At 35.0% G+C, this 72,089-nt stretch overlaps 1 pseudogene; it reads right to left on the bottom strand.

Annotated features, from left to right (window-relative positions):
- Positions 1 to 22,934: 22,934 nt before the first annotated feature.
- LOC150033795 (uncharacterized) lies at positions 22,935 to 67,758 on the bottom strand (annotated as a pseudogene).
- Between the last annotated feature and the right edge of the window lie 4,331 nt (positions 67,759 to 72,089).

Below are 72,089 nucleotides of genomic sequence, written 5' to 3'. Positions count from 1 at the left end.
TGTACTAACTAATATAGGTCTCTAACTACCCTTCCTTCAACCTGTTTCTTTGGGAACTGACCGCTACCTGAAAAAGAAAAACATTAAAAAACATGAGCTAGAAGCCCAGTGAGTGACTTAATAAAAATATAAATCTCATGCTTAAAACCGTAAGCTTGAGAACATAATACTGAAACTAGAGTATACCAAGCAACCATGTACATAAAACCTTTAAAACCACCATTAACATCATTATTCCTCAGTTGAGAACGAGCATACATCACCCTAGTTCCCAACGTCTGTTACCGGCTAAGAGACCCATACCTCGGCCTCTCATTCAAACATGTCTACGTGCTCATGGAGTTTTCTATGTACTGTCAACACCTTAGGTACATTTATTCAGATTCCTTCCTTACCTTTGGTATCCGGCTCACTCAAGTTATCCAGTTCTCGAAAAGCATTTAAAGATTAGTTCTCAAATATAGCATAGCAAACATTTTAGGATACCTTCCCTACCTTCAGTATCCCTTTCAGTATATTTAAGAATACTAACACATGTACTTTGAGAATCTTAGGTATGTAAAGCATAGTACATCAAGCTTCATATGACCTTAGCTTTAACCTTAACGCATGCTTTATACTTTGCAAAATAAGTTGGCTTAAATCATGTTGAACTAGCTTGTAAAACTATTAGCATGCGTTAAATATGGAAAACATACTTGGAAAAACTCATACATTAGTAACATCATGCGTGGATAAACATTCATAAGCATTATCAATTCCAAACTATCCTTCTAGCCTAGAAGAAGATATGACTACCTTTATCCTTAGTCGAATGCCAACATTAGTCGGGGATAACCCTTTTGCTAAATCCCTCGACATCGTATTACCTACGTGCACGTGGTTATAGCTGAGTGCCGTCATACCTTAGGTACTTGAGTAGGATACCTTCTCATTGTCCTTCAACATCCTTAGGACACCTTCTCATTGTCCTCCAGTATCCTTAGGATACCTTCTAATTGTCCTTTAGTATCCGTCATATAACTGGTCATAAACATTTAGTTGAAAGGACAACTTCTCATTGTCCTTCAGTATCCGTCATATAACTAGTCATAAACATTTAATTGAAAGGATACCTTCTCATTGTCCTTCAGTATCCGTCATATAACTAGTCATAAACTTTTAGTTGAAAGGATACCTTCTCATTGTCCTTCATTATCCGTCATATAACTAGTCATAAACATTTAGTTGAAAGGATACCTTCTCATTGTCCTTCAGTATCCGTCATATAAGTAGTCATAAACATTTAGTCGAACACTAAATCTTAGTGCTCAAATCATCATACTAGTTCATCCATCATACTGGTTCATCATAAAAATGGAGTTACTTAAACATACTGATAGTATTTGGACAAGATAACATATCTAAATCATGTGAATTCCATAGAAAACATGCTTTACTTAGCATGAGAAACAGTTTCACAAATATGTTGCTTGGCACATCATTTAAACACTTAACATGAGAAATATTTTCAAAGAAATCATAGTTTCTAATTCATTAAAACAGTAAGTCATCATATAGTCACTCACAGCTCGTTGGCCTCTTAACGGATTATACTCCTCTTCTAGCTCCTCTTGGCCTGAAAGAACATAATTCCCGGTTAAACTACTTAGAATTCTTAGTAAAATACCACAAATAATTCATTTATTAAAGGAACTTTCATCAACAAAGATAGCTTTACTGGCCAGATTCCCATGAGCGAGGTCAGCGAGATCAGCGATACCAGCGATACCAACGATACTCAGCCCAATTTCTAGCGAGATTCAGCCAAATTTTTAACTAGATTCCCTTCTAGAGCGAGATTCTCATCATAAAATTAGCGAGATCCTTATCACAAAATCTCGCTATAATCTCCACAGTGAGTTGTTTGCTTGTTTCTCCCAAGCATCTGTCTGCTTATGCACAAATTCTTTGTTACAAATTTAAAAATTCATAACTCAAAATCCAGACCTCTTTTGAAGAAACATCCTTCTACAAACATGTTTAGAATTGAGTTACTAACATTACTTTAAAATTTAAGCTCAAAATTCCTCCATGTTTAATCTTGAGATTTAAAGCTTCATCGTTTGCCCCAATTCAAGTAGCTGCTGGCTTGTTCAACAATTTCCAGTTCAAATTTCAAAATTATATAACTTGATTTCTAATCCTCATCTTAAAACGTTCTGTTCCACAAAGTTTTTCATAACTGAGTTAACAATATTACCTCAAATTTTTAGCTCAAAATGCTTCGTAATTCGTCCTGGAGCTTCAATTATTCACTGATGGCATAAATTCACCCGAGAAACGAACCCTTCATCTTTATTTTGCCCCTCTAACCTTATTCCGGCGAGTTTTCCTTCCAGCGGCTCAGCCCCAGAAAATAGACACACAGAGCTTTCGAATGCCATTAGAATTACACAAATAGCCTAAGTAGTTTGTCCAAACCCCCCCAATGAATTCGACCTTTTTGCTTATATTACCGCCTAAAATCCAGCATGAACCCTCCTTGTGCCACTTGGCCCACTATTGGTGATGAAGGCTAGGATTTAGCAAAACTCCTTTTTCTAACTTCTCTCACAATATTACTTCAGCACTACACCTTATTAGATGGCATGGTCTCATTCATATGCTTATTATGCATTCCATCATCAAGCATGACCTTCCTTAGCCTTGCCGAGTTTTATCCTACTTTTACACTTAGCTACCCAAGATCCTATTTCTTCTTGCTTCCTTCTTCTACCCTTCCTAAGGCATGAATTCATTTAGCTCATTAGAAGACATCACATTACTTACTCTTACTTGAAGTAATTAGGGTTTGGGTTTTACAACCTTGTCCCTTATTAAGGAAGCTACCGTGTTTTTCAATTCATCTACATCTGTTGTTAGGCTGTTACATTTTCTTTCAAGAGATGCAATAGTCTTATCTTTCTGAGTTGATGTAGACAACTTCGATTTAGTTACACTGAATCCTAATCCTCGTCCATGACAATTATCAGGACCAAAACTCTACTAATTGCATCATCAATTACGCTACTTGAACAAGACGTTCCCACACGGTTTTGTTCAATACGCTCCTAAGAAAAAAATGCATGAAATCATTCAAATGCCAAGAAGCCAATGAGCTAGGGAAAGGGGGGGGGGGGGGGAGGTGTTATAACGAACAAAAATTCACAACATTTAGAAACTGCCACTTCAACTAAATCATTACTCAAATGTCAACAAACCAACAAGAGATCACCTAAACAAAACCAACCCAATAAAGCATTGAACATTAAAAAAAAAAAAAAAAAGGTTCATTTAAGAAAGGAGGGGGGGTATGACTTATGACCAACAAGAATTCACAACATTAAAAAACTCCTACTTCAAGTCAATCACTACTTAAATGCCAGGAAGCCAACAAGAGACCACTTAAACAAAACCAACACAATAAAGCATTGAACATAACAAAAAGATCATTTAAGGGGGTAACCAACACGAATTCACAACATTTAGAAACTCCTACTTGAACTAAATTACTTATGAAAATGCCAACAAGATAACAAGAGATCACTCAAACAAAACCAACTAAACAAATCATTGACCATAAAAAGTTCATTTAAAAGAGAGAGAGGGGGATGCCTTATGACGAACACGAATTCACAACATTAAAAAACTGCAGATATAACTCAAACATAAAATGGCAAGATTAAAAAAAAATATAACTGCATATATAACTCAATTTGCAGCAAATACTAGAAGCCCAGAAGAAAGATTTATACAACATTAGATCTATAAAAAATTAGGAAAAAATACAAAAAATAATCAGACCAGAGTTTTGGCCAATTGATAGTTAATGGGTTTTCCATCTTTCTTCACATGTGTTTTTGTCTAAACATCTACTCGGGTAATTAGAGTTGAAGAAGAAGAATTTTTCTACATGGAAAAAACATATTTAGTTATATATTATCTTTAGTGCTAATTATAATAATGCTATTAGTACTACATAAATTTTTACCAAATCCGACTAGTCGAGCATAACCTCTACGACTACACGTGTGTGGAAGTTGCGTTTTTTCATCTCCTTAAATTTCTTGCTTTTTTCTTGAAATCATACTCAAACAAAGTATTCAACAAATGTATAAAGACTAAACCTATTTTCATACCTTGAATCAAATAAATAAATTTACTCAATAATTATATCACATAACTTAAATTTTGTACTTGTTTTATCTTTGATAAAGTCATTCCAATCATGTACTGAAGAAATGTTATTTGGCTTTAGTTTAATTAGTTCATCGTCATTTGTAGTTTGTCCAATTTTACTCACTAGGCGAGATTTTCTTACTCTCCATAGCTCACCCATTTTCATGAACATTATATCGTGCCTAAAAAATAAAAACATTCATGTAGAGATATGTAAGAAAGTTTGAATTATATTCATTATATAAATATATAATTATTTATTACATACTTGGATAGAATGTCACAATACTTGTTTTTGTCTTATTGAAAGTTTCTTCCAAGTTTTAACAGTCACCGACACCACTTCTCTGACAAGTGAACTCGAAAATGAGGACAACTCAACCGATGTTTGTCCAATAGACTGTCCATATTCATTGTATCTTACATCTAATTTCATTTCTGGATCCATTGCTATTGTTTGCATTTTTGTCTGACCTCTCATCTTCTTGGTGCCCAATAGCTTTGTATGAACTTCAACAACATTTTGCTCCAATCGATTTTGAACCTCTTCAGCGGGTAATTTACGAACTGCTTATCTAGTACAAGTAGCAGGGGAATCTAATGGGTTAATTTGTGGCCCTTTTGGTTGGGGATGAACAATTTCATTGACATGTGGGGATGGAACTAGAGTAGTTACATGTGAAGAATCCCTATTGTTGTGGTGAAATGGGTCAGGAAAAGGAGATGTTTCCCGAATCTCTCTCTTTATACCAGGCTACGACATTATCTGTATCATTTGTAATCTCTCTTCTTACGCTCTTTGTTGAATGAAGATCCTCTTCCTCAACCTCCTTGTCCGAGCTACCCTTGAGTTAAATCCATACTGAAAGACTTTGCAAATCTCCATGATGTTTTCACCAAGGTACGATCAGATTGTCGCCGTTCAAATGTTTGGGTTACAGTTTGAGGTCTTCTTGATTTGTTACCATTGGTTGGTCCAATCTTTGGCTTATCCAAATCCTAAGACATAAAACATTGAGATGATATTATATATATAATATCTTTCTATCTAAATTAACATTTAAAGACAACTTACATGTACATTTGACTTCATTGTATTCTAATGTAGCGAGCTCCTAGATCCAAATGGTTCACAGTGCCCACAACCTGGAAAAAAAAAAAAGAAGAACACTACCTTGCATAACTATAATTAGAGTGAGAATAAAGAGAGCATTTATATTTATATATTGAATATACATGTAAAATATTTGTAGAATATTACAAATTGAAATGGTTTACAATTCATATAACTTGGTAATATATTGCCCATATTTACAAAAGGATCATCAATCACTATACTAACAAAACGACAAACCGATATTATACTTAGTGTCCCTAGGTATGCACTATTAGTGCATATTTACAAAGTGGCCACTAATTCTATGTTAGTGTCAATTCACAAAATGGCCACAAGTTATGTTAGTGCAAATTCACAAAATGATTGTATGTTCTAAGTTTATCATAGGAAGATGCCTTTGCAATCGCGTTGTGCGTTGTTTCAACATTCAAAATCTTCATCAATATGGTCAAGTGCTATGAAGGATCCTTCATCCACAAAGTTTGTGTCGACATTCTCATCATATTTGTCTAATTCATGAAATCCTCTAGGGGTGCTTTCAATAAAACATACCAAGGAAAATTTCCATTTTCTCCTGCATAAAAAACTTGTTTAGTTTGTAATGCAATAATGTATGGCTCACATTCAAATTGGCTTTGGTTTTGATGGAAATAAACAAGTGTAAATCCATCAACTTTAACACCGTTGTGGATTTTAGCCCAATCACACTTAAACAATGGAAGTCGATAGACATAGTAATCTAACAAGATTATTTCGGTTAGGACTTCATAATATGTAACCACATTAATTTTTGGAGATCCATCTTCAGCACTTGATCTACATACTATACTTACATCAATTGAAAGACCATTGTTTTGAGTGGACCTTTCTACGCTTTTTATATGGAATCGCTGACTGTTTATAATGTATCCTGAATATGATATTGCAGTCTTGCGAGGTCCATTTGTAAGCCATTTCAATATATCTGAGTCTTCTATGTTACCAACATCTAATGAAATGTGTTCCATTTAAAAAAATTGTAACATTAGATTAATTCATGATTGTGATCATTACCATAAGTGAGCAAACAAATTACCTTCTCTTTTAACCACAATGAAAATTGTTCCGAGTGAGTTTTCAATAGGAAATTATCATCATTTGTATGTTTTTTATTCGATAGCATCAATTCCTTCCTATGCATTCCAAAATATTAGATAAATCACTAATTGAATTTCTAATACCTTTTTCACAAGAAAATATAAAGTCTCCAATTGATACACTACTCACTCTATATATGGTTTAGTTGCAACTGTGTTAAACAAGACATTTTGATGCGCTATGTTGAGCACGTCATCAGATAATGTAATTTCCTCTCCTGTAGATATACGACAACCTTCGAGTATGACACTATTGTTAAATTCTTCATTCTGACGTTGTTTGGCATCAAGTCCAATGGAATCTTTAAAACAACTCTTATTAAAAAAGAATGCATTCCTCAGCTAACTAACGCTCTACAATACACCCTTCTAGACGTGATTGAGTCCGAACATACATTTTTAAAGTCTTCATGTACCTAAGGATAATCTCATAACAATTATAAGATACTTAAGGTATTTAACTTATTGCTAACTATAATATATGATATGATACGCTAAGATACATTTCAAATGGATACTGTTGTATGCAAGCCCTCAACGACGAATCGGATAGCAGCAAACGGTCAGGTCACGGCAGTCGAGCAAAGAATAAAACTTGTAAGACAGAAGCTCGTTTTAGGCTGAGTCGCGGAACTCGCTCTCTTTAAGACATTTCGTGGCTCTTATCAAGTGTGCAAGCAGGTCAGGAATACTGTCACGTCTTCCCTAAGATAAAACAACCTAAAAAGAAAATCCGATCGAAAATGCACCGTTATCGAACAGAACACACATCCTTTCTGACTAACTGCTCGAAAAATGGAAAGTGGAGTGGAAAAATAGGAGAGGAAAACTGAGAACTTTCGAAAGGATGTGAAAAGAATCACTGTGTGAATGAATTGTCGACTGAGAAAGTGGCAGACATCCTCTGAACATGCGAGGGGCTGGAAGACTCCCGCGGATGACTCGGCCGGAACACTTGCTGAAAGACACGCGCGGAAGACCACGTTTTTTCCTTTTCTTTTTCCGATTTTTAAACATAATAATAATAAAAATAATAATATTATTTTTTATTAAAGAGAATAATAAACACACATATGTGTCTTGCCTCGCCTGGCCGACAGTACAGAGGGCGGCAGCAGCACGCGTGTGGGACGTCCACCGAACTCACATTGGTCTATCTTTTCACCCCCTCCAAATCATAGGTTCCTCTTGGGGCTGAAACCCAAAGCTAATGGTTGGAAAGGGAAACTTCCAAATCAAAATTTTCCAATGTGGGATTCTCCAACCAAAGGTTGGTTCCCTCTTACTTTTAAAATTTAAATTTCACCCAACAATCTCCCACTAGATAATTTAAACAAAAGAGAAAAAAGTTTTTCATCGAGTAGTTTCAGTCTATACAACGCTGTGCATAGGCAAAGATGTCTTACGATTTGAACCTTTACGTAGTGTAGATTATTCAAAACATACTAGAGTAACCCTTGGTTTTGAACTCTATCTCTAATAGCATCTCACACAGAGTGTCATTAGGGTGTAGTACGAAAGTCCGTGCTTTAAGGCCTAGCATGTGTATCTCGGTTTAGTAAACGATCTAGAGAGTTTGCTTAAAATCTCCATAGGAAGCGGCCCTCACTTCCACGTTCACATAGGTGAGTCTATCAAGAGTATTCCTGTAGCCAGGTACCCTACTTGTCATTAAGTATAGATCTTTTTAAGAACTAAGTTCAACCATTCTTATGCTTCAGGATATCATGCTCAGACTATAAGTGATAGGAATGGAATTTTGTGTTTGGTTTAGCATAATTAACTATAAATCACTCTTGATCACTTATTACCCCTTGAACCTGTTTCTTGCGATCTTTAGTCTTCAGCTTAGGTTTTCCTCAGTGATTCATCTTTCTATAGGCATGAGTCCCATCCTTTCTAAGGTTCTGAAAACCTTATCTCTGGCTAGTTCTTCATAAAAGGATCTACCAAATTTTCATCAATCCGTATATGATTCACTCTAACTACACTAGCAGTGAGAAACTCTCTAATGGTACTGTGATTACGACGTATTTGTCGTCTCTTTCCATTGTAGTAACGATTCTGAACTTTTGCGATTGCTGCAGTACTATCGCAATGGATCAATATGGCTGGTACCGACTTTTCTCATAAGGGAAGCTCTGATAGCAGACTTCTAAGCCAGCCTGTTTCTTCATTAGCTGCCGCTAGTGCTATCATTTCTGACTCCTTCGTAGATTGGGCTAAAATATTTGGTTTCTTGGACTTCCAAGACATAGCTCTGCCTGCTATTAAAGATATAGCCCACTTGTAGCTTTTGAATCATCCAAAAGAGAGTTCCAGTCAGCATCGCTGAACCTTTTCAGGACAGCGGGAAACTTTTGATAATGTAATCCTAGGTTTTGGGTTTTCTTCAAGTACCTTATTACCATTTCTATAGCATTCCAATGCTCTTTACTATGTCTGCTTGTAAACCTGCAAAGTAATCATACGGCATAAGCTACGTCAGCCCTAGTGCAGTCAGCAGCGTCTCTAAGACTGTCTATAATGCTCATATAATCAGATTGATTAACACTGTCACTGGTTGTTTTTATGTCCTAAAACTCGCATTTTTTAATAAAATTATAATATTCTATAGTCAATAAACTTGTTATTGATTTTATAAATTGCAAACATAAAAGTCTAAATCCAATAAACTAAGATCCATGGCTATTATTTGAATACATGATCTTTATGTATAGACATAAAGAAGGATAAAGTTTGAGTAAATAGCAAAAACAATCTATAGTACATGATTAAGGTTAGGTAACTTATTCTTGTAACACTATTGGATGCGGCCTACTTTGTAATTGTTACAAAGAGTTGTAAAGTGCTACATACGAAATGATCCAAATTCGTACATGTTATGACATGAGGAGTGGGGGTGTCCTGTGCAAATGGGTTTGTACAAGATCGGACCTAGAAACCAGTCACTCTTAATTTATAACGTTGTTTACTGTTTAAGAATAACTATTTCAAAGCGATGACCTAGGTAACTCGATCTTAATCCTGAGTTAATTATGAACTCCTGTTTATTCGGGATTATCCTTAGATTTGCATAGGTGAGGGTTGACTCAACAGTGCCAACTCAATAAGCTTCCCATTTCAGGGGTAAGATCGAATACATAGCTAGGGATATAGGGTGCAAGATGGAATTCACGCCTGCCCGATTTAAGGATAGGAGAAAGGTTGTTCTCTCAAGTACTGAATCCAAGTCTTGAACAAGGGGCCCGACCCTCTCACTCGGATGAGAGAGATTTGGTTTAGTGACTAGATCACAAATCAGTTGTTCATTAGAGGATCAGTAGGAACTTAAGGAACTAGACGTAATATTGGGAGTAAAACAGACATTTGACCCAGCCGTTATTACAAACAACCTGTGCAGGGTCAACTTATTAATTATGGTTAAATCACGTGAACATAATATATCTACAGTGAAGGGAGTTTGACTATGGGCTTTAGTCGAGTGACCCATTAGTTAACGAATGAGGATTAATTTAGTGTAATGAGTTTAACCAATTAATCTCGGGCCATTGGAGCCCATGATCTGTAGGTCCGTGAGGTCCCTCTACTAGCTCGTAAATGGATTAGCTTTAGAGTAGAGTGATAAGTTAATTTGAAACGTTCAAATTAGAATTCAAGGAATTAGTAATTACATGAGATAGAATTACACATTTAATTTTATGGATTAAACGGTGGGAGAATTAATATTTAAATATGATTTAAATATATGAAGGTGGATTTGTATAAAATTAATTTAATATTTGATATTAAATTAATTAGAATTATTTAAATTGTTTAAATAGTTATTTTTTAATTTTATTAGAAAAATTAATTTATGAAAATAATTTTGTAAAATTAATAATATTTTCAATTTTGAAAATCAAATTTATTTTTGAATGATTTGGTAAAAATTGGAAAAGTTAGAAAAACACTAAAATGGAATGTTGGTTTTTTCCATCACACCTTTAACTTGCTCACACAAAAACCCACTTCATTTGGCCTCAATAACTCCAACCATGAGCTGCATCTCATGCAACCATCTTCTTTGCATGAAGGTCCTGCAATATATTGATAAGATTGAAGTGGAATTGAGGCATGCATCTATAGAATTTTTGCTAAAAAATTCGTGTTGAAAAAAGGTGTTCTACAAGTGGCTTGTTGCTATGAGTTCTTCTCCAAGTTCCCTTCATTCAAGCTTATTTTGAGTCCGACAACTCAATCTAAAGCTCCAAGAGAATAGTTGGGAAGATCTTGAGGTGGTCAACAAGATTTGGAGAAGTTTGTAGCTGAGAATCAAGATTTGAAGAATTTTTACAAAGGTATGGCTTGAAACCCTCTTGTTTTAGTATGAACATATTTTAGTTATTGCCAAAATTAATTAATTAGAGTACTTATTGATCCTTCTTGCTTCCATTGCTTATCGATATACTCCAACAGTCACCAGTGTTCTTGAAAAACTTAACACTAGGGTAATAAGGAGTACAGACTAATTTACAATCAAAGTAATTATATTTCTTTAGAATCTTTTCTACATGTGAGATTGATCCAAAGAAATTCCCTTTTCAGACCTATTCACTTTTATGCCTAAGATTACACTAACTTCTCCTAAGTCTTTCATGTCGAAGTTTGCACTTAATATTGATTTCACATCATTTATATCATACAAGTTCAACCCAAATATCAACAAATAATCTACATATAGACACAAGATAGTGCTAAGATTATTTTCAAACTTATAGTAGATGCATTTGTCACTTTCATTAACCTTGAAACCTTTAGATAGGATAAGGTCGTCAAGTTTTCATGCCAGCGATGATGAGCGATGATGAGCTGCCGTCACCTATGCAGATCTAAGGATAATTCCGAGTCAACAGGAGTTAATAGTTAGCTCAGGATTAAGATTAAGTTACCTAGTTCATCAATTAACGAAATAGTCAGTTTTATACATAAAACGACATTTAGAACGTAAAAAGTGACTATTTCATGGTTCAGTCTTATGCAAACTTATTGCATAGGATGCCCCCACTCATATATCTCTATATGAACGATTTAGGATCACATCGTTTGTACTAACTACAAAGTGGGCCGCATCGATAGTGTCCCCAAAATAAGGTGCCCAACCTTATTCATATACTATATATCATTTTGGCTATATATTTGAACTTGATCCACATTTATGTCACTACATAAAGTTCAAACTACATTAAATAGTCTCAGGACCTTAATTTATTGGATTCAAGATTACAATTTCAATAACAACTTTATCGAAAAACAAAATAGAATATGTTTATCAATTTACAAACAACAAGTTTTAGGACATAAAATCCAACAAACTCCCGCTTGGACTAAAACTCCTAGTGGAGTATCACAATGTTGAATTTAAGTGAGAAACATATGAGTACAATAAACATATGAATATAATAAACTAGGGAATATACCTAGAAGTTCTCCCTCTTGTCCTAGTTTACAAACTTCGTAGACCTAGACTCTGTAGGTGACCTTCAAACACTTTAGCTGTGAGGGCCTTTGTAAAAGGATCAACAATGTTTTGCTCAGAAGATATCTGGGTCACTACAACGTCTCCACGATGTACAATCTCCCGGATTAGATGGTATTTGCGCTCAATATGCTTGTTGTCCTTGTGGCTTCTTGGTTCTCTTGAATTTGCTACTGCACCACTATTATCACAATATAGGGTGATAGGCAAATGCATATTTGGAACAACATCCAAATCTATCAAGAATTTCCTCAACTATATTGCTTCCTTTGCTGCTTCACAAGCAGCTACGTATTTAGCTTCCATTGTGGAGTCTGCAATACAATTGTGCTTCACACTTCTCCACACTACTATTCCTTCATTCAAAATGAACACTGATCTTGATGTAGATTTTCTTGCATCTTTATCGTTTTGAAAATCAGAGTCAGTGTATCTAGTAAGGATCAAATTCTTAGTACCATACACGAGTATGTAGTTCCTCATTCTCCTAAGATACTTGAGGATATTCTTAACAATAGTCCAATGATCATATCCAGGATTGGACTGATACCTAGTGACTATCCCTACTGCGTAGCACATGTCAGGTCTAGTATAAAACATTGCATACACCAGGCTCCCTACTGCGGAAGTATAGGGAATGCGTCTCATATCCTCAACTTCTTGAGGTGTCTTAGGACATTGATCCTTTGACAAATGAATTCCATATCTGTAAGGTAACATACCTCTTTTGGAATTTTGCATCTTATACCTAGACAACATTTTGTCTATATAAGTTTCTTGAGACATGCCTAGTGTTCTGTTCTTGCAGTTCCGAATAATCGAAATCCCGAGAACATACTGCGCATTTCCCATATCTTTCATTTGGAACTTCGTTGCTAGCCATTTCTTGATGTCAGTTAGGTAACGTACTTCATTCCCAATGAATAGAATATCGTCAACATATAAAACTAAGAATGATATAGTAGAATTGACGATCTTCTTGTAAACACAAGGCTCGTCAACATTCTGTATAAAGCCATAAGATTTGATCGTATTATCAAATCTTATATTCCAAGATATAGAAGCTTGTTTCAACCCATAAATCGATTTTTTAAGCTTACAAACCTTTTGTTCTTGACCCAGTGCAGGTTGAGCCATATAGATACCCTCCTCAAGATCGCCATTTAGAAAGGTTGTCTTGACATCCATCTGCCAAATTTCATAGTCATAAAAGGTGGCAATGGATAAGAGTATACTAATCGACTTAAGCATGGCAACGGGAGAGAAAGTTTCTTCATAGTCCACTCCCTCTCTCTGGGTATAACCCTTTGCCATAAGTCGAGCCTTAAAAGTTTGTACTTTAACGGCTTGGTCTCGTTTTCTCTTGTAGATCCACTTACAACCAATTGATTTTACATCATTTGGTTGATCAACAAGTTTTCAGACAAAATTGAAGTCCATAGACTCCATTTGGAGGTCCATGGCTTTGACCCATTAATCACGGTCCACATCTTTCATCGCCTGTTTATAGGTCGATGGATCCTCTATGCCATCATCAGGTATAATTATTTGTGTTTCTGTTAAATCCAAGAAACGGTCAGGCTAATGAAAAACCCTCCCACTATGTCGAGGCATTCTCAACTTTTGAGAAGGATGTGACTGACCAGATGTACTAGTTTTATCTACTACTTTAGTAGATGAACTAGTTCTATCTGTAGCATCTTTGGAAATTTCATTCAATACTAGTCTACTGCAAGGTTGATGACTTCTTATGTGGTCTTCCTCTAAGAATGTGGCATTTGTTGATATACATACTTTATTCTCTTGAGGATCGTAAAATAGACCACCTTTTGTTTCTTTTGGATAACCTACAAATAGGCATAGTTTTGAACGACATTCCAATTTTTTAGGATTTTGTACCAACACGTGTGTTGGGCATCCCCAAATCCTAAAGTGACGCAAACTACCTTTACGCCCTTTCCATAACTCGTAAAGTGTTTCTGAAACACTTTTAGAGGGAACGTTATTCAAAATATAGACAGCAGTCTCTAATGCATGTCCCCAAAAGAAATCAGGTGACTTAGCAAAGCTCATCATGGAGCAAACCATGTCCAACAAGGTTATGTTTCTTCTTTCAGATACACCATTCTGCTGAGGCATATTAGGTACAGAGAGTTGTGACTTGATTTTGTATTCTATCATATAGTCTTGGAATCTTAAGTCCATGTACTCCTTACCTCGATCTGATTGTAATGTCTTAATTGTTTTACCTAACTAGTTCTTAACCTCAGCCTTATATTCTTTGAACTTTTTCAAAAGAATGAAACTTGTGATGCATTAGGTAAATATGACCATACCTTGAATAATCATCAATAAAACTGTTGAAATATTCATACCCACCTCGAGCTTTGACATTCATCGGTCCACAGAGGTCTGAATGTACGAGCTCTAAGGGTATTGTGGCTCTGAGACCTTTTCCAGTAAAAGATCTCTTAGTCATTTTTCCCTCAAGACAAGACTCACATGGAGGTAAAGAATTGTCTTCTAACTAATTTAGGAGTCCATTCTTAACCAATCTCTCAATCCTATTGAGATTTATGTGACTAAGTCTTAAGTGCCATAGATAGGCATTAGAAGAAACTTATTGTCTTTTATTTTGAGTTTCGACTGTTTTAAACATCTCAGTCTTTAAAATTTTTTTTTCTTTAGTTGGTCTTAACTTATATAAGTTGTTTTCAAATATAGCAGAACAAATTTGAATACTTTTTTCTGAAAATGAACGCTTAATTAACTTCAAATATTTTATACATTTGTTCCATAATATAAGCGATGGATATTAAATTCCTCTTCATAAGAGGTGCATACAAAACATCTTTAAGTATGATATATCTATCGTAAAAAAAAAAAAACTTCAAGTCTCCCACTGCTTCAGCCGAGACAACCTCTCCTCTTCCAACCTTGAGGGTGATCTCGCCTTCTTCAAGCTTTTTCCAAGAACTAGTTTCCTGAAAAGAGAAGCAAACATGTTTAGTGGCTCATGAATCCAATATCCAGGTTCAGGTATCATCCTCCACTAAACATGTCTCAGCAACTAGTAAATCATATTTACCTTATGCTTCTTTCGAGGTAGGGGCCTGAGGAAATTCCTTAGTTAAGAGAAATCTCAGGTCATCTATTACTAGTGTTGAATTCATATTTGTTTTCCATGTTGAGTAATTATCGTCGTTTAGTATTTCGGAAGCTAAGAGTTGATCTAAAGAGCTAGTCATGCTGAAAAGAAAACATATCCTTTTTAGTAAAAAATATTAATATTTTAAATCCAATCAAGTTTAGCAAAAAATCTAATAATATACCTGTCATACCCCGTCTCAGATCACCCTCTTAACCTAGAGAAGGGCGTGACTCAGCAGTTATCAACCCTTAGGTCGACACTTACTACCTAAAAACTCTTGCGGAATAACTCTGATACCAAATACAAATTATATGCAACGGGACGGCTGTAGGCCCACAATTTATTAACTTAAAAACTTAATATGTTAGAGTATTTACAGCACTAGATTTACAAGTCCCAAAACCCACAAACCCTAGTCCCTATATGAACAATAGTAACATGTGTACAATACTAACGGTAACCACCTATGGGGGGGAGGGAAACAAAACATTTGAAAATGGGGTGAGCTTACGGCCAGTGAGTGACCGAGAAAACATAGTAAATTCTCATGCATGATTTCAGTAATGAGTTTTTTAACTGAAACATAAACTTTTACAGTACTTGTATTGTAGCATAAACGTTTTCCAAGTGTAAAACATGTAAAGTTGTTTTAAACATAAAACAATAAAAGCATTTCTCAAATTAAAGTACTTTATAATTGGTAAAATAATCCAACACCAACTGCTAGTCCAGAAAGAACCTTTTTGTTCAATCTCCGACTTAGTTCACCTGTGGCCACATTAGGTGCTACTGCTCAGATACCTTCTCCTTGTACTTCAGTATCGAGCTGCTAGGATACCTTCTCCAACGTACTTCAGTATCCCGTTGGCTTGGTACCTTCTCAAATTTACTTCAGTACCAATAGATACCTTCTTCTTATACTTCAGTATCTAGTTGGGTGGATGCCTTCTCCTTGTACTTAGGCATCGCATTTTATCAAAATTATTTATAAACAACTTTTCTCTTTAAAGCATGTATAGTATAACACCTATACAACATGGCTTTAAAGTTGGTAATGCATGGTGGATAAAATCAATACATATACATATGTAAATAGTTTTTCAACAATATGCATGCGTTCAAATCACAATTCAAACTTGCTTGGAAACCACTTTATAAAACTAGTAGGCACGAGAATATTTTCGCAAACATGCTTTCTGTAAAATGTTTGTAATCAAACCAGTCTAAAACGTTTTAGTTTGAAAACATTTTAGCCACTCACCTCGAATTCTTAGGAACTTTTCACTCTACTAGCTCCTCGGGTCCCATTTTCACCCCTAGAATCCAGATTCAATTTACAACTTAGATTACTCATAGTTATGAACCTTATTTCGAAATACTTCCTTCTACAAACATATTCTAAAATGTCTTAGAAATCTTACTCTAAACTTCCAGCTCAAAATTCTTCGTGATTTGGCCGGAATCTCAAAATCTTCAAGACTGGCCCAGACTGATATGACAGTCTGACCCTTCTGTCTTCTTCTCAACCTCCAGCCGAGTTCCTTTGAGCCTTTTCCTCCGGCAGCCCTACTCTGGAAACTAGACTTCCAGAGTTTTCAGATGCCTACGAAATCACTCCAAACGCATAAGTAGATTGGAAGATATCCTTGTCCAAATTTGACACATTCCTCTGAACCCTCACTGGCCTCTACTTTCTCTACGAAATTTATGATTTTTGTGTGATTTGAAAATGAAATCCCAACTCCCTATTTATAGGCGTTCAAATTGCTCGTGGGATTGACAACACCTACTTGGCTGCATGGCTAAATGCTTAATCCTCCCTTTATCAACGTAAGCTAACTTCACCTTGGTTCAATGTGTTCTTCCCAAATGCATCCAACACAATTTCTTAGGTTTTAAGAATTTCTCTTAATCGGACACCTAAATTTTAATTGACGTTTGCCCTTACGTCTTCAAGCTTTGTTTGTATTCAAATTAGGATTTTTAAATGCATAATCCACCCCAACGCGTCCAAATACATCGCCCAGAAGCTTGCTCAGTCGTTCAATGCATAGGCGAGGCGTGGGCGTGACGTTCAAATGTAGCACCGGACAAAGCAAGACTAACGCATGCACTCTCGCTCTTTCCGCTCTCGACAATGTCGCTCTCTCTAATTTTCTCTCCTACTTTTCTCTCCACTCTTGCTCTCTCCAGCTTTCTCTCTAACTTTTCTCTCCACTCTCACTCTCTCCAGCTTTCTCGCTGGTCTCGCTCTCTCCAACTTTCTCGCTATTCTTGCTCTCTCCAATCTCGCTCTCTCTCGCGCTCTCTCCAGCTTTCTCTCCAACTTTTCTCCACTCTCGCTCTCTCCCACTTTCTCGCTGAAAATCTCGCTCTCTCTACTCTCACTCTCTCCAACTTTCTCGCTCAAAATCTCACTCTGAATGATCTCACTGGTCTCGATCTCAATGATCTCGCTCTCAACGATCTCGTTGATCTCACTCTTAACGATCTCGCTCTTAGCTACTGTGAATTGTTTGTCTCCGTGCAACTTCTACATGTTTTTTTTTTCCAGATTTTCCCCAAAAATAATTTTCCATATTTTTCTCAGTTCTTCAATCCTTTCTTCAGCCATAATGCATTTCACATAACTTCTCTATACTTAGCCGAAATTCCCCAAACTCAATTTCCATATTTTTCTTTTTCAAATCCCCATTCCACACTAGTTGTTTCATCATCCTACTTATTATACAAATTTCATCACAATTTTACCAATTAAAGCTCAACTTAATTTATTCAAAGAAAAATCTACTTAACACTTAGAAATTTCCCTCCCCTTAACTTAGGATTTAACTTTCACTTAGTTAATTCCTTTTATCACTTGCTTAAGGAAAATAGAAATCCGGGTTTAACAGTACCCTTCATTATTATATTTTGCAACGATATTTCAACGGTTTAGAATAAACTTCACCTAAGGGTGATTGACTATTCCTCCATTGAACCAAGACTATCTTGACTATATACTATCACCAGAATAAATCTTATTCCTATAGTAACTAAGTTATCGCTACTTTGGTCAAGAATTTACTAACACTTAGTAATTCTCGTAAGTGTGACCCTCCATTTTCAGACCTCAAAGATCGGAATCATTATGCTCCCGAAGTTGGAAAGACAAGAATGAAAACGGACCTGAGAGACCCTATCAATTTCTAGAGTTCACGGAGTTTCGAACCTATAATACAGCCCTTCGATTGGTAAGGTCGCTCCAAGGCAGACATGCAGGCGCATTATAGGAATCTCACGGTGCGACCTAATGGAAGAGACCGTAGGATGTGTTGACACACTTTCTTCTCCACTTACTATGAACAACTTCCCCTATTCACCTTGGTATTGACTCATGCAAACACTCTCCGAATTGAGTCCGCTCCCAAGGTGGCCCAAAGCCAAACATGAATCTCACGGTGTGAACTCTTAGAGACACTAGAGCTAGACGGTCAGGGTATAAAATACTTAGTGATACATTTCGGCTAAAAAACATATCCTAAGTCTAGGTGATTCATTCGTGTATAACTTTTATATTGAATTTTTAACCTACGATGTCTAGGTGATAAACAAATTTTATTATCTTACACTGCTCACGCATGCTCATAAAATTGGTTTAACCTAACTCAGACGTCGGCTCGATCTCCAGGTAGTAGGTGTTCCGTGAACCGTCAACTTAAAAACCTTCAACCTTAGTCATTTTATATGACTTTTTGCCAAGATCTTGTCGGGTGATTTTTCTTGTAACTTCGGTTTTACAAGATATCGACCTATTTTCTATGAAAATTGGGATTGCTCGAAGGTTAAACCTAAGTGAGCATGCATCTTATCTTTGTTATAGATTTTAGAAGTCTAGGTTATTTTATAACAATTTTAACAATAATAACCCTATAGCATTCATCTATAACATGCTTCCTTCAATCAAACATGCTTTGATATAACACTTATATTTAAACTAAGCATGCATAGTATAACAAATGCATGTCACATGCTTTTCCTATGGTGGGGTTTTAATACTATATGGCATACTATATGCACACATAATAAAAACAACATTATATATCACATGCATAATAGGTAAACAACACTAAACAACACTAAACTTTTTGGGGTTTTAAAATTTCGTAAGGTGAAGTTTTGTTTTTAGACTTTGGGACTCTATTTAGGACATAACTCCCCACCAATAAGACGGGGCTCTTGAACTAAGTAAAATAGCAACTACTAGCTCAGCTAAAGTTCTATTTTTCCTTTCAACATTTTCATTCATTTCAGGAAAATAAGGTGCGATCTTTTCGTGTATTATTTCTTGTGAGTTAAAGAACTCATTAAAGTTGTCCGAGTCGTACTCGGTTCCCCTATCACTACGAAGACTTTAAACCTTTCTATTAAACTGATTCTCTATTTCAACAACAAAAAGTTTGAAGGCATCAAAAGCATTACTTTTGTTTTTCAGTAAATATACAAAATTAAAATCAGAGCAGTCGTCAATAAAAGTAATGAAATATCTTTTATCGTTTCTAGTCAAAATGCCATCAAATTCATATAAATCAGAATAAATTAAATCTAGGGCTAAAAAATCCTAAGTACAGATTTATGCAGAGTTTTAGTAATTTTAGCTTGACTACAATACTCGCATTTATCAAAATCATTCGTGGATAACTTAGGTATCATTTTCAGCCTAATCATGTTACTAATTAAATTCTTATTTACATGAAAAAATCTAAGATGCCAAACATTCAAAGAACACAACATATACACAGAAGATTTCAATTTATTAAAGTCTAAATTTAATTTGAACATTCCCTTAGTTGCATACCCTTTTCCTACGAATACATTATTTTTGGTAAGGATATATATGTATGCCCCTATATTTTGAGTAAACCCGGCTTTGTAAAGGAGATAACATGATACCAAATTATTTCTTATCTCTGGAGTGTGCAGGACGTCCTTCAATGTGAGGATCTTCTTAGAGGTAAACTTCAGTTCCATCTCGTCGGTTCCAACAACTTTCATGGAGTGGTGATCCCCAAACAAAATATTCTTATCCTTAGTTTCAGTATAAGTTTAAAATAGACTAAGATCATAACAAACATGGCGCGTATCGCCGGTGTCTATCCACCACCCTTCACAGCCACCGATCATATTTACTTATGTGATCATGGCGACTAATGGTTCTTTTGTCAGATTCGTCTAACCAGCAAGACTAATCATACAATGTGAACGAAGAGGGAAATTTGGTACGCAAACATGCACCCTAATTTTTTTTCACTCCCTCGCACGCACCTTTTAATTTCTTTTCATTTTTAATAACGATTTTTATAAGATGCTATATTAAGAGGTTATTAAAAGGTACTTTTATTGTAGTGTGTCAAAACCAAAAACCCAATTCAATTACCAAAATCTATTTGATCAATGCTCAAACATCCTTTGAACTTTAGCTGCCGATATTTGCTCTGATACCATGTAAAATTAGAGGAAAATATAGGGTTCTTTGCCTATCAATCAAATGTCCTTAATGATATAAACCACTAATGAGGTTTATATAGGTAGGGCAAACAATAAGAATAAATAAACAGACTAATCTACCCTTAGGAAAAATGATAATAATAAATTACGTTAACACTACTGACATCATCTGGCATCGTTGCAATATACAACAGCCGTCTTGTCAGTGTATCTTGTCAAATTTATGGTTTTTTGGTAAGATTTAATGTGTGTTTCGATTGACTTTCTAAGTGTTTAAATAAGTGTTTGTTAGTGCAAAAAAATGTTTATAAACACTTAGAAAATCAATCCAAATGGGTCCTAAATATTTTGTTGAATTTTTATTGAATGGGATTTGGATGCTTAAAGTTGAGAACAATACAAGAAATATCACTTACAATATCATTAAAAAAACGTTATCGTAGACTTTCCATAGCGTTTTCAATAGTATTTTTTCAATGCTATAAAAAATCCATTTTGATAGCACATATATGATGCTATAAAAACTTTTCGTAGAGTAAAAAAACGCTATTGAAACGTTTTGATAGCATTTTTTATACCCTTAGAAAAGTGCTATCAAAAAGTTTCAGTAATGTTTGTCCAACACTAAAGAAATGTTATTTAAATGTTTTGATATGCCTTTTCCAATGCTATCAAAATGTTTCAATAGCGTTTTTAATAACATTGTAAAAACACTATAAAAAAGTTTTCATAATGTTTTATAAATGTTGTCATAGCCGATGTTATTAAAAATCTTTGACTTTCCATGGCATTTTTGTATAGATATTAATATTGCTATTGAAAGTTGACATATGATAGTTTTAATTCAATGTTATGGAAATGTTTCATAGTATTGGAAAAAGTACCATCAAAAGTTTTCATAGTAATAATTTTTGTTTTTATAAAAGTCGTTCTATAGCGATTTTAGACACGCTATTGGAAGGCCCTTATTTTTAATAGCATTTTTTCATCATAATGAAAAAATGCTATAAATACCCCATCTTCAAGCATGAATTTTAATGTTAATAAACTTTCTATAACATTTTTTGTAGTAGTAAAAACAACGCTATAATGTATCTTTAATAGCATTTGTTAATAACATTTTTTTAGATTTTACAGTGTGTTTCGCAAATATTATTGTAGAATTAATTATAAACATATATTTATAGAAGTTGCTTGCCTATATTATTGTCTAGACGAAGAAAGATTTAATTCACATTTCATCAAAATCTTCAATCATAGTTATAACCAAAATCTTCAAACTTATAGCATACAAAAGATAACACTATATTCATCCAAAAAGTTTGATACAATCATCAAAAGTATGTTCTAACAAAGTTCTTACCTAGTAGAACAAGTTGTAAATTTGTAATCCAAATAAAATTACTATATATATAATCCCAAAAAGTTGATAAAATCAAAAGAGATGTTTAGATTACAATGATACCAAAATTCTCCCACAAAAAATATGTAGCTTCGATGTTTGCTGTCATATGAATTGTCTAATAAAAAGATAAAACAAAATAGCATTCATAAATCATCATGATCTAACTCTAATAGTAGATTAGCTAATGAACTAAATAAATGCTTAATTTACAAAGTAGTAAATAAAATTTCTTACATTGTTTGACTTTATCCACTGACCATGCAACAATAGTGCCATAACATCGTCAATACCAATAATGTTAAATGTAGGCCTCCTTAAGAAGGAATTTGGTATTTTGATCATATCAACCCACACATGAACTGCATTCGAACCATGAGTTATGTGAAGGATGAGGATTGATGGATCATTGGAAGTTCAGCAATGACTTCTCCTGAACTGATCAAATCTAGCAACAAACACTTATGGGGAGTGTTGGTAGTAATACTCTTTTTCACCAATAATATGGTTAGAAAATTTTCAAACAATAATAATTTTGAATGCTAAATGAATACAAAAGTTATAAATGAATTTATTGGTGGAGAATTTAGGATTAGAGCTAGAATATATGTCGATGCTGATACTCTGATAGGATTATTACAATTTTGTTTGCTCATTTTTTCCTATAGAAAGATCATATTCAAAATGTTATATAAAACACAATTTAAATAGATAAAAAGATTTAGGAAAAATTTACCTTGTCTTTTATTAAGCAAACCACCACGCTTTTCAGTTCATCTATATCTAACGTTAGGTTATTGCATTTTCTTTCAAGACATGCAATAGTCTTATCTTTCTGAGTTGATGTAGACGCCTTCGATCTAGTCACACCAAATCCTAATCATCATACATAGAAATGATCAAGACAAAAAATTCTACTAATTTTATGGTTTCATTGAGATCCATGAAACACAATCGACTAGATGACGCATCTTCCCATCACTAGTTTTATGGTTCATATGTCATGTTAGTAATTAAGCTATATCATGCATTTGGAACATTCATTTCAATCTTGAAATCAATGGAAACTATCTCAGCACTTTTCTTTTGGAACACACCCTTTCATCCATTCTGTATGCTTATCTACCTTCAATCGAGAATGCCCCTAAATTGGACAACTCTCTAAATCTTTATTCTCTTTCATAAACAAGCAGCAATCATTTGCAAAAGCAGGGATCTTTTGATAGCCTAAATAAAATACTTTTAAGAACTTCTTTACTTCATAAGTGGATTTTAAGATAACGTTGTCAGGGGGTAGCATATTGTGCAATAGCTCTAAAAGGCTTCTGAAACTTTTATCAGTCTAATCATTAGTAGCCTTTATCTTATATAAGAACACCACAACTAACATTTTTGTACATTTCTTACAATGAGGATACAAAGAAGTGTTTTCGTCTATAACCTTTTAATTGACATCACTATTTATAAATGATTCATCAACTTTTTCGTCGCTCATGAAAGAAGTACTACAAAAGGGTTGACCATCAAACATACACTCTATAGATATTTCTTCACAATGATGGTACCAATCCTGTAAGTTGGATCCATATCTTTGATACCCAAATGTTCATAGACAACATCAAAGGTTTGATGATTCATGTTCCTACATGTCTTGCATTAACACAAAATTTTGTCTACCGAACCCAATATGTTCTCTATTTGTTTGACGAAGTTCCATGCTCTCATAAGATATTTCTTGGTCACTCTATTAAAAAAATCTAGGTTCCCAATTAATATAATTAATTATATTAATCTATGATTAATTCCACATTAATTTGACATTTTCTTACCTGTTCAAATGAATCCAGTCTTTTTCAAACATTCTTCTTCAAATTATTGCTATAAGAATGTCAAATGTAATTGTTGGATGAGGATACACAATGGTAGATGAAAGTGATACACAATAGTAGATGAAAGTGTCAAACAAAGGTATGTGTTCTTAAACTAAAAGTTAGGCATTTTTGTAGCTTACGAACTCAACCAAAACTGAAATCGAGAATACTAACCTAAGAAGGTACACATCAAGAAAGTAATAACCACAAAACATATATTAAGAGTTAGGACAACGAGATATTAGCTATTTTTCTCATATTAATTGAGTAATGTTCTGAAAAAAAAATCCAAGTTTAATTAACTAATTCTTGCAGTTAAACAAATCCTCAAGATTGCTTCCCAGTAGATGCAATTCACATCACACATTTCTTGCAGACCAATCCGAAAGGTAATGGAATTTACAATCTCAACAACACATAAACTTCAGAATAACAAAAACTAAATAAATAGAAAAAGAAAACCGAAAAGGACAAGCCATTAGTCATACTAAAACAAAAAATATTTCCTAAATCTTGAAGTACTCTCAATAAAAATTCTCTAGGACTTTTATAAAGGGGAGGAGAATGAAGGGAACAGCTGCAAATGCAATAGAAACTATTCTACTCTCACACTTGCAAAGTAAATCATCTTTTAGCACATGCATGTCCATAAATTCTCTCTTAAAAGATGCACAATTCATCATCAAAACAAAAACTGTGTATATTAAAAAAGCTTGCACTACCACATTGAAAAGAAATACACAAACAAACAAAGACTCACATTTAAAGGTTTCTGGTTAACAACCTACAAGAATATGTCATTTCTCTTACTTCCCTTGTATTGGAACTATGACTTATCAAAAGAATATACAACACTTTTCTATTCGAATTATTTGGGTTCACTTTGAGGAAAAATGTACACAATTGAACCTGAGAAAGAATGAAGAATTTTGTGGCAATGGAGAAAGGGAGAAGATCTTCATGATAGATAGAAAATGGAAACGAAAGGGAGAAATTAAAGAAAGAGAGTTGATAAACTGTGCAACTTGTTTCTTAGAGCATTTTATTCAGAAGATTGAATTCAAAGAGATTATTAAGTACAGTTAAAGACTTCAAGAAAGCTAGATCGTCAATACCATTAACATAATGATTCCATTTTCCTTGTCTGATTACTACAAGTACAACAGCTATTACAACATGTGATCAACCTCAATCAAAAACCAATAAAAAAAAAAATAAAAAAAAAATAAAAAAAACAAGAGAAAGGAATAATAATAATAATAATAATTTAAAAAACCAGCACAAAAAAACTTATTCCAAAATTCAAAAACTAATTTTAAGACTTACTAACATAAGAATAAACATGTATAAAGTACATAGCAATAAAACTCGAGATAATAATCAAAAGAACAAACATAACAATTAAATAGAGTCAACAACATAACGACTAAATTCATAAAAAAAGAAAATCAAACCATCCACAAAAAACATACCAGACAAGGGAACAAAAATGCCACTAACTAAGCAATAATAACTAAGAAACAACAATGATTCGATGAGGTTGAAAACCAAAGATGAAGCTAGGAACGTAAGATACTTGAACCACTGAAAAAACTAACAAATCCACAAAAAACTGCTGAATATTGCACTCAAAACGAAAAATAGTTGTAGCACCCAAAGAGAGAAATACGAACAATAGAAAGAAACCAGCCTCGAGACCAAATAAATCAAAATTCAACTTCACATAAAGCCGGAAAAAGGCAGCGATAGCAACAAAAAATTGAAACCTAAGGAGCATAACAAGACGTAGGATAAATACTTTAGCCCAAACAAAGACAAATATATATTAGACTGAAGGAAATCGAATTAGAGGATTTCCATGAGCAGCGGAATAGATCATTCAAAATTAAAATCATGTATGAACATTACAATTATTGTTGTAAACAAAACAAACAGTTATGCAACCATATAGAAATTACAACATGAAAAATACAAATGAACAAGGAGAAATTTCTACGAACATTTGTAGACTCGTCTCCGCGCTCCTTGCTCACGAATCCTCGAACACAACAACCTCGAACACCCAAACAATACGACCGCTCCACAGCATGAACACCGCGTACTCGTCCTCTGGGATCACCTCGGTCACGAACTCCTCAATAGCATGAACGGCCACCACAGAACCTTAACGGCGTCAAGTTGAGTATGACACTACCAAGAAGGATACATTGGTATTCTCGGTGTGAGAATCTAGAGGGTGGGCTTCTGTGTGGACTTGGTATGATGTAGACGAAGGAGGAAACTACAATCGTGTACACGATTGGGCAAGTGGGAGATGGCTGAGACCTATCCTATAGGTCGATGCCCAATCGTTTAGCAAAAGCTAATCGATCGTCTAGCAAAAGCTAAGCGATCATTTAGCTCATTGTTTAGCTCAGTATCTATCGCTTACAAAACACTACACGATCGTTTACTAAAATAAGCTATCGCTTAGAAAATCTGTATTTACTTGACAACTACCGTGAGATGTTTTTCCAAGAGAGAAATCTGAAAACATTTTTTGCCAAAACTTTTCAATACTTACTAAAATTAGGAAAACAGTTTTTCTTTTATCTCACGGTTACCATAAACCACCAATAACCTCCAACTCAATTGATTATTAGAGAAAAAGATTTAATTATCCAATAATTAATATTATTATAAATATAAATGATAACCAACTTATCATACTATATTTATAACCTATAGTTTTAATATTTCATCTCATGAAACATATAAACCATAGTTCTTTTTCTATTCCGTGATGCTTAATGTAAATCTCATTTACATCAATCATCCACTAAATGTATCTCATACATCATACCGATTATATCATATATAATCAACATACCTCTTGTTAATTTGAACATTTCAAATCAACACCAAGAATTGATTCTCAACTGAATCCATTGAGCTACCAAGGGGACCTTATGGACCTATAGCTTGAAGCTCCAACGGTACATGAATAACTGACTAAACTCTTTAGTCACGAGATCCACCATCCATTAACTGCCAGGTGTCACGGTCATGCTTGTCCAGGGCCTGTTGCCCATGGTCGCATGCCCGATCCATCCCCCTTCTAGCATACTTTCATATCTTGTATTGTATTAACTTAGTTAGCTTGCTTTCTTTACATTTTCATTGTAAGTGACCACTCGCCCTTTTGCATATGCAAGGGTGCCAGTTGGCTTTTTGTTCAGAATGCACTATATGGGGATAAGACTAATCATCACTTCCCTACACCCGGAGTAGTACTCTATAAAGCTGTTGTTGTTGCTTATTGCTTTCTAGCCTACTACAATCTTTCTTTCTTTATTCACACTCACAAAAACTTCTTACGAAAACCTTTTCTCCAAATCCGTTTTCTAAAACCGTTTTCCCTAAAATTGTGGTGGAGGTTGCAAGAGGCACTCGGTGTGCCACCGGCAGTCCATATTCGAGTTGGCTAACTTGTTCGTGAGCGGGAACAAGTGCCGCAAAATAGCTAAGAGAAGCTTCTGAAAGAGCGATTGTAACAGTTGGTATCAGAGCCAAGTCGGCTCACAGAGGGAAGATCAGTGATCATGTCGGCGATGAATAACCTGAACAAGTCCCATGTGGATAGGTTGGTAGAGATGGAAGAGCAAATGCTCTACCTGAGAGAGGTCCCGGATAATGTTCGTTTCCTAGAGACTCGGCTACAAGAAGTTGCTGAGAAAGCCGATGGAATTGATGCGGTAGTGGGCCGCCTAGATGGATTACCCATCAGAGAATTGATGATGAGGGTAGAGACCCTCGAGACCAAAACAGCACGGTCCGATAGCTTTGAACATGGCGATAGCTCATCGGGCTCTGTTGCCCACATAGAGGAGCGTGTCGAAGAGCTGGACGACTCCTAAAAAGCAATACTTCAGATGGTAACAAATTTTTCTGAAGACTTTCGGTCGGCCCTTGACGTCGTCAGAGCCGAGATAGCGGATGTGAGTGCTAGGGTGAATCTCACCATCCGAGTGGTAGGGAACCAAGCCCCATCTGTGGAGCAATGGCAGTAAGCAGAATAAAAATCCCAGAACCGAAGTCCTTCTGTGGGGTGCGAGAAGCAAAATCCTTGGAAAATTTTATCTTCGACCATGAGCAATACTTCAAGGCGACGAACACAGTGACTGAAGAGTCGAAAGTCACACTAGCAACGATGCATCTGGCTGAAGATGCAAAACTGTGGTGGAGATCACGATTTACAGACATACAGGAAGGACGATGCACTATTGATACTTGGGATAGATTGAAACAAGAACTTCACTCGCAGTTCATCCCTGAAAATGTCGAGATCTTGGCTCGACGAAAACTCCGAGAGCTGAAGCAAACAGGTAACAACAGGGACTACGTAAAACAGTTTGCAGGACTCATGTTGGACATACGAGATATGTCTGAAAAAGACACGGTATTTTTCTTTGTTGAAGGGCTGAAACCGTGGGCGAAATCAAAACTATATGAACAGAGAGTACAGGATCTCCCCTCTGCCTATGCAGCAGCTGAACGGCTATACGACCTTAGCACTGACTCACAAGATGTGAGGAAGTAGTCAACTTCCTCAAATGGGGGAAACAGAAACAGCCGTTCTAGTCCTCCCAGACCTGGGGGAGGAGACAAGAACACAGGGGGGGACCGTAAATCATCCCAACAAAGATCAGGAAACAACTGGCGGGGGCCGCCGCAATAGCATTACAATTACAATCGCCCCCTATCTTGTTTCATATGTAGAGGGCCACATAGGGCGGGCGAATGTCCAAATCGAACCGCGTTCAATGCTTTTCAAGCCACATTAGCCTCTACCTCCGAAGACAAGGCTAAACTGGAGGAGACGATAATCGAGCCAGCTGCAGAAATTGAGAATCCCAGGATGGGGGCATTGAAATTCTTATCTGCACTCCAGAAGAAAATGGGAAAGGCGATGGAGCCACTAGAGAAAGGACTCATGTATGTGGACGCTTGGGTCAACCAAAGATCGGCCAAGAACACTATGGCCGACTCCGGGGCCACCCATAACTTCATTGCTGAAACGGAAGCCCGCCGCCTGAACTTGACCTGGGAAAGAGATGCAGGGAAGATGAAAGCTGTGAATTCTGCAGCCCTACCGATTACGAGGATAGCGAAGAGAACTTCGGTGAAGTTAGGAGACTGGAAGGGCCTCGTTGACTTCGTGATTATCAAGATGGATGAATTCGACGTGGTATTGGGGATGGAGTTCCTACTTGAACTTAAAGTCATACCAATGCCCCTCGCCAAATGTCTAGTCATTACCGGATCTACACCCACCGTAGTTCAAGCTAGTATCAAGCAGCCAAATAGGGTGAGAATGATCTCAGCCCTCCAATTGAAGAGAGGCCTGGCCCACGATGAACCCACGTTCATGGCCATCCTGATAGAATCAGTTGAATCCAATGAAGAGGAGATCCCCCAAGACGTTCTATTTGTCTTGGAAGAGTATCGGGATGTCATGCCTAAAAGCTTGCCCAAGTCCTTACCCCCACGAATGGGGATTGACCATGTGATTGAGTTATTACCAGGGGCAAAGCCGCCTGCCAAGAATGCATATCGGATGGCCCCGCTAGAATTGACCGAACTCCGAAAACAGTTAGACGAATTATTAGATACAGGATTTATCAGACCCGCGAAGGCCCCTTACGGAGCCCTAGTACTGTTCCAGAAGAAGAAGGATGGGAGCCTCCGGTTGTGCATCGACTATCGGGCCTTGAACAAGCTCACAGTCTGAAACAAATATCCCCTTCCTATCATTATTGACTTATTTGATCGACTTCACGGCGCTAAGTATTTCTCGAAGCTAGACCTACGGTCGGGTTATTATCAGGTTCGAATTGCTGAAGGAGATGAACCTAAGACGACCTGTGTCACGAGATATGGAGCCTTCGAATTCCTTGTGATGCCCTTTGGCCTCACCAATGATCCAGCAACTTTCTGTACCTTAATGAACCAAGTGTTTCACGAATACCTCGACAAATTCGTCGTAGTGTATCTCGATGACATTGTGGTCTATAGTGCCTTGCTGGAGGACCATCGACATCACCTCCAACTAGTCTTCGAAAAGTTGAGGAAAAATCAGTTGTATGTAAAGAGAGAGAAGTGCTTCTTTGCCCAAGAGCGCATAAATTTCCTCAGCCACGTGATTGAGTGTGGTCGGATTGGTATGGAAGAAGGCAAGGTGGCCGCGATCAGACACTGGAGAGTACCATTATCCGTGACCGAACTACGATCCTTCCTCGAACTAGCCAGGTACTATAGGCGTTTCGTAGAAGGATTCTCGAGAAGAACAGGGCCATTAACTGAACTGTTGAAGAAAGATAGCCAATGGAGCTGGACTCCTAATTATCAACCCACCTTTGAGGGCTTGAAAAAGGTGATGATTGAGGGGCCGGTCCTCGGAATTGCCGACGTGACAAGCCATTTGAAGTAGAGACTGATGCTTCTGACTTCGCGTTGGGCAGTGTCCTCCTCCAAGACGGACACCCCATCGCGTATGAGAGTAGGAAACTAAATGATGCCGAACGGAGGAATGTCGCCTCCGAGAAAGAGATGTTAGTAGTAGTTCACTGCTTGAGGGCCTGGAGACAGTATCTCTTAGGGGCCAAGTTTGTGGTCAAGACCGACAACAACTCCATTTGCCACTTCTTCAACCAACCGAAGTTGTCGTCGGAACAGGCACGGTGGCAGGAGTGTCTAGCGGAGTTCGACTTCCAATTTGAACATAGACCGGGGAAAAGTAACCAAGCGATCGATGCTCTTAGCCGAAAAAGCGAACATGCGGCACTGTGCATGTTCACCCGTCTACACGCAAGTACGTTGAGTGCAACAGTACGAGAAATTGTCAAAACTCACTTGACAAACGACACAGCGGCGCAGGCCATCATACAGTTGGCCAAAGAGGGGAAGACACGCCAATTTTGGGTGGAAGACGATCTACTGTACACCAAGGACAATCGCCTCTACATCCCCAGATCCGGGGAGTTACGAAGGTCGCTGATGAGGAGTGTCACGACACACCATGGGCAGGACATAATGGTTGGCAGAGGAATTATGCCCTTCTGAAACAAGGCTACTATTGGCCAAGCCTTCGAGACGATGTCATGCAATTTACCAAGACTTGCCTTGTCTACCAACAAGACAAGGTCGAAAGGGCGAAATTAGCAGGTCTATTGGAACCCCTACCTGTGCCCTCTAGACCATGGGAAAACGTGTCTCTCGACTTCATCACCCATTTTCCCAAGGTGGGAGAGTTCGAATCGATTCTTGTTATCATCGATCGGTTCTCAAAATATGCCACTTTCATCCCGACGCCGAAAATGTGCGCAGCCGTGATGAGTGCTCATCTGTTCTTCAAACATATCGTGAAATTATGGGGCGTCCTCGCGAACATTATTAGCGATCGGGATGGAAGATTCACTGGGACATTCTGGACAGAATTGTTCAAAATATTGGGGTCAACACTGAATATCTCCTCTACTTTCATCCCGACACCGAAAATGTGTGCAGCCGTGATGAGTGCCCAGCTGTTCTTCAAACACATTGTGAAATTATGGGGCGTCCCCGCGAGCATTGTTAGCGATCGGGACGGAAGATTCACTTGGACATTCTAGACAGAATTGTTCAAAATATTCGGGTCAACACTGAATATCTCTTCTAGCTATCATCCCCAAACTGACGGCCAACGGAACGCTTCAACAGTATGCTCGAGGAATATCTGCGTCACTTTATCGACGCTAGGCAGAAGAACTGGGTCCAGTTGTTAGATGTGGCTTAATTCAGCTTCAATAGCTAGCAGAGTTCTGCGACCAGAAAAACGCCCTTCGAAGTGGTGTGCGGTAGACAGCCACTCATGCCACACTTGGTGGACCACCCTGCAGGCAAAAGTCCTTAGGCACATAACTTCACTAAAGAGTGGAGCAAAACCTCTGAGATAGCTCGCGCCTACCTAGAAAGAGCATCAAGAAGGATAAAGAAGTGGGCTGATAAGAAGCGAAGGGCCCTCGAGTTTCAAGCCGGGGACAAGGTCCTGATCAAGCTACGACCGGAATAGTTTCATTTCCAAGGCCAGAGAGACCAACGGCTAGTAAGGAAATATAATGGTCCAGTGGAGGTAATTGAGAAGGTTGGGCAAACCTCATATAAGGTTCAGTTACCCTCATGGATGAAGATTCATCCTGTCATCCATGTGAGTATCCTGAAACCCTATCATCCTGATCCCATGGATGAACAGCGAAACATGCTAAGGCGCCCACCGGTCACGATGAAGAATTCCGCTGAGAAAGAAGTTACACAAATCCTGAATAAACGTACGTGCCGTATTGGAAGACCCAGACGAGAACTGACAGAGTTCTTAGTGAAATGGAAGGATCTCCCCGACGAAGAGATCAGTTGGGAGCGGGCCGAAGATTTGAAGAATGCAGCTTCAGCCATCGCAGATTTTGAACAAGGTAAATTGACGGGGACGTCAACCAATTAAGGGGGGAGAATGTCACGGTCATGCTTGTCCAGGGCCTGTTGCTCATGGCCGCATGCTCGATCCAACCCCCTTCTAGCATACTTTCATATCTTGTATTGTATTAGCATAGTTAGCTTGCTTTCTTTACATTTTCATTGTAAGTGACCACTCGCTCTTTTGCATATGCAAGGGTGCCACTGGCAGTCCGTATTCAAGTTGGCTGACTTGTTCGTGAGTGGGAATAAGTGCTGCACAATCGCTAAGAGAAGCTTTCGAAAGAGCGATTGTGACACCAGGCACTCCACTAAAAACCGACAGCTGAACTATCCTTACCACAGATATATTATGTGTCCATCTTAACCAATCAGAAGCGTGATAACCCTTCATAGATCGTTCATAAGTACAGTTGGGCCAATAACCGTTATGCCCCTGTAGTTACATCTAACTCCTCAAGTACCACCGATCCCTCTAATGAACATAAGTCACAGTTCTACTATGACTGAGTCCTCTCTTTCAAAGAGAAGTTGTGGCCATTATATTCAATCCCCAGAATCAGCCCTTAAGAGAGTAATCTCTCTACTTATCCCTGTTTCAGGAAATGAGTGAATTCCATCTTGTGGATTGAGTTCCCAGCTCCCAAGTCAGACAAGTCTCCAAAAAGGAAGGCATGTTGAGTTGGCAATCTAGCCACTCTCACCCATACTATTCAAAGGACCACCCTCAAGGGCAAGAGTTCCCAAAACACTCAGGATTGAGGTCGTGTCACCTATGGTCGTTTAGGTGAGATGTAAGTCTGTAGTATCAACGGCGTTATATATAAACTCTTTGTATAGGACACTCCCGCTCGCTCGTCTCCACATGAATGATCAAGATCTACCATCTGTAGTAGTTTACAACACTTGCAAACCTCTACAAAGCAGGTCGTATCAGTAGTGTCACAAGGATCGGGTATCTTACCTTAATCCTCATACTACAGATCTATTTAGGTTATCACTTAAGGCATGATGCACTTGTATATCACATATACATGCTTAAGTTCACATAAGATAACCAAAGAGCTTTGTTTATTGGATATTAGTAAATGCCATAATTAAATAACAATTATTTTTTTTATCAAAAAATATGTATCTTTACAAAACAACGAGACTCCGGAAGAATTAGGACACCAATCCCAACAATCTCTCACTTGTTCTAATGTCTCGAGAGACTAAGGTACAATACAATATACAATAAACTAGGGCGTACCCCAGTATCATCTCCTACTTGCCTAAGACAAGATGTCGCATGTCCCACAGATCTAGACTCTCTAGGTGACCCTCGAACACTTTAGTCGTGAGGATCTTTGTAAAGAGATCAGCAACGTTGTGCTCCGATGCGATCTTCATGACTATCACGTCACCACGATGCACAATCTTCCTGATCAGATGATATTTCCATTCGATGTGTTTACCCCAACGATGACTCCGAGACTCCTTTGAATTTGCCAAAGCCTCGCTATTATCATAATATAGTGTAATAAGAAAATTCATATTTGGAACAACTTCCAAATTTGAAAGGAACTTCCTCAGCCAAATAACCTCCTTAGCTGCTTCACAAGGGGCTACGTATTCGATTTCCCTAGTGGAGTCCGTGATGCATCATTGCTTGATGCTTCGCCAGACTACAGCCCTTCCATTTAGAATGAACACTGACCCCGATGTCGATTTGGAGAATCTCTATCGGTCTGAAAGTCAGAGTCCGTGTATCTTGTAAGCATCAGATCCTTATCTCCATACACGAGCATGTAGTCCCTCGTTCTCTGAAGATACTTGACGATCGTCTTGATCACTGTCCAGCGATCAAATTATGGATTGGATTGATACCGACTAACAATCTTTATTGCATAGAAAATGTTGGGTCTGGTACACAACATTGCATACATCAAGCTTCCTAGTAGAAGCATAGGGAATCCATCTCATGTCCTCAACCTATTGAGGTGTCTTAGGACATTGATTCTTAGACAAAACGAATCCATGCCGGAAGGGTAACCCCTCTTGGAATCCTGCATCCTATACCTGATCAACATTTGATCAATGTACGATGCCTGAGACAGGGCACCGTTTGTTCTTGCGATCCCGAATGATCTAGATCCCTGGAACGTATTGTGCCTTACCCAAATCTCTCATTTGGAACTGGACAGCTAGCCGATTCTTAATGTCAGTCAGATACCCTACATATTTCCCAATGAGTAGAATATCATCCACATACAGTGCCAGGAAAGCTATTGAGCTGTTGATGATCTTCTTGTATACACAAGGCTCATCAACGTTCTGATCAAAGTTAGATGTCTTGACAGTAGTGTCAAATCTGATGTTCCAAGATCTAGATGCTTGTTTCAGCCCATAAATGGACCTATTAAGCTTGCAAACCCTTTGCTCTTTATCTGGATCTACGAACCCCTCTGGTTGAGTCATATAGATGGTCTTCTAAAGATTACCAATAAGAAATGCAACCTTGACGTCCATTTGCCATATTTCATAATCATAAAATGTGACTATGGACATGAGAATCTGGATAGACTTGAGCATGACAACAGGTGAGAAAGTTTCCTTATAGTCAACTCCCTCAACCTGGGTATAACCCTTTGCCACAAGTCTAGCCTTAAAGGTTTGCACCTTTCCATCTACACCTTTCTTTCGCTTATAGATCCACTTACACCCAATAGATCTTACCCCATCAGGTGGATCAACAAGCTTGCAGACGTTATTGAAGTACATAGACTCCATTTACTGGTTCATGGCCTTAACCCATTCATCTTTGTCAACATCCTCCATTGCTTTCTTAAAAGACAACGGATCCTCGACCCCATCATTCGTAATGATGTTTTGGGCTTCAGTCAAACTCATATAGTGATCTGGTGGGTTCATAACCCTCCCATTACGTCAAGGCAGTCTCAACTCTTGAGCTGGTTGACTAGACGTCCCGACCTCAACAACTCTTGTTGATCTATCGGCCTGTTCAACAACTCTTGTTGAACCCTTAACAGTTTCAGTCTCACTAGAGATCTCACATAAAACGATCTTACTTCATGTCTTATGATCCCTCATGCGGTCTTCTTCCACGAATATAGCATTTGTAGAAACAAACACTTTGTTCTCACTCGGATCATAGAATTATCCACGTCTCATTTCCTTGGGGTAGCCTACAAAAATGAAAACCTTCGAACACAGTTTCAACTTTTTTGGGTTAGTCGCTAGCACATATGTCGGACAACCCCAAATCCTGAAATGGCATAAACTACCTTTACGACCTCTCCATAACTCAAAAGGTATTTCAGAAACACTTTTCAAGGGAACGTTGTTTAGGATATAACATGCAGTCTCAACTGCAAAACCCTAAAACGAGTCTGGAAGATGAGCATAATTCATCATATACTGAACTATGTCCAACAAGGTTCTGTTTCTCCTTTCTGATACACAATTCTGCTGAGGTGTACCAGGGGCCGAGAATTGGGATGCAATCCCATGTTCTATCATATAGTTCTAGAATTGGAGATCCATATACTCTCCACCATGATCAGATCGAGTGTTTTTATCTTCTTACCTAACATGTTTTCAAGTTCAGCCTTATACTCCTTGAACTTGTCATGGGCTTTAGACTTACGTTGCATTAGATAGAGATACCCAAACTATGAATAATCATCTATGAAAGAGATGAAATATTTAAACTCACCTCGAGCTCTAACATTCATCGGACCACAGAGGTTTGAATGTACAACCTCCAAGGCTTCCATGGCTCTGTAACCTTTTCCAGTAAAAGGTCGTTTGGTCATCTTGCCTTTTAGGCATGATTCATATACCGGCAAAGAGTTTTCTTCTAAACTCTTTAGAAGTCCACTTTTCACCAACTTCTCAATCCTATTGAGGTTGATGTGACCTAACCTTAGATGCTAAAGATGGGTGTTTACCTTAGGAGAAACCTTTGGTCTTTTAGCTGTTGTTGCCATACTGAACATTTTAGTGTTAAACAAGGCTTTTATGACTAACGGCCTTAGTACATATAAGTTATTTTCCATTGAACTATAACCAATCTTCATTCCATTCTTGAAAATAATCAATTTATTCTCAGAAAATTAGATGGTATAGCCTTGTTCAATGAGACAAGAAACCGAGATTAAGTTCCTCTTAATATGAGGAACTACAAAAACATTATTTAGTAACAGATAACATTTCTTGTCAACAAATAACTTGAGTCTGCCTACAGCAACAGTTGAAACAACCTCATCAGTACCGACTCGTAGAGTCATCTCTCCCATTGGCAACATTTGCCAATATTTGAAATGATTGGTAGCACCTGGATCAAGGATCCAGGGAGAATCATCATTCTCTATCAGACACGTCTCCAAGACCAATAACTCATATTTACTGTCTTGTCTCCTCTTTTGGAGAGTAGTGGGATCGAGGTCGTTTACCACAAAATTTGTTTCACATGATTCTTTCCATTGTAAGTAATCGGTCATATTAAATGCATTAAACAAAAATACTAACGAGTTGCTGAAAAGAAAAACACATTGACCTATGTTAGGTTTTAAGCAAATACTCGTTGTAAAACAAAATAACATCCAATAAGGTTTTAGAAAAACTAATATGAACCCCATGTGACTTCTAGTTTCGCAATGACACTTCAAAGATTTAGGATAAAAGCTGCCGAAGGGAGGTCAGTTATCACTCCTCTGAATTCAGAAGTTCTCAACCATTCATTAATACCAGAACAACTCTTGCTTCTATAACGACTAGCCATCATTGATTTGGCCAAAAGATCATTAACTTACTTAACAATCTCCTGTAAGTGTGACCTGCCATTTTAGGCCCTAGAGGTCCGCCCCAAAAAGTTAATCCGAAGGGAAAAAATCTGATTAGGGCAAAACATAAAGTGACCCTATCCATTTCTAGAGTTCACCTTGATTTTGACCAACTTCACAAAATCCATCCGAAGGGGGACGCTCAAAGGCGATGCAAGGGAGTACAGCATCTCACAGTGCAAACCAACGATAGAGACCATAGGACGTGTTGACACACACCTTTCACCCACTTACTATAAACACTCTCTCCGTCCATCTTGATATTGGTTCGTGAAAACACCATCTGAAGGGGAATGTTCCCAGGGCACCACGAGGCCAAGCATGAATCTCACGGTGTGAACGTATAGGGAGAAACGTGAGTGGAATCATAGACATATCAGATACACCTCTTCCTCCCACTTAGTATTTTATAACCTAGGGTTTAGCTTACTTATAAAAAACACGGCTAAGGATTTTAACTAAGTGATTTTTAGGTTTGCCCAAGAGTAACATTTACCTTGGGTAGTGAATCAACTTTTTATCATCATCCATTAAACTCTTTAACGGAGTCTTTGACCAAAAACATCACATGCTTGTTGACAATCTATCTAATTTACCTTTCCAGGTAGGTTCCCATGTAGGGGTGTTACGTTTCCATTAACTTAAGAACCCCAACCTAGCCAGAACCCACCTTAGACAAAGGGTCCCTTATAGATAGGTTTACAAAAAATTTAATCTTTTATTCCAACCAATTTAATCGCATTAAACCGATTTTAAAAGATTAATCTAGGTTACTAAACCCTTTAGAACCACTTGAACTTAGGTCTATCTCAATAAAATTTTAAAACCTTTTTAAAAAACTTGAGTTCATCCTAAGTCCGCATGCTACTCTTTCTTATTTATTTTAGGTCTAATTTCCTTTATAACACTTATAAACGGAAACCAACAACAATGAGAAACTAAAACATTCAAGGCATTCATAACGCTTATAAACAGCCTAAGTGTCATGCTCAATATATTGTCCATTCATTGCTACTTCTTTTATATAACACTTATACAACACATCAATGCAACAAGTAAAATATACTTCCATTCACCCTTAGACTATAACACTTATAATAAAAGGATAATGCATGATAATGCCCACTGCATGCATAATATAACTCTTGTAATTCATTATGCATGTGCATGCTTTCAAGTAATTTCTTCATGCTCGATTATAACATTTATAATACATGATGCATGAATGATTGCACAACCGAAGGTGGGAATTAAACTATATGTCAGACACTTTCGCATATAAGCTGTAGGGTTTTATGTTCTAAAACTCATGGTTTGTAAACATTAGAACTTATTCTGAGATTCGATAAAGTTGTTGTTGAATATATTGTTTTTTAGAAATCCAATAAACCTAAGTCCTTTGACTATTATATGAGTACTTGAACTTTATGTAGAGACATACAAATGGATCAGATTTAAGTAAATAGTCAAAATGATCTTTAGTATATGAGTAAGGTTGGGTACCTTACTCTGGTAACACTATTGGATGCGACCTACTCTGTAGTTGTTACAAAGTGCTGTAAAGTGCTATATACGAAGTGATCCTAATTCGTATATGTTGAGACATGAGGAGTGAGGGTGTCCTGTGCAAATGAGTTTTGTGAAAGATTGGACCACGAAACCTGTCACTCTTACTTTATAATATTGTTTACTGTTTAAGACTGACTATTTCAAAGCAATGACCTTGGTAACTTAACCTTAATCCTAAGCTAACTATGAACTCCTGTTTTTTCGGGATTATTCTTTGATCTGCAAACAATGAGAGTAGACCAATTGGCTCTCCTCAATAAGCTTACCATTTTGGGGATAAGATCGAATGAATAGCTGGGAATATAGGGTGCAAGACGAAATTCACTCCTACCCGATTAGGGATAGTAGAGAGGTTGTTCCCTTCAAGTGCTGATTCTGGGTCTTGAACAAGAGGCATCACCCTCTCATTGGCCTGAGAGGGATTTAATTTGTTGATTGAATCAAAAATCAATTGTTCATTAGAGGATCAGTGGAACTTAAGGAACAAGAGGTAATTTTGGGGGTAAAACAGAGATTCGACCTAACCGTTATTATGAGCAATCTGTGAAGAGTTAACTTACTAATCATGGTTATATCAAGTAGACATAATATATCTACAGTGAGGGGAGTTCATCTATGGGCTTTAATGGAATCACCCATTAGTTAACGAATGGGGGTTAGATCGGTCTAATGACTTTAGCCAATTAATCTCAGATCATTGGAGCCCATGATCTGTAGCTCTGCGAGGTTCCCCTACTAGCTCGTAAATGGGTAAGCTTTAGGGTAGCTTGGGAAATTAATTTGAAACGTTCAAATTGAACAGAACAAGAGAATAAATATTTAAATATGATTTAAATATATGAAGATGATTATTGTGCAAAAATTAATTTAACATTTGATATTAAATTAATTAATTTTTTAAATTAATTTAATAAAATCAATTTTTGAATGAAAATGATTTAAAGTCATTTTATATTTTCAAATGAAAATGGAAAAACATTTGCATGATTGCACAAATGGAAAAAGAATTTTCTCCATTATGATCATCTTTATGCTCACACACAAACCATTATCTTCTCTACTTTGATTCTCCAAGCATGATCTGCAAGCCATGCACTCCATCACTTTGCATGTTCATCTAAATATATAAAGAAAATTGGAGTTGTTGGAGAAGAAGAGGGATACAGAATTTTGAGAGAAAAAAATCGGCGAAGAAGAAGTTGTCTTCTTCAACTTGCTTGTGTGAGTTTTTCTTGTTTTTCCACATCTTCAAGCTGTTCTTGAGTCCTACAACTCTGGCTAAAGCTCCAAGAGCACAGTAGGGAAGGCTTTGAGGTGGTTCACATTGATATCAAGTGAAGACAGCAGCTGAAGAGACATTTTCTCAGAGAGTTCATCAATGGTATATTCTAAAAACCCATTTTTTATGAAGAGCATGCTATAGTTTTTGCCAAAATTAGTGAATTAGAATGCTTATGGATCCTTGATACTTTCACTGCATGTTGTTTAACTCTTAATAAGTAGCATTATCTCAGACATCTTATATAGACAAGATGTTATCTAGATATAAAATGAAAAATTCCAAGAGAGGTATGTTATATTTAAGGCATGAAATTCATTTTTCTATGAAACAATGTCCTAAGATACCTCAAGAGGTTGAGGTTATGAAACGAATTCCCTATGCATCAACAGTTGGAAGTTTGATGTATGCTACGTTATGTACATGTCCGGACACATTTTATGCAGTTGAAATAGTCAGTAGATATCAGTCCAATCCCATATACGATCATTGGACTGCCGTTAAGAATATCCTCAGGTATCTTCGGAGAATGAGGGACTATATGCTTGTGTATAGTACTAAGGATCTAATCCTTACAGGATACACGAATTCTGATTTTTCATACTATTGTGCATTCAAGGAAATAAACTTTGGGATCATTATTCACTCTGAATTGAGGAGCTATAGTATGGAGGAGTATCAAGCAAAGTTGTATTGCTGACTCTATCATGGAAGCAGAGTATGTAGTTACGTGTGAGGCAGCTAAGGAAACAGTAGGACTTAGAATGTTCTTAACCGATTTGGAAGTGGTTCCAAATACGCACTTGCCAATCACCCTCTATTCTGATAACAGTTGAGCAGTTGCAAATTCTAAAGAACCAAGAAGCCATAAGCGCGAAAGCACATTGAGCGCAAGTACCATCTCATCAGCGATATCGTACACCAAGGAGACATGATCGTCACACAGATAACCTCAGAAGAAAATTTAGCTAATCTTTTTACAAAGGCCTTCTTGGCTAAAATGTTTGATGGTCACCTAGTGGGACTAAGACTACGAGGTAGATAAATCTAGGGCAAGTGGGAGAATTAGTAGGTATCAATGCCCTAGTCTATTGTATTTATTTTCTCATACTCAACATTGTATATATTTCTATATATGTAAACCCACTCGAGTTTTAGACCAAGTGAGAGTTTGTTGGGTTGTATGTCCTAAAACTCACAGTTTGTAAGATTAAACATATTCTATTTTGCAATAAAGAATTTATTAAAGATTATTCAATAAAATATTTATTGAATATATAAATTGCACTAAATCCAATAAACTAAGACCCATGACTATTACATGAGTACTTGAACTTTATGTGGAAACATGAGAGTGGACTAAGTTCGAGATAGCTAAAACGATCTAGAAGTATACGGATAAGGTTGGGTACTTTATTCTAGAAATACTATTGCATGCGGCCCACTTTGTATTTATTACAAACGATGTGATCCTCATTCGTTCATGTAGAGAAATGCGAGTTGGGGCATCATATGCAAAGAGTTTGTATAAGACCTGGACCAAAAATAAGTCACTCTTACTTTATAATGTGTTTACTATTTAAGACTGGCTATTTCAAAACAATGATCTAGGTAACTTGACCTTAATTCTGAGTTTAACTATGACCTCTTGTTTATTCAGAATTATCCTTAGATTTGCATGGGTAAAGGTTCGCTCAACAGCGCCAGCTCAATAAGCCTTCCATTTCAGGTGTAAGACCGAGTAAATAGCTGGGGACATAAGGTGCATGATGGAATTCCCTTGTACCTACTTTTAGGAATAGTAGAGAGGCTTTTCCCTTAAGTATTGACTCCAGGTCTTGAACAAAGGGTCACATCCACTCATTAGCCTAAAAGGGACTCAGTTTGGTGATTTGATCACAAACCAATTGTTCATTAGAAGATCAGTGGTACTTAAAGAACAAGATGTAATCTCGAGGGTAAAATAGCTTTTGACCGAATCGTTATTACGAACAACATGTGAATGGTTCATTTAGTTATTATGGTTATATCGAGTGGATGTAAATATACTTACAGTGAGAAAAGTGCAACTACTGGGCTTTAGTGGAGTGACCTGGTAGTTAACAAATATTGATTTAATTCGATTTAAAGAGTTAACTAATTAATCTCGGATCGTTGGAGCCCTGATCTATAGTTCCATTCGGTCCTCCTACTGGCTCACAAACGGATTAAACATTATAATAGCGTGATGAGTAAATTTGAAATGTTCAAATATGAATTAAGAGAATCAGTATAATTAGATATGATGTAATTACACATTTAATTATGGAATTAAACGAAATTGAGGAGTTCGAAAAATATTTAAATATGATTTAAATAATAAATTCATGAATAGAGATTCATGATTGTGAAATTAGTGATTTATTAATTTAATATTAGATATTAAATTGATTGATTAATTAAATTGTTTAATTAATTATTTAATTTTATTCAAAATTAATTGAATAAAATTTTATTTAAAATTATTCTTTTAAAGAATTTGTTTGAAATTAATTAAGTGAATTAATTCGGAAAAAAATCATTTTAAAAGTAATTTGAATTTGAAAAATCTTCAAAGTAGGTTTATCCAAGATAAACCACCTGATATTCCACCTTGCACGTGAGCTCATGGTGTTAGGCTCTCATCATATTAAAATTTCATGCTGAGCTTAACAAAATTAATGAATTTTGGCTGAGAAGGTGGGGGATGCGAGCTTTCTGGTTATGAAAATAGATTTCTCTCAAGCTCATGTCTGAAAAACCTCTCCAAATTCACATTAAATCTTACTTAATTCAGCTTTATTTTAGGTTCCACGACTCAATCTAAGGTCCTAGAGAATAGTAGGGAAAATCAAGTGATGGTCTACAACAATTTTGAGTGAAGATTTAAGTAGAATTTGAAGATTTAAAGTATTCTTCAAAGATACTTCAAAAATCCTATATTTATTATTATGAACATGCTTGCTTGTTATCTAAAATTAATGGATTTAAATTGCTTAACGATACTAATTGCATGTTTACTCCAATACACAGATCCCCTCTAATGAGTTCTATTGGATGAGAATCACATGATAAATTCGGCAATAAGAGAGCCACCGAAGAAACCAATATAATTTGATGTCAGAGTAGGGGTTTGGGATAAAAAAACAAAGTTGGATATAGATTAACGAACCTTAAAGAGATAGAAAGTTACCGACAACTATAACTTCATGCTACGAGTCAGCCTTGTAGAAGCCCTCAGTTAGAAGAAACTGAGCAAATTATTATAACGGATGGTTTAAGTCATCATAGTTCATTAAGAATCATTTGAAAGAAAAAAAACAAATGACACAAAAAAAATTTACTTTGATTCCGAAGAAAGTTTTTAACGGATGGTTTTCACGAACCCAGGCTCATTATTACTTTGAAATTGAATAACATGGAGGAAAAAAGAAATAAAATAATCCTAGAAGGAAAAGAAAACAAAGGAGAAAAATATGAAGGATTAACAAACTTACCAAGTTAGGAACAATGGAGTAGAAGCTGGAGAGGGCTTGTTGCTCAAACGATTGCTCAGGCAGTGGAGTGTTGTTGTTGGAACGAACGCCTATGGAAATGTTGGAACCAACGCCTATGAAGATGTCGGAACGATCGAAGGATCTATGAAGGAGAAGCGGAAGAGAGCGACAAAGAAGATAAAAGCGATATCGTTTATGGAATCAAAGACTCAAAAGAATCCCTAATCTTGATTCTTGAAAAAAAAATCATACCAGACATAGTTATTAAAAAAAAAAATCATACCAGACACGTAGTTATTTATATGGGTAAAATGGTAATAGTTTTACCTTCATCTTTGAAGAGGTGAGGATCAAAGTCGCGCGGTCCCAAGCCTTGAGATCGTCTTTGGAGAGGTGAGGATTGACAAAGAAAGCATTGACGTTGGGAGATTTGGTCGCAACCAGTGAGGGAATGAGTGACGACGGAGGCAGTGATGTTGAGAGATTTGGAAAAAAATGTAACCAACAAGGGAGATTTAGTAGCGTTATTTTTTGGGCAGCCAATAAATTTTACTTAAGCGCCCTTTTTTCCTTTTTTCTATCACGTATTTTTAAAAATGTTATCCTCAAATGTTATCAAAAGTGGAATTTGTCGTAGTCGAATCACATATTGAAAAAACTAAATGACCTCACATTCCTTATAAATAGATGAACTACTACTCCTATTATCAATTGGTTTTGAGAATGAACCTCATCTTATTATCAAAACTCAGAAAGCCCAAATGGGTATTCAGTTCAATAAAAAGAAATTGTGATTTGATCAAAGAATGGCGAACCCAAAGAGGCACCATCTTGAGGGGCATGTTGAGAATCCTACATTCGAAAAACCAAGGGATTTCACAATCCTTATAAGATAGATGGGTTATTCCTCACATTGTCAATTGATTTTGAGATGAAACCCCATACCGTCAAATATGGTATCAGAGCCCATAAAGCCCAAACAAAAATTGAGATCCGATCAAGAATGGTGAACCCAGAAAGGACATCATCTTGAGGGGGCATGTTGAGAATTCCACATTGAAAAACGATGTATCCCCATATTATCAAATATGGTATTAGAGTCCATATAGCCCAAACAAGTATCTGGTTTAATATAAAGCCCAAACGAGGCACCATCTTGAGAGACATGTTAATGATATTACATTGGAAAAATCAAGAGGTCGTTGAGCTACTCCTCCCATTGCCAATTGGATTTAAGATGAACCACACACTATCAGATATAAAGAGTGTTGGCCTCATTTCATGTTGCCCACAATAATTGAGCCTTAGATTCAAGTTTCAGAAGATTCTCAGAGTCAGGAGTGGGTTGTCAAGAGCCTTCAAAGATTATTTTTGGTGGATTTCTGGTGAGTTTTAAGGCTTTGTGCCCTTTTGGATTAAGATTAATTATTTAGTTATTGAAATATAAAGAGTGTTTGGAATTTTGCCCAAAGTTGGAATTAAATTTGGTTTATAAATTTTAGGCCTTTATTTAAAATTTTACTAGGAAAAGAGGAGATAAGCTTGCTTGAACATATCTGGACTTGAGTTCATGGTAAGTAATCTTACTACTAGAATCGTCATTAAGACAAACGACATAGACAGTAAGATAATCTTTGATATGTTCGGATAATATTGAAAAGTATGATATGTTATGTGAATAAATCAATTTTACAAGCATGACATTTTATGTTATAGCTCTGTGGATCGACGGATTCACTATGTTATAATTCTGTGGATTGGTGGGTTCACTTTGCTAGATTAAGGTAAGTAGCCTTGCGACTAAAATGCCTATGCACAAGGCAAAGTGAATAAATATTTCAAATTTTGTTATACAGTTTTAGAAAAGTTTGCATGATATGTTTTCATGATTTAGATTTCAGTCAATCATACTATGAATTTCATGAGATGATATGTTATGATTTCATTTTGTGGGACCATTTATTGCATGTTGCAGGTTAGATCAGTTTATTCACAATTGCCCTCCTATATGTTGCCATCTATACCTCATATTTAGTTTATATTGTGCACCTTCGAGTTCACTAGATACTATGTGAATACATGTCACATACAGTAAGAACATGTTAAAGTGTTCACTCTAATAGTCTATGTTCAGTTTTAATACTATAGATTACGTTCCAATTCACAATATGCGAAGCATAATGCATGTGTTTGTATAGCCAAATCCCAGTAGTGGAGTTGCTTACTAGTATTTTAAATAATCATTATTTTTTAAAATGTTTTCCAGATAAGAGAAAGGATGTAAAGGTGCTTGTCGAGGGATCTATTGAAGGTGCCATAGGACTAACAAAAATGCTTCATATTAGTCTCATGTTTTTTAGATTGTTTGGATGTTTTTTTTTTTTTTTAATGAGAACCGTCAAGTTTTGAGCTATAAATTTTAAATTTTCCATTTTAATTAAAGTTTTTTTTGGATGCCGAATGAAATGTCATTTTTTTTATTTAGAAAATTCTTATTTTATATGAAAATGGTCAACTATAAATTGCATTCATAATAATAGTGACCTCAAATAGAACCAAAGAAAGTCAAGTCGTTACAAACCTTCTCCAAAGTTGAAGGCCATAGGCGCTATCTAGACCTTATCCACTGGAATCCCCCTTGACACAATTCCTGGAATTGGAATACTAACGTCGCTTGGGATGCTGATAGGCAGATAGGTGTGTTTGGACGGGTGCTTCGTGACCATTTTGGTCGTGCTTGTTTGGCTAGATTGAAGGTCAATACCTGATGCTCTGAGATTAAGTTCCTTGAAGTCATGGTCATTATTAAAGGGCTTGCATATGTTCAACGGATGTTTATCGAAAGGTTTTTGATGAATCAGACTATTTGGAGGTGATTGACCTTCTTAATGATGTGCCTATTTACTTTTCAAATGTGTCTTTTATTATAGAGTAAGCGAAGCTAAGAAGTTGTGATGTTGCTTTTGTACACTAACTTTTTAGCATATTCTCTTGCAAGGAAGGGTTTAGAGAAGTGGGTTTCTTCTTTTCTTTATACTCTTTACTCTCGATGGTTGTCTACTATGTTGTCCTTTTCATGTTGTTCTTTTGTTTTTATTGTTTATATCCTCTCTTTTTTTATAGTCTTTCTCTCAATGCTTGTCTACTTTTGTTTTCCTAGATGAATATGATCTTCACATTCACAATCACAAATTACTCAAATTAACGGTTAAGAAAAATTCAAAAGTAAGGGGAGGGTGTATGCTTGAGGCTTGAAATTCTTATGTCGTTTACCAGATGGCAGCTCAATCATGTAGACGAAGCTCCAAGAATTAAACGATAGTTCAATTATGTAAACGATAGGAATAAGTGTTACACGATCGTGTAGACGACAGTTTACTGGAGCAAAACGATCATATAGACGACAGCTGAAGAGCTAAACAATCATATAGACGATTGGACGCAAAGCTAAAAGATCGAGTACACGATGTGATAGGAATTACGTGATAGTGTAAATGATACTTTAGTAAATACTACACGATTGTAGAGTTAGAAAGAAAGAACATAGGAGTTTAAATGGTTCGGCCAAAGGTCTATGTCCACTGTGCAAATCTGGAGGGTCTCTTTTATTACTTCTTCTTAAAAGTTATTATAGAACGAATGCCTTACTATCTCTCGTTTTTTTATTCTCTCATACATTCGTCTCATATTCGTTTGTCTTTATATATACAGGCGCAATGATCAACGATGAAGCTCTGGTGGTTACAACACATAACAAAAGATGTCGTCAACAGTTTAACTACCTGCAACGATGTTTTTCTTGTTTTCGATTCTTTTTGTAACAATCTCCACCTTTGTAAGCATTCAAAGTACCTTTCCCTCTTTGCTTGTTGAGCTGACTTGAGCTAACCTTTTTCAAGTAACTTAAACCCGAGAAGGTCCAAGCATCGGCCAAGCTTGCTTAATGGAACTATTTTGGTTAGTATATCAGCTGCATTGTCTGAGGTATGAATCTTCACTACCTCGACTTTCCCTTTCTCAAATCAACCTCTGTTGTGGAAAGGGCCACAATAGGCTGTAAACTAGCATTTCAGCTAATCAAATTGTTCCCCCATAGGAAAAAATAGCCTGATAGAGAACGCCTTCTATCCAAATCCCCTATATAATCTGCATCTACATAACCATATACTTCATCATTAGATGGCTCATTTTGTCTATATAAGACTCTTGCATCCTTTGATGAACATAGATATCTCAGTATCCACTTGACTGCTTCCCAATGTCGTTTACCAGGGGTTACCATGTACTTACTGACCATACTTATTGCATAGGACAGATCTGGTCCGGTATAAGTCATAAGATACGTCAGAGATCCCACTGCTTTGGAATAGGGAACAACCTTCATAAGGTTTAAATGAAGAATCTATACTTTTTGGACTATTTGCACTTGAAAACTTGAAATGAGGTGCAAGAGGAGTGCCAACTAGTTTAGCACTCTCCATTTTGAACCTCTGCAATATCTTGGCACAATATTCTCACTAACTTACTAGCAATCTACCCTGTTTTCTGTCTCTTTCAATCTCAATGCCTAGGATCCTTCTTGATTCTCCTAGGTCTTTCATATCAAACTTTCTCTTTAGAAGCATTTTAACTTGTCTAAATTCTTTTTTGGAACTCCCGGCCAGCAGCATGTCATCTACATAAAGAAGTAGATAAACCAATTCCTTGAAGCTACTAGAGTTTGTGTAAATGCACCAATAATATGAGCTTCTCTTGAACCCCATCTTGGAGATCACTTCATCAAACGTCTCATACTAACATCTTGGTTACTGCTTGAGGCCATAGATAGACTTATTCAGCAAACACACCAAGGTTTCTTCTCCCCTATTCACATAACCTTGAGGTTGCCTCATGTAAGTGGTCTCATTCAACAACCCATGTAGAAAGGTCGTCTTTACATCCAATCGATCTAATTCCAAGTCTTTTTGCACAACTAAGGAAAGGAGTGGCTTAATGGAAGTATGCTTCACCACTAGAAAAAAGACCTCAGTGTAGTCAATACCTTCTTTTTTGGTGAACCCCTTTGCAACTAACATTGCCTTGTACCTAGACTTTTGCACACCTAGAATCTTTTCTTTAAATTTGTACCCTTTAGGCAAAGGTACTAGTCTCCAAGCGTTATTTTGGTTGAGCGACTTAATTTCATCATTCATTGTCTCAATCCACTATCTAGCATTCGGGCTGTTTGTTGCTTCTTCAAAGCTGGTATTTCATCGTTACTCAATGAAATGGCAACAATTAATGCTACGCTAGCAAAATCAAACTCTTGGTATCTAGCCGGTGGCACAATAGTTCTTTTAGGTCGATCTCTTGTAAATGAATAATTTTATAAGTCTCCATGTGTCTTCTTCTTGTTCACTTGACACATATTCACTGGTTTTAGCAGACTCATCACCTGCTATCTCTACATTTGGAGAGGAAGTAGAAGCTCTACCTCAAATATTGTGCTACTTGACTTTGTCATTGAAGTAGATGGTTGTTCAGACATCATAAACATCTCATTGTCTCTGAAAACCACATATCTCCTATTCAAACATCTCTTCTCAACAGGATATCACTGTCTATAACCCTTCACTCCTGGTGTAAAGCCTAAGAACATGAATTTTACAGCCCTAGGTTTCAACATCCCTTGGCTTCGATGCACATAGCCTACACATCCAAAAACTTTCAAGTGATCCAACTTAGGTGGCTGCCCTATCCACCTCTCTTCAGGTGTTTTCAGCTCTATGGATTGATGTGGACACCTATTGAAAGTGTATATTGTGTAGGAAACAGCTTCAACCCAATACTTTTCAGGCAATAAGGTATTGGATAGCTGACATCTAACTCTTTCCACCACTATTCTATTTGAAGGAGTAACATGCAATGGAATAATTCATAATTAATAAGCACTTAAACTACATTTAATTTGAGTTTTAAACATGTCGTTCATATGACATTCATAAGAGGGTTTGAAACATATATTACCTTAGAAGATCTCTTTCACGAATTCAGTAGAATTCCACCAAGATAGAACTTGAACCTTCAAGAAAACCACCACCAAGATCTTCTCCACTATGCTCAAGAAGGAATGTGTGATGGAAACACTCAAATCAAGCTGAATTGAGGATGAACTTGTGAGGGTTGAGTAGGGTTTTTTAGTTTTTCCAATTCAGTAAGTAAAACTCAGATCTCTTGATAATCTTTCTGCATGGAGCTTCTATATATAGATAGAAACCATGCAAAACCAATAGGTTGCATGGATGGCACCATCTACTTGGTGATTATCACATAATTCAATTGGATTTTGGTGATATCCATTAAAATGTACTTAGTGGATTTTTCCCAAAAATTGGAAAAATCCACTAACTTAAAGATGATTTCAAAAATAATTTTATTTTAATTTTTAAAATTAGTTTTATAAAATTAATTCAAAAAAATTAATTTAAATAAAATTAATTTTAATTAATTTTTAATTAAACTTTTAATTAAAATAATATTAATTTAATATCTTAATATTAAAACAATAAAATACCAATTTCACCAATATAAATTAATTTCATATTTAAATTATAATTTAAATATCAATTTATGTTTAATTTCAATTAAATTAAAGGTTTTTAAATGTATCATATACAATCAATTGAAAACCCTAAAGTTGAATTTGAACATTTCAAATTCATAACCCTAATTTCATACATCAATAATCAATTTTTTATTCCAATTTAAGAGCTAGTAGAGGGACCTAATGGAAGATCATGAGCTCCAACGATTTGTAATTAATTCGTTAAACTGTTTAATCGAATTAATTACTATTCATTAACTATCAAGGCACACCACTATAGCTCGATAGTTGCACTCTCCTCACTGTAGATATATTTCTGACCATGTAAAACAATAATAAGTCAGTCAATCCTTCACAGGCCGTTCGTAATTACAGCTGAGTCAAAATTACCACGTTACCCCTTTAAATACTTCTTGTTCTTCAAGTTCCCATTAACCCTCTAATGAACAATTTGATTCATAATACTACTTATGAATCATGCCCCTTTCTATTATGAGAAGGCAGGGCTCCAATTGTTTCAAGACTTGGAATCAGTACTTAAAAGAACAACCTATCTACTAAACCCTAAAATGGGCAGGAGTGAATTCGATCTTGCACGGCTATGTTCCCAGCTATCAATCCGGTCTTATCCCTAAAATGGAAGGTTTATTAAGCAGTGTTGTTGGACTACTCTCACCCATGCAGATCAAATGATAATCTCGAATAAACAGGAGTTCATAGCTAGCTCAGGACTATGATCGAGTTATCCTAGGTTACTTTAGTATGAAATACTCAGTTTTAACAGTAAACGGTCGTTTAAAGAAAAGTGACTATTTCGTGGTCCGGTCTATATGTAAACTCATTACATAGGATGCCCCTACTCACATGTCTCTACATAAATGATCTGTGGATCACATCATTTGTATTACCTATACAAAATGGGCCGCATCGAATAGTGTTACCAAGATGAGATACCCAATTTCATCCATATACTTATAGACCATTTAGGATATATACTATTAACTTGATCCTGTTTATATCACCACATAAAGTTAAAGTATTCACATATAGATATGGATATGTTTATTGAATTTTCATAATAGAATGCAAAATCAACAATTTTATTGAATAAGATACTCAATAATATTTGATTGATAAATAGAATGTTTAACACAAAATTTACGAATTGCGAGTTCTAGGACATTCCCTACGCTGTTCAATCTTTTAGCTACTCCATTTTGTTGAGGTGTCTACCTCACTGTTCTATGCCTTACTTTGCTATGCTCCCTACAAAACAAGTTGAACTCCTCCCCATAAAACTTTAAACCGTTATCAGTTCTCAAATGTGTAATATGTTTAGAGGTGTGCTTTTCAATCAAGGTCTTCCATTCTTTGAATCTAGAATTTTAGAAAGTAAACCCAACTTTTCCTTGAGTAGTCATCTACAAAGAAAAGAAAGTACCTTGCTCCACTTAGAAATGGAGAGTGAGTTGGCCCCCACAAGTCTGAATGCACATATTCTAGGATCTCTTTTGAAGTGGGTTATCCTTTGGGGAAACCATGCCTTGTTGCTTTTTCTAATGTGCAGTGTTCGCAGAATTTTAAGCTATCTCCAATTCCCCTTGGAAGAATCCCCTGTTTTGAGAGTACTTCCAACCCTCTCACATTGATATTAGAAAGTCTTTTGTGTCAAAACTCATCTTTTGTGGATTCTTCATCAGTTGCCATCAAGGGCGAGTGTGCCATTTGCACATCTTTGATGACATACAATCCATTTACCTTGGTTGCCACCAATACTACCTTAGAGTCTGTAATTATTTCAAACGTGCCGCCCATACCTCTATACTCGTAGCCAATAGTATCAAACATCCCCAAAGATAGGAGATTTCTCTTCAATGTAGGAACATGCCTCATGTTTCTAATCAATTTCGCTGAATCATCTTGCATTTTCAAGGAACAAACTCTATTCCAATAGCTCTGCAGGCGTTATTATTTCCCAAATATATCAACCCACCATTCCACTTCTTGTAGGTGCAAAACCATCTCTTAGATGGCGTCATATGGACTGAACAACCAACTTCAATGATATTGTTATACTGAATTTAAAGCTTTTTTTAGTGTAATTGGTTAGTAACCTCAAATATATCAAGGATCTATATATTAGCAAAATTCTTTGAATGTTTTCTCAGCTAAAAGCTTGTCTATATTAAAGCTTCAATTGTATATGTTTTTAAGTGATTTAGCCTTATTACGGATGTAATATAAAAGGAAACTTCCTTGCTTTAGGCCATGTTTACTAAACTTTTAGTAGGTATAGGTCAGGCTAGGAACCGAGTCAGAGGTGACCATAGAAAATACAGACAAAGAGACATAAATTTTGACACATTTGTTTAGAATACAGATTGGCTACTTGCAAAACTTTCAAAGAGGTTCAGTCAAATCAAAGTTTAACATTTTTCCTTTGTTTTCTCGAACATTTGTGTTTTCCCTCCAATATGATTGCGTTTATTACTTATGAACCTTGTTTATTAACATCTGAAGATCATAATTAAGCATATCAATTTTTATTGAAGTACGAATCAGTACACGCATCATATACTTCCTAATGTTGCAAAAATCATTCTTTCGCAATGGATGTGTTGCTTCAGGAATCTGGTGGAAATGGTAGTTCTTTGCAGTTTTATGAGAAACTTAGTTTTTCTTATCCATCCCTCCTTCAACCTCTCATTCATGAACGAAATACTGTAAGTACAATCCTACAATGCATTTTCAGTTCTTACTTCTGCATTTTTTTGTAATCACCATTTTTTCATTTCGACATTCAAAGTTACAAAGTTCTTAATATAGTTGCATTTGCAGTACCTTGCATGGCCTCTGAAGTGTAGCAAGGCAGTGAACAAGAGCAAGGGCACATGAAGGTGGAAAGGTTCAAGAAGAACATTTTGAAGAGAGGTTGTGCCTGAGACTGCTACAAAGAAGGGAAAGGACTACCCTGTTGGCCCTATTCTTATTGGATTCTTCATTTTTGTCGTCATTGGATCATGTGAGTTTTAGATTTTGAATGCTAATTTTCTCATTTCCTCTTTCATATTCTTATGCTTATGTTTTGGCATACTTTGAATGCTAATGTACCATTTATGCACATTCCCAATAAATATGGTTAGTTAAATATGAATTCTGATCACATTTTCACTTTCAATCCTTTGTCTTAAACCTTTATTGTTTGTGATCCTTTAAACAACAGTGGTCAAACAAAAATGCCTATAACCAGACATTGCTGAAGCTGGGGGGTCTGTTCAAGAAGAATTATGAAGGGATCCATACTTACCAAGTGGAGATATAAACATCGAAATATTTTATTAAAGTATAAATTTTATAAAATGGAAAGATTCTTGTGCTTATGTTGAAAGATAGAGCTTCAAATTTATGCATGTATAAGGTAATGACCTTATTAGTAGTTTTAAAGAGTCAGGTCGTTATAATAATTAATTTATTCTGATTTAATTTTGATTAAAGATTTGAAAATTTAAATAGTTTTGAAAGGTAAAAAGGAAAAAAAAAAAAAGAAGAAAGCCTAAAGGGGATCAATTTGCTAAATTAAGGTAAGTAGCCTTACGACTGAAATGCCTATGTGCGAGGCAAAATGAATAAATATTTCGATTTTTGTTATACATATTTAGAAAAGTTTGCATGATATGTTTTCATGATTTAATAGATTTTGGTCAAAGCATACTATGAATTTCATGAGATGATGTGTCATGATTTCATTTTGTGGGACCCTTTATTGCATGTTACAGGTTAGATTAGTTTAGTCACAATTGCCCTCCATCTGTTGCTATGTAATGGCCATTTGTTAGCCAAATATCATATAATAATTTAAAGATATATATATATATATATAAAAGATGGGAATCGTATCTTAATGTATATTATTTCATATATTAACTTTTTAGTAGTTGAGAATGTACATATCTAGCACTCAAGCAACTTTGTTCCATTGGTGTACAAGTTCATCAACATTAGCAGGATTGTTTCTCAAGTAAACCCCATCATCTTTGGCAATCCAAAAGCAATTTTTGTCAAAGCACCTAGAAGTGAGCCAAGGGTGAGTTTTTTCAATCCAAAAAGATTCAAATGATACGTTAAAATTAGGCTTTGCCAGATAGCACCAAAACAACGTTGTTCCAAAAAAATTGATCTTAAAAGTCCATTGAAATTCCTCTCCTTTGGCAATCAAATTATGGCTTCCCAAATCATCATCTTTGGACTTACAATGAACCAACAGAGTTTGATTGTTTAATCCATTTACCACATGAATGTGCCACGTTGGGAGTGGTAGTGGAACTGATGTGCATGGTTGAACCACCACCACAACTGCCAACACAAGTAAGAGAACTACTGTCAAATGCTTCTTTTCTTCATACATTTTTGGTGTTCTGTTTTAAATTAAACTTGTTTTTTTTCTGGAGTGTCTTTGTTTGATTTACAAGCACTCATATAGTTTTTATTTATATACATTGTTGAATTGATGGGTTTTATTTGTCTTTTGATTAACAATATTGAAAAGAAAGAAAAAAGAATAAATAATATGTAACCACCAACATTTGAAGCAAAGTAAATAATTAATGGTCTCCAACGTGCCTGAGACAGTTTTTTTTTCCTCTCTGTTTATGTACAATAAATGGGGGTTATGGTTTTAATTTTTCTTTGCTTTAACGTTAAATATGCTATAAATATGCCTCGATGCGTTATTGGTTCCAACTTTCAATTGGAAATTTTTAAACGTTTCATTTTTACTTTGAGTTTATATTATTTTAAATGACAAAACTACTGAAAATATTTAAAAATAATAGTAAAATATCATAATATATCTATGATAAATCGAGATAAAGTAGTATCTGTGTCTATCATGACACAAATAGACATGGTAAACAAGTATAAAAGAGTATTAGTCATGGACTGCTCTTTTTAGTTCACTTATGTACCTCCAATAGTAACCCACAAATTCTTTTAGAGGATGAAATCCAGTTTTTGATAGGATTTATAACCTAAAGCACGATTTGAATATTTAGTTAACATTTACATATAGTATTCTATTGTCCAATATATGTAAAAATTAATGGTTATTAATGTGATATTAAACAATATGTAGTTGACATATGGTGGATCATGTTCAAGAAATAATTTACATAGTTTAAAGTACATGAATAAGATTGATGTCTTGTCTTTGTAATTATTACAAATGATTTGATCCAAATTATTAGACAAGAATATGAGCAGAAGTATCTCATGTAATGAGTTTGTATAAAATTAAACTATGAAATATTTAATCTCTATTTCTAAATTTGTTAATTAAGAAGGTTAATATTTCACAAGATTGATGATCATATGTGATTCAATCTTAATCTTGAAATCTTGCATGTGAAGGGCTATTCCTCTTATTAGCATGGATGAGAGTGACCATTGTAAAACAATCAATATGCAAATTATTTTGGAGACTTGAAAAAATAGGGAGCTAGGACCAACATAATCTCAGAAAATGAAATTCACCCATATCCGTTAGATGTCGGTTACATCAAATTACATCTTTCATATTAAAGACTAAATTTGACCGATGAATAAAAAAAACACATTTACTTGGTAAGAATACAATTAATTGTGCATTTTATTCCGTTATAAAATTGGATAACCAATCCATTGAACACCATTAATTGTATTAGTAAAAAAAAAAAAAGGCAATTAATTTGTTATAATTAACATTGCCATGTATGGCTTACACACATCCCTATTTAAAAGGCAAAGCAAGTGATGAATCTGTAAGCATTATTATTCAAATTGTAAGAATGATAATGGGAGTGAAAAAGATGAAGAAAGAGATAGTAGTTTGGTTGGTGGTTGTGTTGGTGTCATTGGGGAGAATAGAGCAAATAGAGGGAGTCGCCCCTTTTGAGAAATGGGAAGTCCATGTGGTGAATGGTCTAAGCAATGCCCAAATGTTGCTTCTTCATTGTAAATCTAAAGACAATGATTTAGGAGAACACAATCTTCAAGTTGGTTCTGAATTCAACTGGTCTTTTAGAGTCAACTTTTGGTATACGACATTATTTTGGTGTTACTTAAAAAAGCCAAATGGACAATATAAATCTTTTGAGGCTTTTTGGGTTGAAACAAAAACCATTTGGCTCTATTATAAATGTTTGGAATCCAATTGTATTTGGACCGCTAAAGATGATGGAATCTACCTTACAGACAATCCTGTAAAAACTCAACTTTTGATTCATAAGTGGGATAATTAATTCAAATTACCCACCAGATAAACCATCCTCTTCTACTTCATCTCTTTCTTCTTCTTAATGCTTAATTATATACAATACTCATTCTTAAAGAATATTGGACTATTGTGGAATAAAAGTATGAATTTTAAATAATGCTTTCAATTTATAATTTTTGAAAGCTATTTGTTTAATTTCTTTTCTTCGTCCTTTTTTTTTTTCTTTTTCTTAATATTTCTGACATTTTTTACATGTTCACTTTCTTCAAATTTTCACTCCCTACTTATGTGGATATAATGTTAAAATTTATAACCTACGGTTTAGGGGCTCTTTGATAATGATAATGCAATGAAAACTTTCCCTCTTTTAAAAAACACAATTTGTTATTAAATGGAATGCAACGCATGAGGTGTGATGTACTTAAAACGTAATTAATCTCTTGATACATACAAGCACGTGCTTGAGATATACGTAATTGTTTTTAATACAACATTGAATTTCTTTTTTCTTGACAATATGTGGGTCGAGGTAAGGAAATTGAATCACTGACTTTGAAGTTGATAGTACAAATACTATGTCACTTGACCTACGCTCATTTTGAGAATATAACATTGAGTTTTGGATCTTGATAGTCATAATTTGTACATTGAATTATGCACAAATGATGTATTTAATATATGTAATTAATTTTTTACCTTTTGAATAAAAGAGAAAAATTGGTTTAGATTCGTGTTTAATATGTAAATAATATTTTTTTTCCCTTTTTGTTTACATTCATCATTTAATCAAATCAATTAATTTTGGCCATCGGTAACAATTTCATTTTTTTGTTTTTAATTTTTGAATACTAAGTCTATTTTCTATCCATTTCTTACAATAATTTACTTCTTTCTTAAATACAATTGTAGAATTCTTAGCTAAATACCAAAAATTAAAAAAATAAATAAATTTTTAAAAGCTATTCATTTTATTTTTCAAAATTTGACTTGCTTTTTTAAACTATTAGTGAGATGGGTTATCTACAGAAAAATTTTCTCCTTTTTTTTTCTATAAAAATTCAATTAATATGAACCACTTCTAGGGAAATTTTTAATTAAATAGATAAATTTATCAGTAATTTTAACTCTTAGTCTAGCTTACTTTGGGTCTTTGAATCCCTAAACATATCATGAAATCAAATCTTAAAGTTGAGAAAATAACAAAGTTTTAGGACATACAAATTATCACCCTCTTATGAGAATTTCGTCTTCGAAATTCAGTGAACATCATCTAGAGAATTTTTTCCCAATCCTTGAGGATATGATAGATTTAAATAATAACATCTCACCTTGGAGGAAGTTCATCGTTGTGGATAAGTTTCTAATTACCCCACCGCTTGATCCTCATCTTTCATCGCATACATACGTTCTATAGGCAGTCAGAAGGGTTAAAAACCATATTGGGTGATTTTTTTATTTTTACTTCTGGAATGTTTAGATACTGTGTATTTGTAGTTTTAGAATATTTGGATAGAGTATATTTGTGGTATTCAAGTTGTTTTTTAAGCAGTGTATCGTTACATTTTCGATTGTATTTAATTTTGTTGTTTTAATGTAGTTTTGTCATTTATTAATTTATATTTTGAATTATATTAATTTGTTTCTTTATTTTTATAATTTTGAAACATTCTTACCATTTTTTCAAATTAAATCTCAAAATTTGTTATTTCTCTCGTTAGCTTAATTGTATTACTAAAAAGACCATTTAATTTGCTATAACATTGCCTATGATTCGCATATTTTCCAAAAATAACATTGCCATGTATGGAAGATATTTGGAGAATATAATTGCGTACATATCTTCCATATGGCTTTCACATCCCTATTTAAAAAGGCAAAGCAAGTGATGAATCTTTAAGCATTATGAAGATGAAGAAAGAGATGGTAGTTTGGTTGGTGGTTGTGTTGCTTTCTTTGGGGATAATAGAGCAAATAGAGGGAAAACCTTTTCAAAAATGGCATATCCATGTTGTGAATGGTCTAAGCAATGCCCAAATGTTGTTTGTTCATTGCAAATCCAAAAACGATGATTTAGGAGTACACAACATCCAGGTTGGTTCTGAATTTCACTGGTCTTTCAGAATTAACTTTTGGAATACAACTTTATTTTGGTGTTACTTAAGAAAACCAAATGGACAACATAAATCTTTTGAGACGTTTTGGATTGAACAAAGAACCATTTGGCTCAAATATAGATGCTGGGAATTTAATTGTATTTGGATTGCCAAAAATGATGGAATCTACATTGCAGACAACTCTGAAAATACTCGATTTTTTATTCATAAGTGGGAAAGTTAGTTCAATTTACCCACCAAATAAACCAACATTTTCTGCTTCATCTATCTCTTCTTCTCAATGCTTAATTATATGAAATAATCTTTCTTAAATAATGTTGAATTATTGTGCAATAAATGTATAAATTTTAAATAATACCTTCAATTTATAATTTTGGCAAGCTATTTGTTTTAATTTCTTTCCTTTTTTTTCTTTTCTTCGTCTTTTTTTTTTTCCCTTAATGTTTTCTGCCTCTTTTTTACATGTTCACTTTCTTCAAATTTTCACTGTTTTTTCCCTACACATGTGGATCTAAGATTCAAATATATAACCTACGGTTTAGGAGCTCTTTGTTGATGATGTGATGCAATGAACAATTTTCCTCTCTTAAAAAACACAATTTGTGATTAATTCAATGCAACGTGTGAGCTGCAATGTACATAAAACGTAATTAATCTCTTGATACATACAAGCATGTGCTTGATACATATGTAATTGTTTTTAATACAACATCGAGATTCATGTTCCTTGACACTATGTAGGCCAAGGTGAAGGAATCGAATCCCTAACTTCGAAATTAATGGTATAAGTACGATGTCACTTGAGTTAGACTCATTTTTGTAATACATTATCAAGTTTTGGATCTTCATAATCATAATTTCTACATTGAATTATGCTTAAATTGTGTGTTTAATATATGTAATTACTTTTTTTTTATTCCAATTAAAAAAAAGAATTTAGGTAGATTTTCTAATATAAGTTTCAAAAATAAGATTCATAGTCCAAACTTACTACATTTGAAAAAAAAAAAAAAAAAAAAGAAAAGAAAAGAAAAACCAACCTACGTGATACACATGATACACTTGATACCATTGATATGCTTGATACACTAATTGATATACACTTGATAGATTACTAGTATATGTTTGATACACTTGATATATTGGTGATAGACACTGGGATACAGTTGATATAATATTGATACATGGTTGACCATGATTAGTTATTTTAAGTGTTTAAAAAATCATAAAAATGATTTTTTGGAATAATTCTCTAGTTATTCCAAATACGTCTAAGTTATCAAAATGTATATACTAAACTGATTGTTAGTGAGTTTTAGATTGAATCTTCTCGATCTATTGTACACTTGTATTTAAAAATGAAAGAAGCAATATCATTTAAATAGAAAAAAACTATAAAAGAGATAAAAAATGTAACAAATACAAAAATCAAAGTGAGTAATAACTTTATTACTACAAACAAAACGTAGAAAAAGTATACAATATTTGTTGACTGATCTACCAGAAAATGTGAGTTTGTTACAAAGACAAAGTTAGAATATGAAATAAAGGAAAATTAAATTTCAAAATTTTACCATATCTATAATTTTTCATATATTGAATGCATGCCATAATTATGCATTTTTGTTTTGCCACCCTTGCAAATTTCCTAAAAAGAATCCTTTTGGTTTACATTGGTGTTTAATATGTAATTAATATTTTTTTCCTTTTTGTTTAGATTCATCATTTCATCAAATTAATTAATTTAGCGAATATCAATTCAGCGAATTTGTTTTTTAGATCATCTTTTGAAATCCTTTATGTTATGCTCTATGGGATTTCATATTTTTTTAATGTAAAAATGGAAAACAAAATTATAATATAAATGATCTTTGTTTTATTTCCCAAATTACAAAGGTAGAATATGTATAAAGTAAGCTCCATAATGGCATGGTTAACTAAAATTATGTTATAAAAACTATGTTGTTTATACCACCAATAATAATAATGATAACAAAATGGGAACGGACAGAAATAGCTCTTCAAGTTTTCATCTTTTAAAATTAGCATTTTTTTAACATTGGTTACAATAGTTTTTGTAAGTCTATTTTGTACGAGATAGACCACCGATATTTACATACAATTTTATTTTTTCAAACTTATTGATTATGGTGAAATCTGGTACTTATCAAATTCAATCAGGTTTGCTAAATATTACATAATTTTTCCAAATTTTCTATCAAATCTTACCTAGTTTTTTAAATATTTGAGCTTAGATACCAAATTTTGCAAAAATAAACTAAGACTTGGGAGGTATAAAAATCTCGATGTATCTCGGGTAAAAACAATGAGATTCTATGTATTTGGAGTTTTTCACTGAAATCTTGGATAGATTAATCCGACGGTCTTTTTATTTTCCCAAATCTTAATTTTTTATTTGCAAAATTTGATCTTTTATAAATTTTTATAAATCACAATGCACTTGAGATCCATGTAAAAAATTATAATTAGTAAATTCATTTGTCAATTTTGAAATTCATATAACTCCCGAAACGAAAATTAAGGTAAAGAAATGAAAAATTATGTAAAAGTTTGATATAAGATTTGTAAAAATAATTGAATTTGAAGAAATTTGAAAATATATAAAATTGGTATAAGATTTGAAAAAACTATATAATATATGGTAAAATTAGTAGAATCTCAGACATATTTTATCGAAAAGACGCAAAACAATCAATAAATTAGAAAAAGTTAATTTTTAACTCAATTGGTATTCAATCACTTTCAAGATAGATCGATAAAAACTAATTTAATGAATTTTCAAAAAGTGTGCTACTATCTAAAAGTAAAAACATGATTGTGTTAGTTTTGACGATTTCCAAATAAAATCCATTAAATTACTTGTTTTGAGACATCATATCACTATTTTATTTATTGTTTTTTAGTACTATCATATCACTAACTAAATGCATTATTAACCTTTTTTTATAACTATTTCGAGACTTCTCATCTTTTACAAATGTCATATAATTTATATGCAGAAATTTAATTAAAAAAGGTTGTCCTAATCTAGCAAGTCTATTATTAGGTACGTCCATAGATAGGAGGAGGTTGGGTCGGGTGCTTCAACGCCCTGATCTCTACCTTCTATTTCATTCCTCATCGGTGAATTTTTTCATCAGAATCGAATTGCGATACTCAATAGAAAATTTGTGGGGATTGGATTCCAAAATTTTTCCTATTTAGTTCTTTTTAAAAACATTAAATAATTTAAATCACTTTTTAACGATTTGAATCTAAAGAGAAATAAAATACGAGATTTAAATATAATATTGATAAGATAACATTAATTATTACAGTTGATAGAGAATTCATGCTAATCACCGTGGTGCTAAATACTACACTTTGACTTTTTAGATGGGTGACATTTTTTAATGGTTAAAAGATTGTCAAAAAATTTCTAAAAGAAATTTAGGAGATATGCGTGTTGTAAAATGATTTTAACCTTGATATGGAAACTTTTTCCTTCCTAAAAAAGGAAATTAGTCGTTGAAAAATTAATACAAACCATACTCATGCTCGGTACGTAACTTAAAGGATAATTGCTTGTCAAATTTGTAAATATGTCATACAAAATAAATATTGTGCAAATATGTGATAAATTTTTAATATTTGAGTCTATCATTGATATACCATTTATATGATCTATTGGTGATAGACTTCGATCATTGATAGTTCATAATAGTTTATAACTGATAAACCTCTATCATTGACAAATAATTATAACTAGAAAGTTTTTACTTTTATCATTGATAAATATCTATTAGTTATCTATCTTTTTAATATTTGTAGGTGATGAATAGCATAAAAAGTTTCTATCTTTCACAAATAATTTTTCTAGAAAATCTTTCACATAACTTTCAAATAACTGACTAAAAAAGAGGTGTTACTTGTGAAAGATGAAAAACTTTTTGTGCTATTTCCTAATTTCCTATCAAAGCAATACACAATTTTTACTTGTTTGGTAGACTTTGTGTGTCATAATAGGACATTTTCATATTTCTCAATGATAGATTATTTCTATGCCCGTCAATGATATATATTATAAAATGAATAATGAAATTAAGCTCCTAGCACAAGCATTTGATTGTCATCTTTAATTTTATTTAGAATTAAATGAAATGATTGGTTATTTCACTTCTTAGACTGAAGGCCAATTAAGGGAAAAATTTGATCTAAAATTTTTTTCTATGAATGACCGATTCTTAAATTGTTATCTATGATTGACCTTTTGTCTATGTGAAATACCATTTTTATCCTTAATCTAAAAACTCTTCAGATCCTGCCACATTTCTTCTTCTTTCAATGATTTCTTCAGGTCTTCATTAATATGTATTTAGTGCAACACAAACATTCAACCAAAGCATTTATTTCCAACTAATATTCTACCAATAGCATTGAATAACATTGATATCAAGAATGAAAGATCACTCTCAGTTATTCATTTTTCTTCAAACTCACCACGAAGTTCTCCCATTGTTTTCTCGGAGTTTCAGTCCAACATCTTCATTGTCAATCACTTTCTTCTTTGTTCATTTCATTGTGTCTTTGGGTATAGAGCAAGATTCGTCAGATCTAGAAACAGAGAGAATGTAAGTGATATTCTATAGTATTTCTTGTCCCCCAGATTACTTTCATAATAAGTATCGTTTAGTATTAAATGAATGATCGTATAGTAGTATATAGAAGATAATTCATTACAATATAAACACTCGTTTAGTATTATATAAAAGATCATTTAGTATTATATCAATGATTGTTTAGTATAATGTAAAAGATCATTTATATACTCCTTAACGATCGTGTAGTATTATATAAACGGTCATTTAGTAGTATATACGCAATCGTGTATACAATTCTAAGCGAACACTTATAAATAGTTGAGCGATCGCTTATCAATTACTAGCCATTTTCTTAAAATTTGATTGGATATTGCATAAATTTTGTTAATCTGATTGTAGATCAATTATGCTACTTCGCATCTTTGTACAAAAATGGGAGCAGTCAGGAAGAAATTATGTTAGAGATCATATGAAAGGTCTAAAGGTTAGAAATGATATAACGGTCTGTGAATTAGTGAATATTATGCATCGACGGCTGAATATCGATCTAGATATGTTTGATATACATATCAAAATTGTTACAATCTATTGCTTCCTGTTCCCTTAATTGACATAGTCGACGATGAAGATCTTTTCTTGGTTTTAGAAGGCAGTGATGTATCCTAGATGCCGTTATTTGTATTAGTTACCCCTCACAAAAGTCATAGAGTACACACCAAGAATATGTACCAGTAGTGCAATCCAACAAATCCCCATTCCAACCTGTCAAAACTTTGGATTTGCAACCACTTTAACACATAATATTCCCACCATGTCTTCACTAAATGATCATATTGAGCCATGTAACTTGGGAGATGATCAAAGTGAAGCTTGGTTTGATCACAATAATGAACCCAGATGTACTCTACAGTTCGATATTGACCATGAATATGGACAATCTTTAGAATCACAAACTTCTCCAACACCTTACATTCATATTCCAACCCTACATACTCCCGTCCCACCAAAGGCAATGTCTTCGATTCCAATGCATTCCACCGTTCTAACCCAATCATTTGTAGATATACCCAGACCATCAGAGGGCCAATCGTATGACAACCTCATCACAACCTCATGACTGTCTAAACGACGAGGATATAAAGGTCAATTAGATTTTCTTTTCGAAATATGACTTGTGAGTTAAATTGTTTATTTTTTCAATAAAAAAAGAACTTCGTGTAAAGAAGTCAACAAAGAGCTTGCTAACTGTACGGTGTTCATTGGAGGAATGCGAATGCAGAGTCCATGCAAAAAAATAGAAAGAAAGGGATTCCTTCAAAGTGACGAAATATCCAAGTGGATATACATGTTCCCTTGAAATGAGAATGAGTAATTATTGACAAGAAAAAAGTTGGGTTATTGGACACTCAACCAATGTCAGATACGAACAAATTGGTCAAACATATCACCCAACTGGACAGTAAATGTATCACCTATCTGATGGACCATGATAGTCCAGTTCACCAAATCTTTGCGAACTTTTTTAGTTTCCTCCCTAAGAACTTTGTAGGATTTGGACTGAAGATGTTTTGAGGACTTATGTTGCGTATTTTACGATTCATCCTGTCCCCTCTTACCCTTCTCATGGTTACTCTAAACTGGCCTATGTGTTTTCGACTCTATGGCATGATGCTTAGTTACAGGCTCATCTTGCTCCCCAATATGGGGATCATCAGATAGAGGGTGTTCTTGCTCCCTAACATGCTGGTTGAACTTATCGTGCCCCTCAAATGACTTATGAGTATCGAGAGAGTTATCATGCCCCTCAACCTCCTCAATCCTGTTTTCTTCATCATCATGAATCACATTGTCTTTCCAGTCGGTCTTCTTTGTACCTTATCTCCTCTAAGCTCAGTACAAGTCTCGTCAAAACAATAGTATGTACATAAGGGAGTGAGTAAGTTAAAATGCATCAAACTATGATAGATGGCAAGAATTATTAAGCAAATAATTACTTAATTTTTTTGGTTGAAAAAAATTCTTACTCAACGATTTATAAGATGGAGCATGAGAACAAGTCCATCTAAGAATTCTAGGAATTGCAGCCTTATTGACTTTGGTGGTTATGAACTTATTTACTGTGTAAAAAAGTGAAGTGGAAACGAAAGTACATACCTAGAATGCAAGTGTGAATCCTTTTATACAGTAATATGAGGCATGATGGGCATTTTTTACTTTCTTTGTCTCACGTGCTTCATTCTTCCCGCGCATGATATTCTTCATGCTATTCAATGTACGTTTAAAAAAGACGAACAACCAGTCATAATTTCTAAAGACTTCAGGGTCATTGACAATCCCAAATTTCTTCAAACCAAATTGGATTTTCTTGTCTTTTCGAATCATCACCGTTTTATAAATAATGCTAGTTCAACCTTGACAGCTGTTGAGGTTTATACCCTAAATCTCATAGGGTCCTATAGTTTGTAAATGTACTGAACAAACTCATTGTTTATTTAATGAAATATATGATATTTTATTCATATTTTAGTTGCATTAACCACAAAACAATAAACTAACATTCAAGGTTATCTTGTTTATGTGACAACTTAAATGGTCTGTAGTAAATGGATAAGGTTAGGTACCTTTTCTTGGTGACACTACGAGTATGACCCATTTTGTAGATGTTACAATTATTGTAAAGTGCTACAATGATTTGGCCCTGATCATTCACGTATAGACATGTGAGTAGGATTATTATATACAAAGGAGTTTGTATAAGACCGGACCACGAAATGTTTAGTCTCATTATATAACACCATTAATAGTAGAGACTTACATTTCATCAGGATGACCATAAGTAACATGACCTGAATCCTGAGTAAGTTGTGAACTTCTGCCTATGAGAGCGGTCCTTTGATTTGTTTGGGTAAGAATGGCCAGATCGCCAATTCAACAAGCCTACCATTATGGTGATTTGTTTGATTAGTGAGCTAGGAACACAGCTACACAAGAAGGAATTCACTCCTTCCCTGAGAACGGGGTAAGTAGATAAATTGCTCCCTTAAGGACTGATTTTGGGGCTTGAACAATGTTACGCCACAGTCTCTCCTGGCCCGAAAAAAGTTTAGTCATAATTTGACTATGATATATTGTTCATTAGAGGGATTAGTGGTACATAAGAAGTTAGATGTAACTACAGGGGCAAAAACTGTAATTTTGGCCTAGTTGTACTTATAAGCAATTTGTGAAAGATGATCGTACTGTTGATTGGTTAAATCCAATGGACACAGAAATTATCTATAGTGCAAAGAGTGCATCTATCTGTCTTCAGTAGAGTGCTCGACAGTTAACGGATGATCAATAATTTAATTAAAAAGTTTGATTAATTATTCATGTATCGTTGGAGCTTCAAGCTACAGATCTTTGAGGTCCCTTGGTAGCTCAATAGGATTAAATGAGAATAAGTTTTTGGATTGAATTGAATTATTCAAATTAATAAAGGGATTTAAATATATATTATATAATTAAGTTTCTTTAATTATATGTGATATAATTATTATAATGTATTTGATGCATTATAGTTTTAATGAGAGGAAATAAATATTTGAATATGATTCAAATATTAATTATATGAATTGGATTCATAATTATTTAATATAAATGTGATTTATATTAAATGCCATATGAGAAAGAAAAGAAACTATAGGTGATATTGCATGTCATACAATATTAAAACTATAGATTATATGTTATATTTGATATAACATATAATTTAATATAGATTACGATAAGTTAGTTATCACATATATATATATATATATCAAATGTTATTTTAAATTAAAATGAGGGAGGGAGTTACAACTCCCTCCTTCTCTTTTCTTTCCACCCGCGTATATGGGTCGTTGCTATATTATTAGCTTTAGAAAGAGAGGAGAGTGTCTCCCTCGTGAGGATACACACTGTGAGAAAGAAAAAAGTACTGTGAGTTTTGAGTTGTTGAAGAACGTTCTTAACTCTTCCTCCTCTCTACTCAATCCGAATTCCCTCTTTCCAAAATAGTCAAAGCCTACAACTCCTGGTTTCTCTCTCTGAGAATACTGAGGAAACCATTGTGGTTGTGTTTGTATTCTGCTCGAGGGAATGTTAAAGATAGTCTTCAAAGGTATAAGTTTCTGAAACCCTTAAGTTTTTCTTTTGTTAAAGCATGCTGTAATTTATGTAAATGCATATCTTGTTCTTTATTTACTATAAAAACCTACATTCAGTGAAAAATGGGAATTGGAACGATCTTGCTTCCGCTCAAGGTTCCCTTCAATTTGGGATCCTTCAACAAAGTCTTCATCATTTGTAAAAGTGAACTTCTCAAATGTGGTCTCCACATCCTTGCAAGAATTGTCCTTATCATCTTGGTCCTTCGATCTTACAATGAGTTGTTGCAGTCTCTCACCGCTTGTTTCTCTTTCTATCATTTCCTTGGACAAGCATAACCCAGTTATCAAATTAAAATCGTCTTGAGAAAATGTTACCTTCTTCCCTAATATGTTGAATGATATAACATCTGGGTTCACATCTGTTACTTCCGTTAATAGAAAATGGTGGAAAAGTTGCCTAGTAAATACAAGATCTAAGTCCAACTGTGAACCAAAGGCCATTTCCTATATATTCTCATATGCCCTTCTGCTAACTTATTTCTAATCACCGACGTAGTTTTATGGATTCAGCAAGAAAGTGTAGCAGGGAAATATTTCTTAGCAAGGACGACCATCTTTATAGTCTATAACAAACGTATACATTACTATAATAAGTAAATGATCGCCTTAAAAAACTAAAAGATCACATAACAAAAAACTAAACGATCGAATAAAAAATAACTAAACAATCGCATAACAAAAAAAAAAAAATAGATCACATAAAAAAAAAAACTAAATGATCGCAGGAAAAAGAAATAAACAATCGCGTAACAAAAAAATAAACGATTGCATAACAAACAACTAAATGATAGCTTAAGAAAAAACTGAACGATAACATTACATAGAACTAAACAATTGTGCAATAAAAAACTAAGTGGTTGCATAACAAAGAACTAAATGATCGTGCAAAAAGAAATGATCGCATAACAAAGAACTAAATAATTGCATAACCAAAACTAAACCATCACACATCTTTAACTAAATGATTGTTTAAGTTTCTTAACCGATCGTTTAGAAAGTACTAAATGATTTTCTAGGATTATCTAAATTATCGATTTGGAACGAATACATGATCATTTAACAAAAGTTGAAAGATCGTTTAACAAAAGTAAACAGGAACACTATACTGTGTGAACCCTAAATGTCCAGCGAGAACCCTAAACGAATATTGATAACGGGCAGAAATGCACGTTATCATAGTGCTAAGTTCTTAAAAAAGGCTGGCTTGCGTTGATAAAATATGTTAGATTGCGTCAAAAAAGCATCAAATTCATAATATTGCGGTCACATGCGTTCATCGCATAGAAACAGTGGATTTTTGTATTTTCATGCAGAATATGCGTTGACGCAAAGCGGAAATAGCAATCACATGAAATCATTGGTCGAGCCCAACATTACAGCAAGGCTTTGCAGTGATTGTGTTCGCAAACATTTGCTCAAGAAGGATTGCCGCAACTTGGTGGGCACATCTAGGTGAAAAGCATAATTAATCACGATGGGACAGAAAGCCGATGACGGTCAAATCCGAATTAAGTTGATAGTCGCTAATGATGACAAGTACATTCAGCTTTTCGGTGATAAATATTTGGCGCATCAATCAGGGAATTGAAGCCATCCCATCTGTGCATTCATAAGAGAGAAGCCGCCTTTCACCCCAGAAGCTCTATAAATACCGAAGGCATCCTTCAGAAAAGGGGTTCACCTATTCACCAATTTAAGAGCTCAGCACGTCTTTGTCCATAGTTTTCCTCTTTATTTTAAGGCGGAGCAAGAGAAGAGTAGAGACATCGGAGATCACTCAGGGAAACTCGAGAAAGAACCCTGAGGTGTAGAAGTAGAGAGCGGACCAACTCTCGCGAGAGCAGGATTATCTTTTGAACACGAGTAGTGTAAAAGCCTGGGAATTAAGAGATTGCTACCATGCTCTTTATTCTATTCTTGCATTGTTGTTTTGTACTTCATCTTTATATTTATATAATGGAAATTCTTATTCTACATCTATTCACTCTTTTAATACGAATGAGTAGCTAAACTAGTCGAATGGGTTGAGAAGAACTAAGCTAACATGACCTAGGATTTTCATTACTTGCGATTATCTTGTTTTATGCTGTGTCAAACATCCCTTTATAACTACTCAAGAGAAAGCCTAAAAAAAGAACATAAGACTTGAGAGAGCTAGGTTAGAATCTAGACTCGAGAGAGTAAGATTAGAACTGCATAAACAAGAGATAGGGACTTAGAGATAAGCTCTGTTTGCCAACATGCATCGCATGCACCCTAGAGATAGGTATGATATTATGTGGTCACCTATTTGTGTGTGTGTCATTTCATCATCGCATAAATAAGAATAGAGGCTTATGTGTAGGTCCTATAGATTTATCGCATATATCGCATGCATTCTAGCATTAGGAGCTGTAGCATTCGCATCAAGAGATGGTTTACTATTGTATGTGTGTTGCATGATCGCAAAGCATGAACGCATCCTAGGAAGTGTTAGTCGAAACTCTTCTCAACCCGTTCACTGCATACTCATCGTATCTTCCATTTTATCAACTCTTTTGAAACTCCGCTGCATTTGTTTATTTTTCATTACCGCAAACAACAACCTCAACAACTATTGATTTATTTGGTTACCGCAAAGTTTTCCTAAAAATTACCATTGAACCTATTTTTCCAAGTCCCTGAGTTCGAACCTGGACTTACCGAGAACTCAATGGGGTTTACACTTGGATTCCACAGAGAAAACATGAGTTCTCAACGCATTTTTCACCATCGCATTTCATCCATAATTCCATATCATAAAATAACGCATCAAATATCAACATGGATTCAAGAAGAAGAGTCACATACCTTTTAGATGACAATGAAAGTGGACAATATGTAGAAATGACTGGCGAGCAAGTGGCCAAACGCTCAGATGAAGATGGGAGATGATGAGAGAAAACGAAAGAAACTTGAGAGCAAATTTGCACAATAAGAAAGGTAAGTAAAAAGTGAGATGAACGATCCTTCGTAAAACATTCGTAAAGGCGGTCTGAAGAGTTTTTTAAATTGTGGATAAAATCGATATTTCATATGGGAAAAAGGTCAATCATAGATAAGCTTTTAGGAAGAGGTCATTAATTGAAAACTTTTTGGTTTTTGGGTCATTTTTTGAATTTTCTCAATTAAAGGCCACAATTGGGCAATATAGGTTTTATCTAAAACCTTGCATCAACCTTTGGTTATGTTGAAATCAAATATTTAATTGGGGGGGGTGGGGGTGTTCACATTCAAGCTCACTACGTCATTTTCAAGGAGAAAAGATCAACCACCAAAATATGGATTAAATCCTTATCTCTAAAATACTATCTCTAGAATAACTCATATTCCGATAGTCATGTAGCTACTGTTTTCGATCAAGAATTTACTAACATTTAGTAATTCTGTAAGTATAACCCTCCATTTTCAAATCTCAGAGCTTAGCAACCCCAACAATGCTACGAAATTGGAGAGTCAAAGTTGGGAATCGACCTAAGAAATCCTATCCATTTCTAAAGTTTGAGTCGTTCTGAATCCTATGCTACAACCCTTCAAGGGGATAGTCATGGTTAGTGACTAGCTAATGCCACCTTAAAGACGATAAGTAGGTGCAACATAGGAATCTCACGGTCCAAACTAATGGAAGAGACCATAGGACACGTCGACACACATCCTTTACCCACTTACTTTGAACTACTTCCCCTATTCACCTTGCTATTGATCCATGCAAATACTTTCCGAATGGAAGTCACTCCTATGGTGACACGAAGCGTTACATGGATCTTATGGCATGAACTCTTAGGGACGTGATTGCTAAGAACGTATATGTTCATATCCCACTAACGTGTTCTATTTTTTTTTTTTTTTGGGTAAATATTTACTTAGGAATGTTAAGACTAATTAAACAACCTAAGTCTAGGTGATTTTTCAAGTATAACGATTATATTTGGAATTAATCTTAAGATGTCTAGGTGATAAACCAATTTTAACACCTCACACCGCTCACGTGTGCTAACAAAACTGGTTAACAACGCTCAATTACTCGATCATAATCCCCACGTAAGAGGTTTTTTAGAGACCGTCAACTTAAGTACCCTCAGCCTTATAAAGAGTTATATACCGGTTGAGTTTGTAACCCAAGTTTTATGAGATAACGACCTATTTTAACTATTAAAACAAGTGGTTAACCTACATGAGCATGCAACTTCTATTTATTATGGATTTTAATGTCTAATAAAATTTTATAACAACTTATAAAATAATAGACATGTTTTGCATTCATAACATGCTTTTATGTAACAATTATATAAACCTTCATTCCATGCATTAATATAACAACTTATATAAAAAACCATTGAATCCTAAACATGCATACTATACATTATAACATTTATAATATACTTGCAATGCATGCTACATGCTTATCCTATGGTGGGATATTAAGCTACATGACATACAATATACACACAATAGATAAATTACTTAATTCATATATTCACAATGCATAATTAAATAAACACACTAAAATAGACTGATTTTGGCATCTTAAGAAAGCTAAAAGCTAAACTTATTAAAATCATAAACATAAATCAGCCTCGAACCACCTCTGTACACTTTGAACCAACTCGAATCGCTTGAAAAACACTTGAACAAACTTGAAAAACCCAAAAAACATAAAACTCATCCAAACCGATCAAAACTGGGCAAACTAGTCGAACCAGACCAGTCTAGACCATTTAGACCGACTAAGCCACCAAACCGAGCACGTGAAT

Source organism: Benincasa hispida, chromosome 9, assembly GCF_027475165.1.
Source record: "Benincasa hispida cultivar pf3 chromosome 9, pf3_genome.v1.1, whole genome shotgun sequence".
Classification (NCBI taxonomy): Eukaryota; Viridiplantae; Streptophyta; class Magnoliopsida; order Cucurbitales; family Cucurbitaceae; genus Benincasa; species Benincasa hispida.
Note: the sequence above shows the minus strand (reverse complement) of the source record. Positions and strands in the feature narration are given on the sequence as shown.